We start from the raw sequence: 72089 nt of genomic DNA on the forward strand, positions 1-72089 counted from the left end.
ATATCCCCGTTAACAACTTTAATAGCGATTCCCGAGTTGTTGAAACAAGCCCGCCATCTCCAATCAATACTCTGGTTACACCCCCCATGTCAATGTGTCACAACCACCTGCAAATTTAATCTGCAGAAATCAAAACTTGCTATCACATAACGTGTATAGCAACCCTGCGTCAGTGAACAATCCGTTTAGCGGACAGTCTGCCGTTATTAGTCAGCCCAATTTGCCACTAATGTCACAGTGGACCCCCGCAGTCACCCAATGTATCACTGGTGTAACAAGTGATGGTAACACAAACCCATCAGTTGGTGTTTTTTCATCCGTAACGCCAATATCTCAGCAACAATTCCCCCACGTATCAAGTGGTGGTACCGTTTATTATGGGTTTCCCAATCACGACGCTTCGGCTGAAAACACTTACATATATCAGCAGCAACCTTTTGCAGCTGATCCTAGCAACACATTGCCGTCGTTGCAACCAGCTCCCCAATCGCAAGCCGTGACACTGAATGACTTAGTCCGAGCTCTGTCAGTCTCAAAGAAGGATCCCCTTCCAGAATGGAAGCTGGCCCAGTACGATGGCAACCCGCTCCAATGGCGCGAATGGTTTGGCCAATTTTGCAGTACTGTAGACGCAGCGTCCCTAAGCGATGATGTGAAGTTAACTTATTTAAAAACATTAGTCACGGGAAAAGCTAAGTCAGCCATAGCAGAGTTCGCATACAGTGGAAGAATGTATAGGGATGTTCTGAAAACTCTAGAAAGAAAGTTTGGCCAGCCACAAAACGTAATTACGGCCCACCTTGATAAGTTGTCCAGTTTCCCTCAGCTTCGAATGCACAACTCTGAGAACTTCGTTAGCTTCTCGATGATCATTTCAAGTCTAGTGGCTGTCTTTAGGTCTCTTGATTATGAAGAAGATTTGAAAAGCGTCTCATTGTTAAATCAAGCTCTTTCGAAAAATCCACCAAACATGAGAGAATCGTGGTCACTTTTTGTTGTGAAACGTAATTGGTCACGCCCCAACCTAATTGACATTAACAATTGGTTAAAAGAGAAAGCAGAAGCTCATGAGCCAATGAAAAATATGCCTGGAAAGCACAAAGTCGAAGAGCCATCCAAAACTAAAGCTGTACCGAGAGTTTTTGCCTCGACAAGTACAGTTGAGAAAAAGTTTGATTATCCTTGTTGTATCCTCTGCAAGGGGAAACATGCCTTGTGTTTGTGTTTAAAGAGAAAACTCCAACACAACGTGCGAAATTCTCTGCGGAAAACAAATAGTGCTTCCCCTGCTTACAAAGGAACCACGCATTCCGGCAATGTCCCAGAGCAAAGAAATGCACCAAATCAGGTTGCACTAGCACCCATAGTGTACTTCTCCATGGGGCTGAACGTGTTTTTCCTAGTCGAAATCCGGACAAAAATGATAGCCAAACAAGACCCAACGCTGGTCAACCAAGAGTCGGATAAAGCGAGCACAAACGCTGATCGGAAATCATTCAGCAAGAATATACCAAACGCAAATTCGAATCATGAAGACATTAATCCCGTTCCGTTGGATGTAAGTTGCGCAATCTCAAACGACCAATCATCAATCATAACATCGAAAGGGTTACTGCCCATAATCAAGCTCCAAGTTTCCACTGATTCCCAGAGTGCTGATTGTTTAACATTGTGTGACTCAGCATCTAGTCATTCCTGGATATCGGCTGAATTAGTCAAAAGTCTGAATCTCTCAGGAAGAGATTTGGATCTCACAGTAAATGGTATTAACACAACGACTGTTGTTAAAACGAAACAAGTTCAGATGAAGGTATCTTCTAATTTCGATGGATTCGAATACATAAGCGATTTAACCGCATTTGTCAAGGATGAACTTAAAGTCTGTACCGATACCGTCAACATCCCTGCATTACAGAGCAAGTATCCGTACCTTGCTCCAATCAAACCAATTGCGTATAGCTACGCAATGTAGACTTAATAATTGGTCAAGACTCCTTCCATGCTATTCGGCCTTAGGAGTATTTCAAGAGTGAGGCCGATCCAAACACATCGCCCTGCGCGTTTCGCCTTCCAATAGGCTGGGTCTTGAGCGGCCCAATGCCGACATCTACTGATTTCCTTTCTACTTGTTTCAAGTGCAAAACGGATGATACCGAACTAGCTTGTCAAATCAAACGCTGGTATGAAATAGAGTCATACGGAGCCTACAAACAGGTCGATTACCGTTCAGCCGAAGACAAAAGGGCGGCTAAAATACCTGATTCCTCCACCGTCCATGATGGATCATGATACGCTGTAGGTATGCTTTGGGCAGAAGAATCTATCAAGTTACCAGACAATTACTATTCCTCTTTGGTTCAGTTAAAATCGTTGGAAAAACGTTTAGCGAAACATCCTCACTTAAGGGATCAATACTCAAAAACTATCGAAGATGATTTGAGTAAAGGATACGTGATTCAAGTTTCTCCCCATAATTTTTCGAACCGCAGCTACTCGAGTGGTATCTTCCTCACCATCCCCCGGTGAACCCAAACAAACCTGGTAAAGTGAGGTGTGTCCTTAACGGAGCGTCTAAACTCCACGGTACGTCATTGGACAAATCGTTGCTAGTAGAACCCAACCTACTGCAAAATCTTGTATTCGTTCTCCTCCGTTTTCGTCAACATCATTTTGCCGTATCGGCTGACATTGAAGGGATGTTCCTACAAGTCGGCGTCCTTCCAGAGGACCAACCATCTCTTCGTTTTCTGTGGCGGGAGGACTCCACAGCCGATGTGGTTGTACACCAGTACACCAGACATATCTTTGGAGCGAGAGATTCGCCAACGTGTGCAAATTATGCATTGCAACGGACTGCAATGGATAATCAGGCAATGTTCCCTGACGCAGCGTCCGCAGTTCTAGAGAAACTTTATATGGACGACTACCTAGACTCCTTTGAGGAACCTGATGTTGCATTTAAAATGAGTCAAGAGTTGATTACTCTGTTAGCTCTAGGTGGTTTTGAATTAACTCCTTGCATTCCTCACCATCCCCCGGTGAACCCAAACAAACCTGGTAAAGTGAGGCGTGTCCTTAACGGAGCGTCTAAACTCCACGGTACGTCATTGGACAAATCGTTGCTAGTAGAACCCAACCTACTGCAAAACCTTGTGTTCGTTCTCCTCCGTTTTCGTCAACATCATTTTGCCGTAACTTGTGGGGATAATTCTTCTCATGTTCTTGGTCTGAAGTGGGACCATATCGACGACACTTTGGTCGTAAGCCGTGGTGTCAACCGTGAACTTAAGAATCCGATAACACACCGAACATTTTTGTTTCTTCCGTTTTCGACCCCATAGGTCTCGTAGCGCCCTATACCGTAAGAGCGCGATTATTGTTGAAAGAAATCTGGCGCATTCATGGCCAACAATGAGATGATGAGCTACCCGTTGATATCAAGACAAAATTTCTTGCCTGGCACTCTGGTTTGCCATCTCTAGGGAAAATGAGTATAAAGCGCAGCGACTTCTCCGCATCAGTCGATTGGGTTGAGTTACACATGTTCGGTGACAGCTCAGAAGAAGTTTTTTGTGCTGTAGCTTTTCTTCGCGCCCGTGTGAAAACTTCACTCGAAACACAAGTTGCCTTCGTCTTTGGAAAAGCAAGAGTCGCGCCCATGAAAGCGCTTTCCATCCCGAAGCTTGAACTGCATGCCGCGTTACTCGCTACCCGCTTGAAGGAAGATGTCCTCAAAGCTCTAACCATTCCTGTGTCAAACACGTTCATGTGGACTGACAGCACCACTGTGCTCCAGTGGTTAAACTCAGTTAGTAAGCAACCCACGTTCGTGGCAAACCGGATTGAAGAGACTCTGGAAAGTACGACCGTAGACCAGTGGTTTCACGTCTTAAGTGGAGACAACCCTGCTGATACGGGAACCAGAGGAATCTCAGCGGATTCCTTAAAAACAAGCAGCTGGGTGAACGGGCCAAGTCTGCTGAAAAGTGGCGAGTGGCCTTTCAAGACGAGCATAGAAATACTTAAGAAAATCCGCCAGGCTAGTCCCGCTTGTGACTTAAATGAAGGTTTACAGCAGGCCTCTTATTTTTCCAACGTTGCACAAAAACAAAAAACAACTCATTTTATTTGCATGGGAAAAGTTCAGCTCGTTTCGTAAACTCCAGCGAGTGGTTGCCTTCATGCTCAGACTTAGTCCGAAAAACCGACACTACCGCACTAAAGTCAAGGAAATAACCAATCCGGTTGAATTAGAAACCGCCAAACAACGACTTTTGTTGATTTTCCAAAAGGAATCTTTTGAAGCGGAATATTTAACCGTCCTGCAACTTTCCTGCAACAAAACCGGCAAAAAGTCTAGTCGTATTGCACAATATGCACCGTTTATGGGTCTTGCATTTCTCATTCGTTCAACTGGTTCAATTAACCGAAAAATGTTTAACCGATATTATTTATTCGTTATACTATCTGTTGAATTGCCGATAATTTACAGATACTGAAGCAGATTTTGTAAGGTCTTACAGGATACGAGAGTGCGGCACAAAACTTGTCTGAAGAAAACAAAATTCAACCCGAGCACAAATATTCCGTTACTTTTGTATCAACAGTCGGTATAACAAAAAAAATTCGTCAGAAATGGCTAGTTAAAAAGTCGAAATTTTCACTGAAAAAAAAATCCACCTCGAGCACAAATATTCCGTTACTTTTGTATCAAAAAACGGAATAACAAAAAAACTCCGTCAAAACTAGCTAGTTAAAAAGTCGAAACTTGTCTGAAGAAAACAAAACCCACCCCGAGCACAAATTTTCCGTTAGTTTTGTATCGAAAGTCGGAATAACAAAAAAAATTCCGTCAAAAATGGCTAAATCAAAAGTCGAAACTTGTCTGAAGAAGTAAAATCCACCCCGAGCACAAACATTCCGTTACTTTGTATCGAAAGTCAGAAAAACAAAAAAATTCCGTCAAAAATGTCTATTTCAAATAACGAAATTTGTCTGAAAAAAAAGGTTCTACCCCGAGCACAAATATTCCGTTACTTTGTATCGAAAGTCGGAATAACAAAAAAAATCCGTCAAGAATGACTAGTTCAAAAGTCGAAAGTTAACGGAAGAAAAAAATTCCACCCCGAGTTCAAATATTCCGTTACTTTGTAAGGAAAGTCGGAATAATATAAAAAATCCGTCAAAAATGGCTAGTTAAAAAGTTGAAGTTTGTCTGAGGAAAAAAATTCTACCGCGAGCACAAATATTCCGTTACTTTGTATCGAAAGTCGGAATAACAAAAAACATTGGTGAAAAATGGCTAGTTGAATAGTCGAAATATGTCTGAGAAAGAAAAATCCACCCCGAGCACAAATACTCCGTTACTTTGTATCGAAAGTTGGAATAACAAAAGAATTCCGTCAAAAATGGCTAGTTAAAAAGTTGAAGTTTGTCTGAGGAAAAAAACTCTACCGCGAGCACAAATATTCCGTTACTTTGTATCGAAAGTCGGAATAACAAAAAACATTGGTGAAAATTGAGTAGTTGAGTAGTCGAAATATGTCTGAAGAAAAAAAAATCCACCCCAACACAAATACTCCGTTACTTTGTATCGAAAGTCGGAATAACAAAAAAAATTCCGTCAAAAACGCTTGTTAAAAAGTCGAAATATGTCTAAAGAAATGAAAGCCAAACCGAGCACAAATATTCCGTTACTTTGTATCGAAAGTCGGAATAACAGAGAAATTCCGTCAAAAATGGCTAGTTGAATAGTCGAAATATGTTTGAAGAAAGAAAAATCCACCCCGAGCACAAACATTCCGTTACTTTGTATCGAAAGTCAGAAAAACAAAAAAATTCCGTCAAAAATGGCTATTTCAAATAACGAAATTTGTCTGAAAAAAAAAGTTCTACCCCGAGCACAAATATTCCGTTACTTTGTATCGAAAGTCGGAATAACAAAAAAAATCCGTCAAGAATGGCTAGTTCAAAAGTCGAAAGTTAACGGAAGAAAACAATTCCACCCCGAGTTCAAATATTCCGTTACTTTGTAAGGAAAGTCGGAATAATATAAAAATTCCGTCAAAAATGGCTAGTTAAAAAGTTGAAGTTTGTCTGAGGAAAAAAATTCTACCGCGAGCACAAATATTCCGTTACTTTGTATCGAAAGTCGGAATAACAAAAAATTTCTGTCAAAAATGGCTGGTTGAATAGTCGAAATACGTCTGAGAAAGAAAAATCCACCCCGAGCACAAATACTCCGTTACTTTGTATCGAAAGTTGGAATAACAAAAGAATTCCGTCAAAAATGGCTAGTTGAATAGTCGAAATATGTCTGAAGAGGAAAAAGTCCACCCCGAGCGCAAATACTGCGTTACCTTGTATCAAAAGTCGGAATAACAAAAAAAACGTCAAAATTGAATAGTTGAATAGTCGAAATATGTCTGAAGAAAGAAAAAGCCACCTCGAGCACAAGAACTCGGTTACTTTGTATCAAAAGTCGGAATAACAAAAAAATTCCGTCAAAAATGGCTAGTTAAACAGTCGAAATTTGTCTGAAGAAAAAAAATCCACCCCGAGCACAAATATTCCGTTACTTTGTATCGAAAGTCGGAATAACAAAAAAAAATCCGTCAAAAATGCTAGTTAAAAAGTCGAAATATGTCTAAAGAAAGGAAAGCCAAACCGAGCACAAATATTCCGTTACTTTGTATCGAAAGTCGGAATAACAGTAAAATTCCGTCAAAAATGGCTAGTTGATTAGTCGAAATATGTTTGAAGAAAGAAAAATCCACCCCGAGCACAAATACTCCGTTACTTTGTATCGAAAGTCGAAATAACAAAAAAAATTCCGTCAAAAATGGCTAGTTAAATAGTCGAAACTTGTCTGAAGAGGAAAAAGTCCACCCCGAGCGCAAATACTGCGTTACCTTGTATCAAAAGTCGGAATAACAAAAAAAACGTCAAAATTGAATAGTTGAATAGTCGAAATATGTCTGAAGAAAGAAAAAGCCACCTCGAGCACAAGAACTCGGTTACTTTGTATCAAAAGTCGGAATAACAAAAAAATTCCGTCAAAAATGGCTAGTTGAATAGTCGAAATATGTTTGAAGAAAGAAAATTCCACCCCGAGCACAAATACTCCGTTACTTTGTATCGAAAGTCGAAATAACAAAAAAATTTCCGTCAAAAACGGCTAGTTAAATAGTCGAAATTTGTCTGAAGAGGAAAAAGTCCACCCCGAGCGCAAATACTGCGTTACCTTGTATCAAAAGTCGGAATAACAAAAAAAAAACCGTCAAAAATGGCTAATTGTATAGTCGAAATTTGTCTGAAGAAATAAAATCCGTCCCGAGCACACATATTTCGTTACTTTGTATCGAAAGTCGGAAGAAAAAAAAATTCCGTCAAAAATGGCTAAATAAAAAGTCGAAATTTAACGGGAGAAAAAAATTCCACCCGAGCACAGTTATTCCGTTACTTTTTATCGAAAGTCGGAATAGCAAAAAAATTCCGTCAAAAATGGCTACTTGAATAGTCGAAATATGTCTGAAGAAATAAAAACCGTCCCGAGCACAAATATTTCGTTACTTTTGTACCGAAAGTCTGAATAACAAAAAAACCCCGTCAAAAATGGCTAGTTAGATAGTCGAAAATTGTCTGAAGAAAAAAACCCACCCCGAGCACAAATATTCCGTTACTTTTGTACCGAAAGTCGGAATAACAAAAAAACCCCGTCAAAAATGGCTAGTTAGATAGTCGAAAATTGTCTGAAGAAAAAAACCCACCCCGAGCACAAATATTCCGTTACTTTTGTACCGAAAGTAGGAATAACAAAAAAACTCCGTCAAAAATAGCTAGTTAAAAAGTCAGAACTTGTCTGAAGAAAACAAAATCCACCCCGAGCACAAATATTCCGTTACTTTTGAATCGAAAGTCGGAATAAACAAAAATAGTTCCGTCAAAAATGGCTAGTTAAATAGTCGAAATTTGTCTGAAGAAATAAAATCCACCCCGAGCACAAATTTTCCGTTACTCTGTATCGAAAGTCGGAATAACAAAAAAGTTCGGTCAAAAACGGCTAGTTAAAAAGTCGAAATTTGTCTGAAGAAAAAATTATACCCCGAGCACAAATATTGTGTTACTTTGTATCGAAAGTCGGAATAACAAAAAAATTCCGTCAAAAATGGCTAGTTGAATAGTCGAAATATGTCCGAAGAAAGAAAAATCCACCCCGAGCACAAAAACTCGGTTACTTTGTATCGAAAGTCGGAATAACAAAAAAAACTCCGTCAAAAATGGCTAGTTAAAAAGTCGAAGTTTGTCTGAAGAAAAAAATTCTACCCCGAGCACAAATATTCCGTTACTTTGTATCGAAAGTCGGAATAGCAAAAAAATTCCGTCAAAATTGAATAGTTGAATAGTCGAAATATGTCTGAAGAAAGAAAAAGCCACCCCGAACACAAATACTTCTTTACTTTGTATCGAAAAACAGAAAAAAAAAAATTCCGTCAAAATGGCTAGTTAAAAGGACGAAATTTGTCTGAAGAAATAAAATACACCCCGAGCAAAAATATTTCGTTACTTTGTATCGAAAGTGGGAATAACAAAAAAATTACGTCAAAATTAAATAGTTGAATAGTCGAAATATGTATGAAGAAAGAAAAAGCCACCCCGAGCACAAAAACTTGGTTACTTTGTATCAAAAGTCGGAATAACAAAAAAAATCCGTCAAAAATGGCAAGTTAAAAAATCGAAATTTGTCTGAAGAAAAAAATCCACACCGAGCACAATTATTCCGTTACTTTGTATCGAACGTCGGTATAACAAAGAAATTCTGTCAAAAATGGCTAAATAAAAGTCAAAATTGTCTGAAGAAAAAATCCACCCCGAGCAAAATTATTCAGTTACGTTGCATCAAAAGTCGGAATAAGAAAAATTCCGTCAAAAATGGTTAGTTAAAAAGTCGAAACTTGTCTGAAAAAAAACTGTACCCCGAGCACAAATATTAAGTTACGATGCATCGAAAGTCGGAATAACAAAAAAATTCCGTCAAAAATGGCTAGTTAAATAGTCGAAATTTTTCTGAAGAAATTAAATCCGTCCCGAGCACAAAAATTCCGTTACTTTGTATCGAAAGTCGGAATAACAAAAAAAATTCCGTCAAAAATGGCTAGTTGAATGGTCGAAGTTTGTCTGAAGAAAAGAAAAATTCACCCCGAGCACAAATAATCCGTTACTTTGTATCGAAAGTCGGAATAACAAAGAAATTCTGTCAAAAATGGCTAGATAAAAAGTCAAAATTGTCTGAAGAAAAATCCACCCCGAGCAAAATTATTCAGTTACGTTGCATCGAAAGTCGGAATAAGAAAAATTCCGTCAAAAATGTTTAGTTAAAAAGTCGAAACTTGTCTGAAGAAAAAACTCTACCCCGAGCACAAATATTAAGTTACGTTGCATCGAAAAACGGAATAACAAAAAAATTACGTCAAAATTGAATAGTTGAATAGTCGAAATATGTCTGAAGAAACAAAAAGCCACCCCGAGCACAAAAACTTGGTTACTTTGTATCAAAAGTCGGAATAACAAAAAAAATCCGTCAAAAATGCCTAGTTGAATAGTCGAAATTTGTCTGAAGAAAGAAAAATTCACCCCGAGCACAAATACTCCGTTACTTTGTATCGAAAAAGTCGGAATAACAAAAAAATCCGACAAAATTGAGTAGTTGAGTAGTCGAAATATATCTGAAGAAAAAAATCCACCCCGAGCAAAATTATTCAGTTACGTTGCATCGAAAGTCGGAATAAGAAAAATTCCGTCAAAAATGGTTAGTTTAAAAGTCGAAACTTGTCTGAAGAAAAAAACTCTACCCCGAGCACAAATATTAAATTACGTTGCATCGAAAGTCGGAACAACAAAAAATTCCGTCAAAAATGGCTAGTTAAATAGTCGAAATTTTTCTGAAGAAAAAAATCCGTCCCGAGCACAAAAATTCCGTTACTTTGTATCGAAAGTCGGAATAACAAAAAAAATTCCGTCAAAAATGGCTAGTTGAATGGTCGAAGTTTGTCTGAAGAAAAGAAAAATTCACCCCGAGCACAAATAATCCGTTACTTTGTATCGAAAGTCGGAATAACAAAGAAATTCTGTCAAAAATGGCTAGATAAAAAGTCAAAATTGTCTGAAGAAAAATCCACCCCGAGCAAAATTATTCAGTTACGTTGCATCGAAAGTCGGAATAAGAAAAATTCCGTCAAAAATGTTTAGTTAAAAAGTCGAAACTTGTCTGAAGAAAAAACTCTACCCCGAGCACAAATATTAAGTTACGTTGCATCGAAAAACGGAATAACAAAAAAATTACGTCAAAATTGAATAGTTGAATAGTCGAAATATGTCTGAAGAAACAAAAAGCCACCCCGAGCACAAAAACTTGGTTACTTTGTATCAAAAGTCGGAATAACAAAAAAAATCCGTCAAAAATGCCTAGTTGAATAGTCGAAATTTGTCTGAAGAAAGAAAAATTCACCCCGAGCACAAATACTCCGTTACTTTGTATCGAAAAAGTCGGAATAACAAAAAAATCCGACAAAATTGAGTAGTTGAGTAGTCGAAATATATCTGAAGAAAAAAATCCACCCCGAGCAAAATTATTCAGTTACGTTGCATCGAAAGTCGGAATAAGAAAAATTCCGTCAAAAATGGTTAGTTTAAAAGTCGAAACTTGTCTGAAGAAAAAAACTCTACCCCGAGCACAAATATTAAATTACGTTGCATCGAAAGTCGGAACAACAAAAAATTCCGTCAAAAATGGCTAGTTAAATAGTCGAAATTTTTCTGAAGAAAAAAATCCAACCGGGCACAAAAATTCCGTTACTTTGTATCGAAAGTCGGAATAACAAAAAAAATTCCGTCAAAAATGGCTAGTTGAATAGTAGAAATTTGTCTGAAGAAAGAAAAATTCACCCCGAGCACAAATAATCCGTTGCTCTGTATCGAAAGTCGGAATAACAAAGAAATTCTGTCAAAAATGGCTAGATGAAAAGTCAAAACTGTCTGAAGAAAAAATCCACCCCGAGCAAAAGTATTCAGTTACGTTGCATCGAAAGTCGGAATAAGAAAAATTCCGTCAAAAATGGTTAGTTTAAAAGTCGAAACTTGTCTGAAGAAAAAAACTCTACCCCGAGCACAAATATTAAGTTACGTTGCATCGAAGGTCGGAACAACAAAAAAATTCCGTCAAAAATGGCTAGTTAAATAGTCGAAACTTTTCTGAAGAAAAAAATCCAACCGGGCACAAAAATTCCGTTACTTTGTATCAAAAGTCGGAATAACAAAAAAAATCCGTCAAAAATGGCTAGTTGAATAGTCGAAATTTGTCTGAAGAAAGAAAAATTCACCCCGAGCACAAATACTCCGTTACTTTGTATCGAAAAAGTCGGAATAACAAAAAAAATCCGTCAAAATTGAGTAGTTGAGTAGTCGAAATATTTCTGAAGAAAAAAAATCCACCCCGAGCAAAATTATTCAGTTACGTTGCATCGAAAGTCGGAATAAGAAAAATTCCGTCAAAAATGGTTAGTTTAAAAGTCGAAACTTGTCTGAAGAAAAAAACTCTACCCCGAGCACAAATATTAAGTTACGTTGCATCGAAAGTCGGAACAACAAAAAAATTCCGTCAAAAATGGCTAGTTAAATAGTCGAAATTTTTCTGAAGAAAAAAATCCAACCGGGCACAAAAATTCCGTTACTTTGTATCGAAAGTCGGAATAACAAAAAAAATTCCGTCAAAAATGGCTAGTTGAATAGTAGAAATTTGTCTGAAGAAAGAAAAATTCACCCCGAGCACAAAGATTCCGTTGCTCTGTATCGAAAGTCGGAATAACAAAGAAATTCTGTCAAAAATGGCTAGATAAAAAGTCAAAACTGTCTGAAGAAAAAATCCACCCCGAGCAAAATTATTCAGTTACGTTGCATCGAAAGTCGGAATAAGAAAAATTCCGTCAAAAATGGTTAGTTAAAAAGTCGAAACTTGTTTGAAGAAAAAACTCTACCCCGAGCACAAATATTAAGTTACGTTGCATCGAAAGTCGGAATAACAAAAAAGTTACGTCAAAATTGAATAGTTGAATAATCGAAATATGTCTGAAGAAAGAAAAAGCCACCCCGAGCACAAAAAATTGGTTACTTTGTATCGAAAGTCGGAATAACAAAAAAATTCCGTCAAAAAGGGCTAGTTGAATAGTCGAAATATGTCTGAAGAGGAAAAAGTCCACCCCGAGCGCAAATACTGCGTTACCTTGTATCAAAAGTCGGAATAACAAAAAAAATCCGTCAAAAATGGCTAGTTGAATAGTCGAAATTTGTCTGAAGGAATGAAAACCGTCCCGAGCACAGATATTTCGTTACTTTGTATCGAAAGTCGGAATAACAAAGAAATTCTGTCAAAAATGGCTAGATAAAAAGTCGAAATTGTCTGAAGAAAAAATCCACCCAAGCAAAATTATTCAGTTACGTTGCATTGAAAGTCGGAATAAGAAAAATTCCGTCAAAAATGGTTAGTTAAAAAGTCGAAAATTGTCTGAAGAAAAAACTCTACCCCGAGCACAAATATTAAGTTACGTTGCATCGAAAGTCGGAATAACAAAAAAATTCCGTCAAAAATGGCTAGTTAAATAGTCGAAATTTGTCTGAAGAGGAAAAAATCCACCCCGAGCGCAAATACTGCGTTACCTTGTATCAAAAGTCGAAATAACAAAAAAAATTCCGTCAAAAATGGCTAGTTAAATAGTCGAATTTTGTCTGAAGAAAACAATCCACACCGAGCACAATTATTCCGTTACTTTGTATCGAAAGTCGGAATAACAAAGAAATTCTGTCAAAAATGGCTAGATAAAAAGTCGAAATTGTCTGAAGAAAAAATCCACCCAACAAAATTATTCAGTTACGTTGCATTGAAAGTCGGAATAAGAAAAATTCCGTCAAAAATGGTTAGTTAAAAAGTCGAAACTTGTCTGAAGAAAAAAATCCACACCGAGCACAATTATTCCGTTACTTTGTATCGAAAGTCGAAATAACAAAAAAAATTCCGTCAAAAATGGCTAGTTAAATAGTCGAATTTTGTCTGAAGAAAAAAAATCCACACCGAGCACAATTATTCCGTTACGTTGCATCGAAAGTCGGAATAAGAAAAATTCCGTCAAAAATGGTTAGTTACAAAGTCGAAAATTGTCTGAAGAAAAAACTCTACCCCGAGCACAAATATTAAGTTACGTTGCATCGAAAGTCGGAATAACAAAAAAATTCCGTCAAAAATGGCTAGTTAAATAGTCGAAATTTGTCTGAAGAGGAAAAAGTCCACCCCGAGCGCAAACACTGCGTTACCTTGTATCAAAAGTCGAAATAACAAAAAAAAATCCGTCAAAAATGGCTAGTTAAATAGTAGAATTTTGTCTGAAGAAAACAATCCACACCGAGCACAATTATTCCGTTGATTTGTATCGAAAGTCGGAATAACAAAGAAATTCTGTCAAAAATGGCTAGATAAAGAGTCGAAATTGTCTGAAGAAAAAATCCACCCAACAAAATTATTCAGTTACGTTGCATTGAAAGTCGGAATAAGAAAAATTCCGTCAAAAATGGTTAGTTAAAAAGTCGAAACTTGTCTGAAGAAAAAAATCCACACCGAGCACAATTATTCCGTTACTTTGTATCGAAAGTCGAAATAACAAAAAAAATTCCGTCAAAAATGGCTAGTTAAATAGTCGAATTTTGTCTGAAGAAAAAAATCCACACCGAGCACAATTATTCCGTTACGCTGCATCGAAAGTCGGAATAACAAAAAAATTCCGTCAAAAATGGCTAGTTAAAAAGTCGAAATTTGTCTGAAGAAAACAAAATCCACCCGAGCACAAATATTCCGTTACTTTTGTATCGAAAGTCTGAATAACAAAAAAACTCCGTCAAAAATAGCTAATTAAAAAGTCGAAACTTGTCTGAAGAAAACAAAATCCATCCCGAGCACAAATATTCCATTACTTTTGTATCGAAAGTCGGAATAACCAAAAATAGTTCCGTCAAAAATGGCTAGTTAAAAATTCGAAATTTGTCTGAAGAAAAAAATTCTACCCCGAGCACAAATATTCCGTTACTTTTGTATCGAAATTTGGATTAACCAAAAATAGTTCCGTCAAAAATGGCTAGTTAAATAGTCGAAATTGGTTGAAGAAAAAATCCACCCAAGCAAAATTATTCAGTTACGTTGCATTGAAAGTCGGAATAAGAAAAATTCCGTCAAAAATGGTTAGTTAAAAAGTCGAAACTTGTCTGAAGAAAAAACTTTACCCCGAGCACAAATATTAAGTTACGTTGCATCGAAAGTCGGAATAACAAAAAAATTCCGTCAAAAATGGCTAGTTAAAAAGTCGAAATTTGTCTGAAGAAAACAAAATCCACCCGAGCACAAATATTCCGTTACTTTTGTATCGAAAGTCTGAATAACAAAAAAACTCCGTCAAAAATGGCTAGTTATATAGACGAAATTTGTCTGAAGAAAAAAGTCCACCCCGAGCACAAATATTCCGTTACTTTTGTACCGAAAGTCCGAATAACAAAGAAATTTTGTCAAAAATGGCTAGATAAAAAGTCGAAATTGTCTGAAGAAAAAATCCACCCAAGCAAAATTATTCAGTTACGTTGCATTGAAAGTCGGAATAAGAAAAATTCCGTCAAAAATGGTTAGTTAAAAATTCGAAACTTGTCTGAAGAAAAAACTCTACCCCGAGCACAAATATTTAGTTACGTTGCATCGAAAGTCAGAACAACAAAAAATTCCGTCAAAAATGGCTAGTTAAAAAGTCGAAATTTGTCTGAAGAAAACAAAATCCACCCGAGCACAAATATTCCGTTACTTTTGTATCGAAAGTCTGAATAACAAAAAAACTCCGTCAAAAATAGCTAGTTAAAAAGTCGAAACTTGTCTGAAGAAAACAAAATCCATCCCGAGCACAAATATTCCGTTACTTTTGTATCGAAAGTCGGAATAACCAAAAATAGTTCCGTCAAAAATGGCTAGTTAAAAATTCGAAATTTGTCTGAAGAAAAAAATTCTACCCCGAGCACAATTATTCCGTTACTTTTGTATCGAAATTCGGATTAACCAAAAACAGTTCCGTCAAAAATGGCTAGTTAAATAGTCGAAATTTGTCTGAAGAAATAAAATCCACCCCGAGCACGAATTTTCCGTTACTCTGTATCGAAAGTCGGAATAACAAAAAAAATTTGGTCAAAAACGGCTAGTTAAAAAGTCGAAATTTGTCTGAAGAAAAAAATTATACCCCGAGCACAAATATTGCGTTACTTTGTATCGAAAGTCGGAATAACAAAAAAATTCCGTCAAAAATGGCTAGTTGAATAGTCGAAATATGTCCGAAGAAAGAAAAATCCACCCCGAGCACAAAAACTTGGTTACTTTGTATCGAAAGTCGGAATAACAAAAAAAATTCCGTCAAAAATGGCTAGTTAAAAAGTCGAAATTTGTCTGAAGAAAAAATTTCTACCCCGAGCACAAATATTCCGTTACTTTGTATCGAAAGTCGGAATAACAAAAAAATTCCGTCAAAATTGAATAGTTGAATAGTCGAAATATGTCTGAAGAAAGAAAAAGCCACCCCGAGCACAAATACTCCGTTCCTTTGTATCGAAAGTCAGAATAACAAAAAAAATTCCGTCAAAAATGGCTAGTTAAAAGGACGAAATTTTTCTGAAGAAATAAAATCCACCCCGAGCACAAATATTTCGTTACTTTGTATCGAAAGTGGGAATAACAAAAAAAATTCCGTCAAAAATCGCTAGTTAAAAAGTCGAAATATGTCCGAAGAAAGAAAAATCCACCCCGAGCACAAATACTCCGTTACTTTGTATCGAAAGTCAGAATAAGAAAAAAAATTCCGTCAAAATTGGCTAGTTAGATAGACGAAACTTGTCTGACGAAAAAACCCACCCCGAGCACAAATATTCCGTTACTTTTGTACCGAAAGTCGGAATAACAAAAAAACTCCGTCAAAATTAGCTAGTTAAAAAGTCGAAACTTGTCTGAAGAAAACAAAATCCATCCCGTGCACAAATATTCCGTTACTTTTGTATCGAAAGTCGGAATAACCAAAAATAGTTCCGTCAAAAATGGCCAGTTAAAAATTCGAAATTTGTCTGAAGAAAAAAATTCTACCCCGATCACAATTATTCCGTTACTTTTGTATCGAAATTCGGATTAACCAAAAACAGTTCCGTCAAAAATGGCTAGTTAAATAGTCGAAATTTGTCTGAAGAAATAAAATCCACCCCGAGCACGAATTTTCCGTTACTCTGTATCGAAAGTCGGAATAACAAAAAAAATTTGGTCAAAAACGGCTAGTTATATAGACGAAATTTGTCTGAAGAAAAAAGTCCACCCCGAGCACAAATATTCCGTTACTTTTGTACCGAAAGTCCGAATAACAAAGAAATTTTGTCAAAAATGGCTAGATAAAAAGTCGAAATTGTCTGAAGAAAAAATCCACCCAAGCAAAATTATTCAGTTACGTTGCATTGAAAGTCGGAATAAGAAAAATTCCGTCAAAAATGGTTAGTTAAAAATTCGAAACTTGTCTGAAGAAAAAACTCTACCCCGAGCACAAATATTTAGTTACGTTGCATCGAAAGTCGGAACAACAAAAAATTCCGTCAAAAATGGCTAGTTAAAAAGTCGAAATTTGTCTGAAGAAAACAAAATCCACCCGAGCACAAATATTCCGTTACTTTTGTATCGAAAGTCTGAATAACAAAAAAACTCCGTCAAAAATAGCTAGTTAAAAAGTCGAAACTTGTCTGAAGAAAACAAAATCCATCCCGAGCACAAATATTCCGTTACTTTTGTATCGAAAGTCGGAATAACCAAAAATAGTTCCGTCAAAAATGGCTAGTTAAATAGTCGAAATTTGTCTGAAGAAATAAAATCCACCCCGAGCACGAATTTTTCGTTACTCTGTATCGAAAGTCGGAATAACAAAAAAAATTTGGTCAAAAACGGCTAGTTAAAAAGTCGAAATTTGTCTGAAGAAAAAAATTATACCCCGAGCACAAATATTGCGTTACTTTGTATCGAAAGTCGCAATAACAAAAAAATTCCGTCAAAAATGGCTAGTTGAATAGTCGAAATATGTCCGAAGAAAGAAAAATCCACCCCGAGCACAAAAACTTGGTTACTTTGTATCGAAAGTCGGAATAACAAAAAAAATTCCGTCAAAAATGGCTAGTTAAAAAGTCGAAATTTGTCTGAAGAAAAAATTTCTACCCCGAGCACAAATATTCCGTTACTTTGTATCAAAAGTCGGAATAACAAAAAAATTCCGTCAAAATTGAATAGTTGAATAGTCGCAATATGTCTGAAGAAAGAAAAAGCCACCCCGAGCACAAATACTCCGTTCCTTTGTATCGAAAGTCAGAATAACAAAAAAAATTCCGTCAAAAATGGCTAGTTAAAAGGACGAAATTTTTCTGAAGAAATAAAATCCACCCCGAGCACAAATATTTCGTTACTTTGTATCGAAAGTGGGAATAACAAAAAAAATTCCGTCAAAAATCGCTAGTTAAAAAGTCGAAATATGTCCGAAGAAAGAAAAATCCACCCCGAGCACAAATACTCCGTTACTTTGTATCGAAAGTCAGAATAAGAAAAAAAATTCCGTCAAAATTGGCTAGTTAGATAGACGAAACTTGTCTGACGAAAAAACCCACCCCGAGCACAAATATTCCGTTACTTTTGTACCGAAAGTCTGAATAACAAAAAAACTCCGTCAAAAATAGCTAGTTAAAAAGTCGAAACTTGTCTGAAGAAAACAAAATCCATCCCGAGCACAAATATTCCGTTACTTTTGTATCGAAAGTCGGAATAAACAAAAATAGTTCCGTCAAAAATGGCTAGTTAAAAATTCGAAATTTGTCTGAAGAAAAAAATTCTACCCCGAGCACAATTATTCCGTTACTTTTGTATCGAAATTCGGATTAACCAAAAACAGTTCCGTCAAAAATGGCTAGTTAAATAGTCGAAATTTGTCTGAAGAAATAAAATCCACCCCGAGCACGAATTTTCCGTTACTCTGTATCGAAAGTCGGAATAACAAAAAAAAATTCGGTCAAAAACGGCTAATTAAAAAGTCGAAATTTGTCTGAAGAAAAAAATTATACCCCGAGCACAAATATTGCGTTACTTTGTATCGAAAGTCGGAATAACAAAAAAATTCCGTCAAAAATGGCTAGTTGAATAGTCGAAATATGTCCGAAGAAAGAAAAATCCACCCCGAGCACAAAAACTTGGTTACTTTGTATCGAAAGTCGGAATAACAAAAAAAATTCCGTCAAAAATGGCTAGTTAAAAAGTCGAAACTTGTCTGAAGAAAAAATTTCTACCCCGAGCACAAATATTCCGTTACTTTGTATCGAAAGTCGGAATAACAAAAAAATTCCGTCAAAATTGAATAGTTGAATAGTCGAAATATGTCTGAAGAAAGAAAAAGCCACCCCGAGCACAAATACTCCGTTCCTTTGTATCGAAAGTCAGAATAACAAAAAAAATTCCGTCAAAAATGGCTAGTTAAAAGGACGAAATTTTTCTGAAGAAATAAAATCCACCCCGAGCACAAATATTTCGTTACTTTGTATCGAAAGTGTGAATAACAAAAAAATTCCGTCAAAAATCGCTAGTTAAAAAGTCGAAATATGTCCGAAGAAAGAAAAATCCACCCCGAGCACAAATACTCCGTTACTTTGTATCGAAAGTCAGAATAAGAAAAAAAATTCCGTCAAAATTGGCTAGTTAGATAGACGAAACTTGTCTGACGAAAAAACCCACCCCGAGCACAAATATTCCGTTACTTTTGTACCGAAAGTCGGAATAACAAAAAAACTCCGTCAAAATTAGCTAGTTAAAAAGTCGAAACTTGTCTGAAGAAAACAAAATCCATCCCGTGCACAAATATTCCGTTACTTTTGTATCGAAAGTCGGAATAACCAAAAATAGTTCCGTCAAAAATGGCCAGTTAAAAATTCGAAATTTGTCTGAAGAAAAAAATTCTACCCGAGCACAATTATTCCGTTACTTTTGTATCGAAATTCGGATTAACCAAAAATAGTTCCGTCAAAAATGGCTAGTTAAATAGTCGAAATTTGTCTGAAGAAATAAAATCCACCCCGAGCACGAATTTTCCGTTACTCTGTATCGAAAGTCGGAATAACAAAAAAATTCGGTCAAAAACGGCTAGTTAAAAAGTCGAAATTTGTCTGAAGAAAAAAATTATACCCCGAGCACAAATATTGCGTTACTTTGTATCGAAAGTCGGAATAACAAAAAAATTCCGTCAAAAATGGCTAGTTGAATAGTCGAAATATGTCCGAAGAAAGAAAAATCCACCCCGAGCACAAAAATTTGGTTACTTTGTATCGAAAGTCGGAATGGCAAAAAAAAATCCGTCAAAAATGGCTAGTTAAAAAGTCGAAATTTGTCTGAAGAAAAAAATTCTACCCCGAGCACAAATATTCCGTTACTTTGTATCGAAAGTCGGAATAACAAAAAAATTCCGTCAAAATTGAATAGTTGAATAGTCGAAATATGTCTGAAGGAAGAAAAAGCCACCCCGAGCACAAATACTCCGTTCCTTTTTATCGAAAGTCAGAATAACAAAAAAAATTCCGTCAAAAATGGCTAGTTAAAAGGACGAAATTTTTCTGAAGAAATAAAATCCACCCCGAGCACAAATTTTTTGTTACTTTGTATCGAAAGTGGGAATAACAAAAAAAATTCCGTCAAAAATCGCTAGTTAAAAAGTCGAAATATGACCGAAGAAAGAAAAATCCACCCCGAGCACAAATACTCCGTTACTTTGTATCGAAAGTCAGAATAACAAAAAAAATTCCGTCAAAAATGGCTAGTTAGATAGACGAAACTTGTCTGAAGAAAAAACCCACCCCGAGCACAAATATTCCGTTACTTTTGTACCGAAAGTCGGAATAACAAAAAAACTCCGTCAAAATTAGCTAGTTAATAAGTCGAAACTTGTCTGAAGAAAACAAAATCCATCCCGAGCACAAATATTCCGTTACTTTTGTATCGAAAGTCGGAATAACCAAAAATAGTTCCGTCAAAAATGGCTAGTTGAAAATTCGAAATTTGTCTGAAGAAAAAAATTCTACCCCGAGCACAAATATTCCGTTACTTTTGTATCGAAATTCGGAATAATCAAAAATAGTTCCGTCAAAAACGGCTAGTTAAATAGTCGAAGTTTGTCTGAAGAAATAAAATCCACCCCGAGCACAAATTTTCCCTTACTCTGTATCGAAAGTCGGAATAACAAAAAAATTCGGTCAAAAACGGCTAGTTAAAAAGTCGAAATTTGTCTGAAGAAAAAAATTATACCCCGAGCACAAATATTGCGTTACTTTGTATCGAAAGTCGGAATATCAAAGAAATTCCGTCAAAAATGGTGGCTAGTTGAATAGTCGAAATATGTCCGAAGAAAGAAAAATCCACCCCGAGCACAAAAACTTGGTTACTTTGTATCGAAAGTCGGAATAACAAAAAAAATTCCGTCAAAAATGGCTAGTTAAAAAGTCGAAATTTGTCTGAAGAAAAAATTGTACCCCGAGCACAAATATTCCGTTTCTTTGTATCAAAGTCGGAATAACAAAAAAAATCCGTCAAAATTGAATAGTTGAATAGTCGAAATATGTCTGAAGAAAGAAAAAGCCACCCCGAGGACAAATACTCCCTTACCTTGTATCGAAAGTCAGAATAACAAAAAAAATTCCGTCAAAAATGGCTAGTTAAAAGGACGAAATTTGTCTGAAGAAATAAAATCCACCCCGAGCACAAATATTTTGTTACTTTGTATCGAAAGTGGGAATAACAAAAAAAAATCCGTCAAAAATCGCTAGTTAAAAAGTCGAAATGTGTCCGAAGAAAGAAAAATCCACCCCGAGCACAAAAACTCGGTTACTTTGTATCGAAAGTCGGAATAACAAAAAAAATTCCGTCAAAAATGGCTAGTTAAAAAGTCGAAATTTGTCTGAAGAAAAAAATTCTACTCCGAGCACAAATATTCCGTTACTTTGAATCGAAAGTCGGAATAACAAAAAAATTCCGTCAAAATTGAATAGTTGAATAGTCGAAATATGTCTGAAGAAAGAAAAAGCCACCCCGAGCACAAATACTCCGTTACTTTGTATCGAAAGTCAGGATAACAAAAAAAATTCCGTCAAAAATGGCTAGTTAAAATGACGAAATTTGTCTGAAGAAATAAAATCCACCCCGAGCACAAATATTTCGTTACTTTGTATCGAAAGTGGGAATAACAAAAAAAATTCCGTCAAAAATAGCTAGTTAAAAAGTCGAAATTTGTCTGAAGAAATAAAATCCACCCCGAGCACAAATTTTCCGTTACTCTGTATCGAAAGTCGGAATAACAAAAAAGTTCGGTCAAAAACGGCTAGTTAAAAAGTCGAAATTTGTCTGAAGAAAAAAATTATACCCCGAGCACAAATATTGCGTTATTTTGTATCGAAAGTCGGAATAACAAAAAAATTCCGTCAAAAATGGCTAGTTGAATAGTCGAAATATGTCCGAAGAAAGAAAAATCCACCCCGAGCACAAAAACTCGGTTACTTTGTATCGAAAGTGGGAATAACAAAAAAAAATCCGTCAAAAATGGCTAGTTAAAAAGTCGAAATTTGTCTGAAGAAAAAAATTCTACTCCGAGCACAAATATTCCGTTACTTTGAATCGAAAGTCGGAATAACAAAAAAATTCCGTCAAAATTGAATAGTTGAATAGTCGAAATATGTCTGAAGAAAGAAAAAGCCACCCCGAGCACAAATATTTCGTTACTTTGTATCGAAAGTCAGGATAACAAAAAAAATTCCGTCAAAAATGGCTAGTTAAAATGACGAAATTTGTCTGAAGAAATAAAATCCACCCCGAGCACAAATATTTCGTTACTTTGTATCGAAAGTGGGAATAACAAAAAAAATTCCGTCAAAAATAGCTAGTTAAAAAGTCGAAATTTGTCTGAAGAAATAAAATCCACCCCGAGCACAAATTTTCCGTTACTCTGTATCGAAAGTCGGAATAACAAAAAAGTTCGGTCAAAAACGGCTAGTTAAAAAGTCGAAATTTGTCTGAAGAAAAAAATTATACCCCGAGCACAAATATTGCGTTATTTTGTATCGAAAGTCGGAATAACAAAAAAATTCCGTCAAAAATGGCTAGTGAATAGTCGAAATATGTCCGAAGAAAGAAAAATCCACCCCGAGCACAAAAACTTGGTTACTTTGTATCGAAAGTCGGAATAGCAAAAAAAATTCCGTCAAAAATGGCTAGTTAAAAAGTCGAATATTGTCTGAAGAAAAAAATTCTACCCCGAGCACAAATATTACGTTACTTTGTATCGAAAGTCTGAATAACAAAAAAATTCCGTCAAAATTGAATAGTTGAATAGTCGAAATATGTCTGAAGAAAAAAAAAGCCACCCCGAGCACAAAAACTCCGTTACTTTGTATCGAAAGTCGGAATAACAAAAAAAATTCCGTCAAAAATGGCCAGTTAAAAAGTCGAATATTGTCTGAAGAAAAAAATTCTACCCCGAGCACAAATATTACGTTACTTTGTATCGAAAGTCTGAATAACAAAAAAATTCCGTCAAAATTGAATAGTTGAATAGTCGAAATATGTCTGAAGAAAAAAAAAGCCACCCCGAGCACAAATACTCCGTTACTTTGTATCGAAAGTCAGAATAACAAAAAAAATTTCCGTCAAAAATGGCTAGTTAAAAGGACGAAATTTGTCTGAAGAAATAAAATCCACCCCGAGCACAAATATTTCGTTACTTTGTATCGAAAGTCGGAAAAACAAAAAAAATTCCGTCAAAAATGGCTAGTTAAAAAGTCGAAATATGTCCGAAGAAAGAAAAATTCACCCCGAGCACAAAAACTTGGTTACTTTGTATCCAAAGTCGGAATAACAAAAAAAAATTCCGTCAAAAATGGCTAGTTAAAAAGTCGAAATTTGTCTGAAGAAAAAAATTCTACCCCGAGCACAAATATTCCGTTACTTTGTATCGAAAGTAGGAATAACAAAAAACTTCCGTCAAAATTGAATAGTTGAATAGTCGAAATATGTCTGAAGAAAGAAAAAGCCACCCCGAGCACAAATACTCCGTTACTTTGTATCGAAAGTCAGAATAACAAAAAAAATTCCGTCAAAAATGGCTAGTTAAAAGGACGAAATTTGTCTGAAGAAATAAAATCCACCCCGAGCACAAATATTTCGTTACTTTGTATCGAAAGTGGGAATAACAAAAAAAATTCCGTCAAAAATAGCTAGTTAAAAAGTCGAAATATGTCTGAAGAAAGAAAAATCCACCCCGAGCACAAAAACTCGGTTACTTTGTATCGAAAGTCGGAATAACAAAAAAAATTCCGTCAAAAATGGCTAGTTAAAAAGTCGAAATTTGTCTGAAGAAAAAAATTCTACCCCGAGCACAAATATTCCGTTACTTTGTATCGAAAGTCGGAATAACAAAAAAATTCCGTCAAAAATGGCTAGTTAAAAAGTCGAAATTTGTCTGAAGAAAGAAAAATCCACCCCGAGCACAAAAACTCGGTTACTTTGTATCGAAAGTCGGAATAACAAAAAAAATTCCGTCAAAAATGGCTAGTTAAAAAGTCGAAATTTGTCTGAAGAAAAAAATTCTACCCCGAGCACAAATATTCCGTTACTTTGTATCGAAAGTCGGAATAACAAAAAAATTCCGTCAAAATTGAATAGTTGAATAGTCGAAATATGTCTGAAGAAAGAAAAAGCCACCCCGAGAACAAATACTCCGTTACTTTGTATCGAAAGTCAGAATAACAAAAAAAATTCCGTCAAAAATGGCTAGTTAAAAAGACGAAATTTGTCTGAAGAAATAAAATCCACCCCGAGCACAAATATTTCGTTACTTTGTATCGAAAGTGGGAATAACAAAAAAAATTCCGTCAAAAATAGCTAGTTAAAAAGTCGAATTATGTCCGAAGAAAGAAAAAGCCACCCCGAGCACAAATACTCCGTTACTTTGTATCGAATGTCGGAATAACAAAAAAAATCCGTCAAAATTGAATAGTTGAATAGTCGAAATATGTCTGAAGAAAGAAAAAGCCACCCCGAGGACAAATACTCCGTTACTTTGTATCGAAAGTCAGAATAACAAAAAAAATTCCGTCAAAAATGGCTAGTTAAAAGGACGAAATTTGTCTGAAGAAATAAAATCCACCCCGAGCACAAATATTTTGTTACTTTGTATCGAAAGTGGGAATAACAAAAAAAAATCCGTCAAAAATCGCTAGTTAAAAAGTCGAAATGTGTCCGAAGAAAGAAAAATCCACCCCGAGCACAAAAACTCGGTTACTTTGTATCGAAAGTCGGAATAACAAAAAAAATTCCGTCAAAAATGGCTAGTTAAAAAGTCGAAATTTGTCTGAAGAAAAAAATTCTACTCCGAGCACAAATATTCCGTTACTTTGAATCGAGAGTCAGAATAACAAAAAAATTCCGTCAAAATTGAATAGTTGAATAGTCGAAATATGTCTGAAGAAAGAAAAAGCCACCCCGAGCACAAAAACTCCGTTACTTTGTATCGAAAGTCAGGATAACAAAAAAAATTCCGTCAAAAATGGCTAGTTGAATAGTCGAAATATGTCCGAAGAAAGAAAAATCCACCCCGAGCACAAAAACTTGGTTACTTTGTATCGAAAGTCGGAATAACAAAAAAAATTCTGTCAAAAATGGCTAGTTAAAAAGTCGAATATTGTCTGAAGAAAAAATTGTACCCCGAGCACAAATATTCCGTTACTTTGTATCGAAAGTCGGAATAATAAAAAAAATCCGTCAAAATTGAATAGTTGAATAGTCGAAATATGTCTGAAGAAAGAAAAAGCCACCCCGAGGACAAATACTCCGTTACTTTGTATCGAAAGTCAGAATAACAAAAAAAAAATCCGTCAAAAATGGCTAGTTAAAAGGACGAAATTTGTCTGAAGAAATAAAATCCACCCCGAGCACAAATATTTTGTTACTTTGTATCGAAAGTGGGAATAACAAAAAAAAATCCGTCAAAACTCGCTAGTTAAAAAGTCGAAATGTGTCCGAAGAAAGAAAAATCCACCCCGAGCACAAAAACTCGGTTACTTTGTATCGAAAGTCGGAATAACAAAAAAAATTCCTTCAAAAATTTCTAGTTAAAAAGTCGAAATTTGTCTGAAGAAAAAAATTCTACTCCGAGCACAAATATTCCGTTACTTTGAATCGAAAGTCGGAATAACAAAAAAATTCCGTCAAAATTGAATAGTTGAATAGTCGAAATATGTCTGAAGAAAGAAAAAGCCACCCGAGCACAAATACTCCGTTACTTTGTATCGAAAGTCAGGATAACAAAAAAAATTCCGTCAAAAATGGCTAGTTAAAATGACGAAATTTGTCTGAAGAAATAAAATCCACCCCGAGCACAAATATTTCGTTACTTTGTATCGAAAGTGGGAATAACAAAAAAAATTCCGTCAAAAACAGCTAGTTAAAAAGTCGAAATTTGTCTGAAGAAATAAAATCCACCCCGAGCACAAATTTTCCGTTACTCTGTATCGAAAGTCGGAATAACAAAAAAATTCGGTCAAAAACGGCTAGTTAAAAAGTCGAAATTTGTCTGAAGAAAAAAATTATACCCCGAGCACAAATATTGCGTTACTTTGTATCGAAAGTCGGAATAACAAAAAAATTCCGTCAAAAATGGCTAGTTGAATAGTCGAAATATGTCCGAAGAAAGAAAAATCCACCCCGAGCACAAAAACTTGGTTACTTTGTATCGAAAGTCGGAATAACAAAAAAAATTCCGTCAAAAATGGCTAGTTAAAAAGTCGAATATTGTCTGAAAAAAAAAATTCTACCCCGAGCACAAATATTACGTTACTTTGTATCGAAAGTCTGAATAACAAAAAAATTCCGTCAAAATTGAATAGTTGAATAGTCGAAATATGTCTGAAGAAAAAAAAAGCCACCCCGAGCACAAATACTCCGTTACTTTGTATCGAAAGTCGGAATAACAGAAAATTCCGTCAAAAATGGCTAGTTAAAAAGTCGAATATTGTCTGAAGAAAAAAATTCTACCCCGAGCACAAATATTACGTTACTTTGTATCGAAAATCTGAATAACAAAAAAGTTCCGTCAAAATTGAATAGTTGAATAGTCGAAATATGTCTGAAGAAAAAAAAAGCCACCCCGAGCACAAATACTCCGTTACTTTGTATCGAAAGTCAGAATAACAAAAAAATTTCCGTCAAAAATGGCTAGTTAAAAAGACGAAATTTGTCTGAAGAAATAAAATCCACCCCGAGCACAAATATTTCGTTACTTTGTATCGAAAGTCGGAAAAACAAAAAAAATTCCGTCAAAAATGGCTAGTTAAAAAGTCGAAATATGTCCGAAGAAAGAAAAATTCACCCAAAGCACAAAAACTTGGTTACTTTGTATCCAAATTCGGAATAACAAAACAAAATTCCGTCAAAAATGGCTAGTTAAAAAGTCGAAATTTGTCTGAAGAAAAAAATTCTACCCCGAGCACAAATATTCCGTTACTTTGTATCGAAAGTAGGAATAACAAAAAACTTCCGTCAAAATTGAATAGTTGAATAGTCGAAATATGTCTGAAGAAAGAAAAAGCCACCCCGAGCACAAATACTCCGTTACTTTGTATCGAAAGTCAGAATAACAAAAAAAATTTTGTCAAAAATGGCTAGTTAAAAGGACGAAATTTGTCTGAAGAAATAAAATCCACCCCGAGCACAAATATTTCGTTACTTTGTATCGAAAGTGGGAATAACAAAAAAAATTCCGTCAAAAATAGCTAGTTAAAAAGTCGAAATATGTCTGAAGAAAAAAATTTTACCCCGAGCACAAATATTCCGTTACTTTGTATCGAAAGTCGGAATAACAAAAAAATTCCGTCAAAAATGGCTAGTTAAAAAGTCGAAATTTGTCTGAAGAAAGAAAAATCCACCCCGAGCACAAAAACTCGGTTACTTTGTATCGAAAGTCGGAATAACAAAAAAAATTCCGTCAAAAATGGCTAGTTAAAAAGTCGAAATTTGTCTGAAGAAAAAAATTCTACCCCGAGCACAAATATTCCGTTACTTTGTATCGAAAGTCGGAATAACAAAAAAATTCCGTCAAAATTGAATAGTTGAATAGTCGAAATATGTCTGAAGAAAGAAAAAGCCACCCCGAGCACAAATACTCCGTTACTTTGTATCGAAAGTCAGAATAACAAAAAAAATTCCGTCAAAAATGGCTAGTTAAAAGGACGAAATTTGTCTGAAGAAATAAAATCCACCCGAGCACAAATATTTCGTTACTTTGTATCGAAAGTGGGAATAACAAAAAAAATTCCGTCAAAAATAGCTAGTTAAAAAGTCGAATTATGTCCGAAGAAAGAAAAAGCCACCCCGAGCACAAATACTCCGTTACTTTGTATCGAAAGTCAGAATAACAAAAAAAATTCCGTCAAAAATGGCTAGTTAAAAGGACGAAATTGTCTGAAGAAATAAAATCCACCCCGAGCACAAATTTTTCGTTACTTTGTATCGAAAGTCTGAATAACAAAAAAATTCCGTCAAAATTGAATAGTTGAATAGTCGAAATATGTCTGAAGAAAAAAAAAGCCGCCCCGAGCACAAATACTCCGTTACTTTGTATCGAAAGTCGGAATAACAAAAAATTCCGTCAAAAATGGCTAGTTAAAAAGTCGAATATTGTCTGAAGAAAAAAATTCTACCCCGAGCACAAATATTACGTTACTTTGTATCGAAAGTCTGAATAACAAAAAAATTCCGTCAAAATTGAATAGTTGAATAGTCGAAATATGTCTGAAGAAAAAAAAAGCCACCCCGAGCACAAATATTCCGTTACTTTGTATCGAAAGTCAGAATAACAAAAAAATTTCCGTCAAAAATGGCTAGTTAAAAGGACGAAATTTGTCTGAAGAAATAAAATCCACCCCGAGCACAAATATTTCGTTACTTTGTATCGAAAGTCGGAAAAACAAAAAAAAATCCGTCAAAAATGGCTAGTTAAAAAGTCGAAATATGTCCGAAGAAAGAAAAATTCACCCAAAGCACAAAAACTTGGTTACTTTGTATCCAAAGTCGGAATAACAAAACAAAATTCCGTCAAAAATGGCTAGTTAAAAAGTCGAAATTTGTCTGAAGAAAAAAATTCTACCCCGAGCACAAATATTCCGTTACTTTGTATCGAAAGTAGGAATAACAAAAAACTTCCGTCAAAATTGAATAGTTGAATAGTCGAAATATGTCTGAAGAAAGAAAAAGCCACCCCGAGCACAAATACTCCGTTACTTTGTATCGAAAGTCAGAATAACAAAAAAAATTTCGTCAAAAATGGCTAGTTAAAAGGACGAAATTTGTCTGAAGAAATAAAATCCACCCCGAGCACAAATATTTCGTTACTTTGTATCGAAAGTGGGAATAACAAAAAAAATTCCGTCAAAAATAGCTAGTTAAAAAGTCGAAATATGTCTGAAGAAAAAAATTCTACCCCGAGCACAAATATTCCGTTACTTTGTATCGAAAGTCGGAATAACAAAAAAATTCCGTCAAAAATGGCTAGTTAAAAAGTCGAAATTTGTCTGAAGAAAGAAAAATCCACCCCGAGCACAAAAACTCGGTTACTTTGTATCGAAAGTCGGAATAACAAAAAAAATTCCGTCAAAAATGGCTAGTTAAAAAGTCGAAATTTGTCTGAAGAAAAAAATTCTACCCCGAGCACAAATATTCCGTTACTTTGTATCGAAAGTCGGAATAACAAAAAAATTCCGTCAAAATTGAATAGTTGAATAGTCGAAATATGTCTGAAGAAAGAAAAAGCCACCCCGAGCACAAATATTTCGTTACTTTGTATCGAAAGTGGGAATAACAAAAAAAATTCCGTCAAAAATAGCTAGTTAAAAAGTCGAATTATGTCCGAAGAAAGAAAAAGCCACCCCGAGCACAAATACTCCGTTACTTTGTATCGAAAGTCAGAATAACAAAAAAAATTCCGTCAAAAATGGCTAGTTAAAAGGACGAAATTGTCTGAAGAAAAAAAATCCACCCCGAGCACAAATTTTTCGTTACTTTGTATCGAAAGTGGGAATAACAAAAAAAATTCCGTCAAAAATAGCTAGTTAAAAAGTCGAAATATGTCCGAAGAAAGTAAAATCCACTCCGAGCACAAAAACTCGGTTACTTTGTATGGAAAGTCGGAATAACAAAAAAAATTCCGTCAAAAATGGCTAGTTAAAAAGTCGAAATATGTCTGAAGAAAGAAAAAGCCACCCCGAGCACAAATACTCCGTTACTTTGTATCGAAAGTCAGAATAAAAAAAAAATTCCGTCAAAAATGGCTAGTTAAAAGGACGAAATTTGTCTGAAGAAATAAAATCCACCCCGAGCACAAATATTTTGTTACTTTGTATCGAAATTGGGAATAACAAAAAAAATTCCGTCAAAAATAGCTAGTTAAAAAGTCGAAATATGTCCGAAGAAAGAAAAATCCACCCCGAGCACAAAAACTCGGTTACTTTGTATCGAAAGTCAGAATAACAAAAAAAAATTCCGTCAAAAATGGCTAGTTAAAAGGACGAAATTGTCTGAAGAAATAAAATCCACCCCGAGCACAAATTTTTCGTTACTTTGTATCGAAAGTGGGAATAACAAAAAAAATTCCGTCAAAAATAGCTAGTTAAAAAGTCGAAATATGTCCGAAGAAAGTAAAATCCACTCCGAGCACAAAAACTCGGTTACTTTGTATGGAAAGTCGGAATAACAAAAAAAATTCCGTCAAAAATGGCTAGTTAAAAAGTCGAAATTTGTCTGAAGAAAAAAATTCTACCCCGAGTACAAATATTCCGTTACTTTGTATCGAAAGTCGTATAACAAAACAATTCCGTCAAAATTGAATAGTTGAATAGTCGAAATATGTCTGAAGAAAGAAAAAGCCACCCCGAGCACAAATACTCCGTTACTTTGTATCGAAAGTCAAAATAACAAAAAAAATTCCGTCAAAACTGGCTAGTTAAAAAGTCGAAATTTGTCTGAAGAAAAAAATTCTACCCCGAGCACAAATATTCTGTTACTTTGTATCGAAAGTCGGAATAACAAAAAAATTCCGTCAAAATTGAATAGTTGAATAGTCGAAATACGTCTGAAGAAAGAAAAAGCCACCCCGAGCACAAAAACTCGGTTACTTTGTATGAAAAGTCGGAATAACAAAAAAAAATCCGTCGAAAATGTCTAGTTAAAAAGTCGAAGTTTGTCTGAAGAAAAAAATTCTACCCCGAGCACAAATATTCCGTTACTTTGTATCGAAAGTCGGAATAACAGAAAAATTTCGTCAAAATTGAATAGTTGAATAGTCGAAATATGTCTGAAGAAAGAAAAAGCCAGCCCGAGCACAAATACTCCGTTACTTTGTATCGAAAGTCAGAATAACAAAAAAAATTCCGTCAAAAATGGCTAGTTAAAAAGACGAAATTTGTCTGAAGAAATAAAATCCACCCCGAGCACAAATATTCCGTTACTTTGTATCGAAAGTGGGAATAACAAAAAAATTCTGTCAAAAATAGCTAGTTAAAAAGTCGAAACTCGTCTGAAGAAAACAAAATCCAACCCGAGCACAAATACTCCGTTACCTTGTATCGAAAGTCAGAATAACAAAAAAAATTCCGTCAAAAATGGCTAGTTAAAAAGACGAAATTTGTCTGAAGGAATAAAATTCACCTCGAGCACAAATATTTCGTTACTTTGTATCGAAAGTGGGAATAACAAAAAAAATCCGTCAAAAATGGCTAGTTGAATAGTCGAAATATTTCCGAAGAAAGAAAAATCCACCCTGAGCACAAAAACTTGGTTACTTTGTATCGAAAGTGGGAATAATAAAAAAATTCCGTCAAAAATAGCTAGTTAAAACGTCGAAACTCGTCTGAAGAAAACAAAATCCAACCCGAGCACAAATACTCCGTTACTTTGTATCGAAAGTCAGAATAACAACAGAAATTCCGTCAAAAATGGCTAGTTAAAAAGACGAAATTTGTCTGAAGAAATAAAATCCACCCCGAGCACAAATATTCCGTTACTTTGTATCGAAAGTGGGAATAACAAAAAAAATCCGTCAAAAATGGCTAGTTGAATAGTCGAAATATTTCCGAAGAAAGAAAAATCAACCCTGAGCACAAAAACTTGTATACTTTGTATCGAAAGTGGGAATAATAAAAAAATTCCGTCAAAAATAGCTAGTTAAAAAGTCGAAACTCGTCTGAAGAAAACAAAATCCAACCCGAGCACAAATACTCCGTTACTTTGTATTGAAAGTCAGAGTAACAAAAAAAATTCCGTCAAAAATGGCTAGTTAAAAAGACGAAATTTGTCTGAAGAAATAAAATCCTCCCCGAGCACAAATATTCCGTTGCTTTGTATCGAAAGTGGGAATGACAAAAAAATCCGTCAAAAATAGCTAGTTAAAAAGTCGAAACTCGTCTGAAGAAAACAAAATCCAACCCGAGCACAAATACTCCGTTACCTTGTATCGAAAGTCAGAATAACAAAAAAAATTCCGTCAAAAATGGCTAGTTAAAAAGACGAAATTTGTCTGAAGAAATAAAATCCACCCCGAGCACAAATATTCCGTTACATTGTATCGAAAGTGGGAATAACAAAAAAATCCGTCAAAAATGGCTAGTTGAATAGTCGAAATATTTCCGAAGAAAGAAAAATCAACCCTGAGCACAAAAACTTGTATACTTTGTATCGAAAGTGGGAATAATTAAAAAATTCCGTCAAAAATAGCTAGTTAAAAAGTCGAAACTCGTCTGAAGAAAACAAAATCCAACCCGAGCACAAATACTCCGTTACTTTGTATCGAAAGTCAGAGTAACAAAAAAAATTCCGTCAAAAATGGCTAGTTAAAAAGACGAAATTTGTCTGAAGAAATAAAATCCTCCCCGAGCACAAATATTCCGTTACTTTGTATCGAAAGTGGGAATAACAAAAAAATTCCGTCAAAAATAGCTAGTTAAAAAGTCGAAACTCGTCTGAATAAAACAAAATCCAACCCGAGCACAAATTCTCCGTTACCTAGTATCGAAAGTCAAAATAACAAAAAAAATTCCGTCAAAAATGGCTAGTTAAAAAGACGAAATTTGTCTGAAGAAATAAAATCCTCCCCGAGCACAAATATTCCGTTGCTTTGTATCGAAAGTGGGAATGACAAAAAAATCCGTCAAAAATAGCTAGTTAAAAAGTCGAAACTCGTCTGAAGAAAACAAAATCCAACCCGAGCACAAATACTCCGTTACCTTGTATCGAAAGTCAGAATAACAAAAAAAAATTCCGTCAAAAATGGCTAGTTAAAAAGACGAAATTTGTCTGAAGAAATAAAATCCACCCCGAGCACAAATATTCCGTTACTTTGTATCGAAAGTGGGAATAACAAAAAAATCCGTCAAAAATGGCTAGTTGAATAGTCGAAATATTTCCGAAGAAAGAAAAATCAACCCTGAGCACAAAAACTTGTATACTTTATATCGAAAGTGGGAATAATTAAAAAATTCCGTCAAAAATAGCTAGTTAAAAAGTCGAAACTCGTCTGAAGAAAACAAAATCCAACCCGAGCACAAATACTCCGATACTTTGTATCGAAAGTCAGAATAACAAAAAAAAATCCATCAAAAAGGGCTAGTTAAAAAGACGAAATTTGTCTGAAGAAGTAAAATCCTCCCCGAGCACAAATATTCCGTTACTTTGTATCGAAAGTGGGAATAACAAAAAAATTCCGTCAAAAATAGCTAGTTAAAAAGTCGAAACTCGTCTGAAGAAAACAAAATCCAACCCGAGCACAAATACTCCGTTACCTTGTATCGAAAGTCAGAATAACAAAAAAAATTCCGTCAAAAATGGCTAGTTAAAAAGACGAAATTTGTCTGAAGAAATAAAATCCTCCCCGAGCACAAATATTCCGTTGCTTTGTATCGAAAGTGGGAATGACAAAAAAATCCGTCAAAAATAGCTAAATAAAAAGTCGAAACTCGTCTGAAGAAAACAAAATCCAACCCGAGCACAAATACTCCGTTACCTTGTATCGAAAGTCAGAATAACAAAAAAATCCGTCAAAAATGGCTAGTTGAATAGTCGAAATATTTCCGAAGAAATAAAAATCAACCCTGAGCACAAAAACTTGTATACTTTGTATCGAAAGTGGGAATAATTAAAAAATTTCGTCAAAAATAGCTAGTTAAAAAGTCGAAACTCGTCTGAAGAAAACAAAATCCAACCCGAGCACAAATACTCCGTTACTTTGTATCGAAAGTCAGAATAACATAAAAAAATTCCATCAAAAATGGCTAGTTAAAAAGACGAAATTTGTCTGAAGAAATAAAATCCACCCCGAGCACAAATATTCCGTTACTTTGTATCGAAAGTGGGAATAACAAAAAAATCCGTCAAAAATGGCTAGTTGAATAGTCGAAATATTTCCGAAGAAAGAAAAATCAACCCTGAGCACAAAAACTTGTATACTTTGTATCGAAAGTGGGAATAATTAAAAAATTTCGTCAAAAATAGCAAGTTAAAAAGTCGAAACTCGTCTGAAGAAAACAAAATCCAACCCGAGCACAAATACTCCGTTACTTTGTATCGAAAGTCAGAATAACATAAAAAAATTCCATCAAAAATGGCTAGTTAAAAAGACGAAATTTGTCTGAAGAAATAAAATCCACCCCGAGCACAAATATTCCGTTACTTTGTATCGAAAGTGGGAATAACAAAAAAATCCGTCAAAAATGGCTAGTTGAATAGTCGAAATATTTCCGAAGAAAGAAAAATCAACCCTGAGCACAAAAACTTGTATACTTTGTATCGAAAATGGGAATAATTAAAAAATTTCGTCAAAAATAGCTAGTTAAAAAGTCGAAACTCGTCTGAAGAAAACAAAATCCAACCCGAGCACAATTACTCCGTTACTTTGTATCGAAAGTCAGAATAACAAAAAAAATTCCATCAAAAATGGGTAGTTAAAAAGACGAAATTTGTCTGAAGAAATAAATTCCTCCCCGAGCACAAATATTCCGTTACTTTGTATCGAAAGTGGGAATAACAAAAAAATTCCGTTAAAAATAGCTAGTTAAAAAGTCGAAACTCGTCTGAAGAAAACAAAATCCAACCCGAGCACAAATACTCCGTTACCTTGTATCGAAAGTCAGAATAGCAAAAAAAAATTCCGTCAAAAATGGCAAGTTAAAAAGACGAAATTTGTCTGAAGAAATAAAATCCTCCCCGAGCACAAATATTCCGTTACTTTGTATCGAAAGTGGGAATAATCAAAAAATTCCGTCAAAAATAGCTAGTTAAAAAGTCGAAACTCGTCTGAAGAAAACAAAATCCAACCCGAGCACAAATACTCCGTTACCTTGTATCGAAAGTCAGAATAACAAAAAAAATTCCGTCAAAAATGGCTAGTTAAAAAGACGAAATTTGTCTGAAGAAATAAAATCCACCCCGAGCACAAATATTCCGTTACTTTGTATCGAAAGTGGGAATAACAAAAAAATCCGTCAAAAATGGCTAGTTGAATGGTCGAAATGTTTCCGAAGAAAGAAAAATCCACCCTGAGCACAAAAACTTGGTTACTTTGTATCGAAAGTCGGAATAACAAAAAAAATTCCGTCAAAAATGGCTAGTTAAAAAGTCGAAATTTGTCTGAAGAAAAAAATTCCACCCCCAGCACAAATATTCCGTTACTTTGTATTGAAAGTGGGAATAACAAAAAAAATACGTCAAAATTGAATAGTTGAATAGTCGAAATATGTCTGAAGAAAGAAAAAGCCACCCCAAGCACAAATACACCGTTACTTTGTATGGAAAATCAGAATAACAAAAAAAATTCGGTCAAAAATGGCTAGTTAAAAAGACGAAATTTGTCTGAAGAAATAAAATCCACCCCGATCACAAATTTTCCGTTACTCTGTATCGAATGTCGGAATAACAAAAAAAAATCCGTCAAAAACGGCTAGTTAAAAAGTCGAAATTTGTTTGAAGAAAAAAATTCTACCCCGAGCACAAATATTTCGTTACTTTGTATCGAAAGTCGGAATAACAAAAAAATTCCATCAAAAATGGCTAGTTGAATAGTCGAAATATGTCCGAAGAAAGAAAAATCCACCCCGAGCACAAAAACTCGGTTACTTTGTATCGAAAGTCGGAATAACAAAAAAAATTCCGTCAAAAATGGCCAGTTAAAAAGTCGAAATTTGTCTGAAGAAAAAAATTCTACACCGAGCACAAATATTCCGTTACTTTTGTATCGAAAGTCGGAATAACAAAAAAAATCCGTCAAAAATGGCTAGTTAAAAAGTCGAATTTTGTCTGAAGAAAAAAAATTCTACCCCCAGCACAAATATTCCGTTACTTTGTTTCGAAAGTGGGAATAACAAAAAAAAATCCGTCAAAATTGAATAGTTGAATAGTCGAAATATGTTTGAAGAAAGAAAAAGCCACCCCAAGCACAAATACTCCGTTACTTTGTATCGAAAGTCAGAATAACAAAAAAACTTCCTTCAAAAATGGCTAGTTAAAAAGACGAAATTTGTGTGAAGAATCGAAAGTCGGAATAACAAAAAAACTCCGTCAAAAATGGCCAGTTAAAAAGTCGAAATTTGTCTGAAGAAAAAAATCTACACCGAGCACAATTATTCCGTTACTTTGTATCGAAAGTCGGAATAACAAAAATATTCTGTCAAAAAAGGCTAGATAAAAAGTCGAAATTGTCTGAAGAAAAAATCCACCCCGAGCACAAATATTCCGTTACTTTGTATCGAAAGTCGGAATAACAAAAAAAATCCGTCAAAAATGGCTAGTTGAATAGTCGAAATATGTCCAAAGAAAGAAAAATCCACCCCGAGCACAAAAACTCGGTTACTTTGTATCGAAAGTCGGAATAACAAAAAAATTCCGTCAAAAATGGCCAGTTAAAAAGTCGAAATTTGTCTGAAGAAAAAAATTCTACCCAGAGCACAAATATTACGTTACTTTTGTATCGAAAGTCGGAATAACAAAAAAAGTCCGTCAAAAATGGCTAGTTGAAAAGTCGAAATTTGTCTGAAGAAAAAAAATTCTACCCCCAGCACAAATATTCCGTTACTTTGTATCGAAAGTGGGAATAACAAAAAAAATCCGTCAAAATTGAATAGTTGAATAGTCGAAATATGTCTGAAGAAAGAAAAAGCCACCCCAAGCACAAATACTCCGTTACTTTGTATGGAAAGTCAGAATAACAAAAAAACTTCCGTCAAAAATGGCTAGTTAAAAAGACGAAATTTGTCTGAAGAAATAAAATTCTACCCCGAGCAGAAATATTCCGTTACTTTGTATCGAAAATCGGAATAACAAAAAAAACTCCGTCAAAATTGAATAGTTGAATAGTCGAAGTATGTCTGAAGAAAGAAAAAGCCACCCCGAGCACAAATTCTCCGTTACTTTGTATCGAAAGTCAGAATAACCAAAAAAAATCCGTCAAAAATGGCTAGTTAAAAAGAAGAAATTTGTCTGAAGAAATAAAATCCACCCCGAGCACAAATATTCCGTTACTTTGTATCGAAAGTCGGAATAACAAAAAAATTCCGTCAAAAATGGCTAGTTGAATAGTCGAAATATGTCCGAAGAAAGAAAAATCCACCCCGAGCACAAAAACTTGGTTACTTTGTATCGAAAGTCGGAATAACCAAAAAAATTCCGTTAAAAATGGCCAGTTAAAAAGTCGAAATTTGTCTGAAGAAAAAAATTCTACCCCGAGCACAAATATTCCGTTACTTTTGTATCGAAAGTCGGAATAACAAAAAAAATCCGTCAAAAATGGCTAGTTAAAAAGTCGAAGTTTGTCTGAAGAAAAAAACTCTACCCCGAGCACAAATATTCCGGGACTTTGTATCGAAAGTCGGAATAACAAAAAAATTCCGTCAAAAATGGCTAGTTGAATAGTCGAAATATGTCCGAAGAAAGAAAAATCCACCCCGAGCACAAAAACTTGGTTACTTTGTATCGAAAGTCGGAATACCAAAAAAGTTCTGTCAAAAAGGGCTAGTTAAAAAGTCGAAATTTGTCTGAAGAAAAAAATTCTACCCCGAGCACAAATATTCCGTTACTTTGTATCGAAAGTCGGAATAACAAAAAAATTCCGTCAAAAATGGCTAGTTGAATAGTCGAAATATGTCCGAAGAAAGAAAAATCCACCCCGAGCACAAAAACTTGGTTACTTTGTATCGAAAGTCGGAATAACCAAAAAAATTCCGTTAAAAATGGCCAGTTAAAAAGTCGAAATTTGTCTGAAGAAAAAAATTCTACCCCGAGCACAAATATTCCGTTACTTTTGTATCGAAAGTCGGAATAACAAAAAAAATCCGTCAAAAATGGCTAGTTAAAAAGTCGAAGTTTGTCTGAAGAAAAAAACTCTACCCCGAGCACAAATATTCCGGGACTTTGTATCGAAAGTCGGAATAACAAAAAAATTCCGTCAAAAATGGCTAGTTGAATAGTCGAAATATGTCCGAAGAAAGAAAAATCCACCCCGAGCACAAAAACTCGGTTACTTTGTATCGAAAATCGGAATAACAAAAAAAATTCCGTCAAAAATGGCTAGTTAAAAAGTCGAAATTTGTCTGAAGAAAAAAATTCTACCCCGAGCACAAATATTCCGTTACTTTTGTATCGAAAGTCGGAATAACAAAAAAAATCCGTCAAAAATGGCTAGTTAAAAAGTCGAAGTTTGTCTGAAGAAAAAAACTCTACCCCGAGCACAAATATTCCGGGACTTTGTATCGAAAGTCGGAATAACAAAAAAATTCCGTCAAAAATGGCTAGTTGAATAGTCGAAATATGTCCGAAGAAAGAAAAATCCACCCCGAGCACAAAAACTCGGTTACTTTGTATCGAAAATCGGAATAACAAAAAAAATTCCGTCAAAAATGGCTAGTTAAAAAGTCGAAATTTGTCTGAAGAAAAAAATTATACCCCCAGCACAAATAATCCGTTACTTTGTATCGAAAGTCGCAATAACAAAAAAATTCCGTCAAAAATGGCTAGTTAAAAAGACGAAATTTGTCTGAAGAAATAAAATCCACCCCGAGTACAAATATTCCGTTACTTTGTATCGAAAGTGGGAATAACAAAAAAATTCCGTCAAAAATAGCTAGTTAAAAAGTTGAAACTTGTCTGAAGAAAACAAAATCCACCCCGAGCACAAATATTCCGTTACTTTTGTATCGAAAGTCGGAATAACCAAAAAAAAAATCCGTCAAAAATGGCAGTTAAATAGTCGAAATTTGTCTGAAGAAAAAAAAATCCACCCCGAGCACAAATATTCCGTTACTTTGTAAGGAAAGTCGGAATAATAACAAATTCCGTCAAAAATGCTAGCTAAAAAGTCGAAATTTGTCTGAAGAAATAAAATCCACCCCGTGCACAAATACTCCGTTACTTTGTATCGGAAGTGGGAATAACAAAAAAATTCCGTCAAAAATACATAGTTAAAAAGTCGAATTGTGTCTGAAGAAAAAAATTCCACCCGAGCACAAATATTCCATTTCTTTGTATCGAAAGTCGGAATAACCAAAAAAAAAATCCGTCAAAAATGGCAGTTAAAAAGTCGAAATTTGTCTGAAGAAAAAAAAATCCACCCCGAGCACAAATATTCCGTTACTTTGTAAGGAAAGTCGGAATAATAACAAATTCGGTCAAAAATGGCTAGTTAAAAAGTCGAAATTTGTCTGAAGAAATAAAATCCACCCCGTGCACAAATACTCCGTTACTTTGTATCGAAAGTCGGAATAACAAAAAAAATTCCGTCAAAAACGGCTAGTTAAAAAGTCGAAATTTGTCTGAAGAAAAAAATTCTACCCCGAGCACAATCATTCCGTTACTTTGAATCGAAAGTCGGAATAACAAAAAAATTCCGTCAAAACTGAATAGTTGAATAGTCGAAATATGTCTGAAGAAAGAAAAATCCACCCCGAGCACAAAAATTCCGTTACTTTGTAAGGAAAGTCGGAATAATAAAAAAAATTTCGTCAAAAATGGCTAGTTAAAAAGTCGAAATTTGTCTGAAGAAATAAACTCCACCCCGAGCACAAATATTCCGTTACTTTGTATCGAAAGTGGGAATAACAAAAAAATTCGGTCAAAAATAGCTAGTTAAAAAGTTGAAACTCGTCTGAAGAGAACAAAATCCAACCCGAGAACAAATACTCCGTTACTTTTGTATCGTCAGTCGGAATAACAAAAAAAAATCCGTCAAAAATGGCTAGTTAAAAATTAGAATTTGTCTGAAGAAAATAATTCCACCCGAGCACAAATATTCCGCTACTTTTGTATCGAAAAACGGAAAAACAAAAAAACTCCGTCAAAAATAGCTAGTTAAAAAGTCGAAACTTGTCTGAAGAAAACAAAATCAACCCCGAGCACAAATATTCCGTTACTTTTGTATCGAAAGTCGGAATAACAGACACAAATCCGTCAAAAATGGCTATTTAAAAAGTCGAATTTTGTCTGAAGAAAAAAATTTAACCCCGAGCACAAATATTCCATTACTTTGTATCGAAAGTCGGAATAACCAAAAAAAATCCGTCAAAAATGGCAGTTAAATAGTCGAAATTTGTCTGAAGAAAAAAAATCCACCCCGAGCACAAATATTCCGTTATTTTGTAAGGAAAGTCGGAATAATAAAAAAATTCCGTCAAAAATGGCTAGTTAAAAAGTCGAAAATTGTCTGAAGAAATAAAATCAACCCCGAGCACAAATATTCCGTTACTTTTGTATCGAAAGTCGGAATAACAAACACAAATCCGTCAAAAATGGCTATTTAAAAAGTCGAATTTTGTCTGAAGAAAAAAATTTAACCCCGAGCACAAATATTCCATTACTTTGTAAGGAAAGTCGGAATAATAAAAAAATTTCGTCAAAAATGGCTAGTTAAAAAGTCAAAATTTGTCTGAAGAAATAAAATCCACCCCGAGCACAAATATTCCGTTACTTTTTATCGAAAAACGGAATAACAAAAAAACTCCGTCAAAAATAGCTAGTTAAAAAGTCGAAACTTGTCTGAAGAAAACAAAATCAACCCCGAGCACAAATATTCCGTTACTTTGTATCGAAAGTGGGAATAACAAAAAAATTCCGTCAAAAATAGCTAGTTAAAAAGTCGAAACTCGTCTGAAGAGAACAAAATCCAACCCGAGCACAAATAATCCGTTACTTTTGTATCGTCAGTCGGAATAACAAAAAAAAATCCGTCAAAAATGGCTAGTTAAAAAGTAGAATTTGTCTGAAGAAAATAATTCCACCCGAGCACAAATATTCCGCTACTTTTGTATCGAAAAACGGAATAACAAAAAAACTCCGTCAAAAATAGCTAGTTAAAAAGTCGAAACTTGTCTGAAGAAAACAAAATCAACCCCGAGCACAAATATTCCGTTATTTTGTAAGGAAAGTCGGAATAATAAAAAATTTCCGTCAAAAATGGCTAGTTAAAAAGTCGAAATTTGTCGGAAGAAATAAAATCAACCCCGAGCACAATTATTCCGTTACTTTTGTATCGAAAGTCGGAATAACAAAAAACTCCGTCAAAATAGCTAGTTAAAAAGTCGAAACTCGTCTGAAGAAAACAAAATTCAACCCGAGCACAAATACTCGGTTATTTTGTATCGAAAGTCGGAATAACAAAAACAAATTCCGTCAAAAATGGCTAGTTAAAAAGTCGAAATTTGTCTGAAGAAAAAATTCTACCCCGAGCACAAATATTCCGTTATTTTGAAAGGAAAGTCGGAATAATAAAAAATTTCCGTCAAAAATGGCTAGTTAAAAAGTCGAAATTTGTCTGAAGAAATAAAATCAACCCCGAGCACAAATATTCCGTTACTTTTGCATCGAAAGTCGGAATAACAAACACAAATCCGTCAAAAATGGCTATTTAAAAAGTCGAATTTTGTCTGAAGAAAAAAATTTAACCCCGAGCACAAATATTCCATTACTTTGTATCGAAAGTCGGAATAACAAAAAAACTCCGTCAAAAATAGCTAGTTAAAAAGTCGAAACTTGTCTGAAGAAAACAAAATCAACCCCGAGCACAAATATTCCGTTACTTTTGTATCGAAAGTCGGAATAACAGACACAAATCCGTCAAAAATGGCTATTTAAAAAGTCGAATTTTGTCTGAAGAAAAAAATTTAACCCCGAGCACAAATATTCCATTACTTTGTATCGAAAGTCGGAATAACCAAAAAAAATCCGTCAAAAATGGCAGTTAAATAGTCGAAATTTGTCTGAAGAAAAAAAAATCCACCCCGAGCACAAATATTCCGTTATTTTGTAAGGAAAGTCGGAATAATAAAAAAATTCCGTCAAAAATGGCTAGTTAAAAAGTCGAAAATTGTCTGAAGAAATAAAATCAACCCCGAGCACAAATATTCCGTTACTTTTGTATCGAAAGTCGGAATAACAAACACAAATCCGTCAAAAATGGCTATTTAAAAAGTCGAATTTTGTCTGAAGAAAAAAATTTAACCCCGAGCACAAATATTCCATAACTTTGAAAGGAAAGTCGGAATAATAAAAAATTTCCGTCAAAAATGGCTAGTTAAAAAGTCGAAATTTGTCTGAAGAAATAAAATCAACCCCGAGCACAAATATTCCGTTACTTTTGCATCGAAAGTCGGAATAACAAACACAAATCCGTCAAAAATGGCTATTTAAAAAGTCGAATTTTGTCTGAAGAAAAAAATTTAACCCCGAGCACAAATATTCCATTACTTTGTATCGAAAGTCGGAATAACAAAAAAACTCCGTCAAAAATAGCTAGTTAAAAAGTCGAAACTTGTCTGAAGAAAACAAAATCAACCCCGAGCACAAATATTCCGTTACTTTTGTATCGAAAGTCGGAATAACAGACACAAATCCGTCAAAAATGGCTATTTAAAAAGTCGAATTTTGTCTGAAGAAAAAAATTTAACCCCGAGCACAAATATTCCATTACTTTGTATCGAAAGTCGGAATAACCAAAAAAAATCCGTCAAAAATGGCAGTTAAATAGTCGAAATTTGTCTGAAGAAAAAAAAATCCACCCCGAGCACAAATATTCCGTTATTTTGTAAGGAAAGTCGGAATAATAAAAAAATTCCGTCAAAAATGGCTAGTTAAAAAGTCGAAAATTGTCTGAAGAAATAAAATCAACCCCGAGCACAAATATTCCGTTACTTTTGTATCGAAAGTCGGAATAACAAACACAAATCCGTCAAAAATGGCTATTTAAAAAGTCGAATTTTGTCTGAAGAAAAAAATTTAACCCCGAGCACAAATATTCCATAACTTTGTAAGGAAAGTCGGAATAATAAAAAAATTTCGTCAAAAATGGCTAGTTAAAAAGTCAAAATTTGTCTGAAGAAATAAAATCCACCCCGAGCACAAATATTCCGTTACTTTTTATCGAAAAACGGAATAACAAAAAAACTCCGTAAAAAATAGCTAGTTAAAAAGTCGAAACTTGTCTGAAGAAAACAAAATCAACCCCGAGCACAAATATTCCGTTACTTTGTATCGAAAGTGGGAATAACAAAAAAATTCCGTCAAAAATAGCTAGTTAAAAAGTCGAAACTCGTCTGAAGAGAACAAAATCCAACCCGAGCACAAATAATCCGTTACTTTTGTATCGTCAGTCGGAATAACAAAAAAAAATCCGTCAAAAATGGCTAGTTAAAAAGTAGAATTTGTCTGAAGAAAATAATTCCACCTGAGCACAAATATTCCGCTACTTTTGTATCGAAAAACGGAATAACAAAAAAACTCCGTCAAAAATAGCTAGTTAAAAAGTCGAAACTTGTCTGAAGAAAACAAAATCAACCCCGAGCACAAATATTCCGTTATTTTGTAAGGAAAGTCGGAATAATAAAAAATTTCCGTCAAAAATGGCTAGTTAAAAAGTCGAAATTTATCGGAAGAAATGAAATCAACCCCGAGCACAAATATTCCGTTACTTTTGTATCGAAAGTCGGAATAACAAAAAACTCCGTCAAAATAGCTAGTTAAAAAGTCGAAACTCGTCTGAAGAAAACAAAATCCAACCCGAGCACAAATACTCGGTTATTTTGTATCGAAAGTCGGAATAACAAAAACAAATTCCGTCAAAAATGGCTAGTTAAAAAGTCGAAATTTGTCTGAAGAAAAAATTCTACCCCGAGCACAAATATTCCGTTATTTTGAAAGGAAAGTCGGAATAATAAAAAATTTCCGTCAAAAATGGCTAGTTAAAAAGTCGAAATTTGTCTGAAGAAATAAAATCAACCCCGAGCACAAATATTCCGTTACTTTTGCATCGAAAGTCGGAATAACAAACACAAATCCGTCAAAAATGGCTATTTAAAAAGTCGAATTTTGTCTGAAGAAAAAAATTTAACCCCGAGCACAAATATTCCATTACTTTGTATCGAAAGTCGGAATAACCAAAAAAAATCCGTCAAAAATGGCAGCTAAATAGTCGAAATTTGTCTGAAGAAAAAAAATCCACCCCGAGCACAAATATTCCGTTATTTTGTAAGGAAAGTCGGAATAACAAACACAAATCCGTCAAAAATGGCTATTTAAAAAGTCGAATTTTGTCTGAAGAAAAAAATTTAACCCCGAGCACAAATATTCCATTACTTTGTATCGAAAGTCGGAATAACCAAAAAAAATCCGTCAAAAATGGCAGCTAAATAGTCGAAATTTGTCTGAAGAAAAAAAATCCACCCCGAGCACAAATATTCCGCTACTTTTGTATCGAAAAACGGAATAACAAAAAAACTCCGTCAAAAATAGCTAGTTAAAAAGTCGAAACTTGTCTGAAGAAAACAAAATCAACCCCGAGCACAAATGTTCCGTTACTTTTGTATCGAAAGTCGGAATAACAAACACAAATCCGTCAAAAATGGCTATTTAAAAAGTCGAATTTTGTCTGAAGAAAGAAATTTAACCCCGAGCACAAATATTCCATTACTTTGTATCGAAAGTCGGAATAACCAAAAAAAATCCGTCAAAAATGGCAGCTAAATAGTCGAAATTTGTCTGAAGAAAAAAAATCCACCCCGAGCACAAATATTCCGTTATTTTGTAAGGAAAGTCGGAATAATAAAAAATTTCCGTCAAAAATGGCTAGTTAAAAAGTCGAAATTTGTCTGAAGAAATAAAATCAACCCCGAGCACAAATATTCCGTTACTTTTGTATCGAAAGTCGGAATAACAAACACAAATCCGTCAAAAATGGCTATTTAAAAAGTCGAATTTTGTCTGAAGAAAAAAATTTAACCCCGAGCACAAATATTCCATTACTTTGTAAGGAAAGTCGGAATAATAAAAAAATTTCGTCAAAAATGGCTAGTTAAAAAGTCGAAATTTGTCTGAAGAAAAAAAAATCCACCCCGGGCACAAATATTCCGTTATTTTGTAAGGAAAGTCAGAATAACAAACACAAATCCGTCAAAAATGGCTATTTAAAAAGTCGAATTTTGTCTGAAGAAAAAAATTTAACCCCGAGCACAAATATTCCATTACTTTGAATCGAAAGTCGGAATAACAAAAAAAAATCCGTCAAAAATGGCAGTTAAATAGTCGAAATTTGTCTGAAGAAAACAAAATCCACCCCGAGCACAAATATTCCGTTATTTTGTAAGGAAAGTCGGAATAATAAAAAAATTCCGTCAAAAATGGCTAGTTAAAAAGTCGAAATTTGTCTGAAGAAATAAAATCAACCCCGAGCACAAATATTCCGTTACTTTTGTATCGAAAGTCGGAATAACAAACACAAATCCGTCAAAAATGGCTATTTAAAAAGTCGAATTTTGTCTGAAGAAAAAAACTTAACCCCGAGCACAAATATTCCATTACTTTGTAAGGAAAGTCGGAATAATAAAAAAATTTCGTCAAAAATGGCTAGTTAAAAAGTCGAAATTTGTCTGAAGAAATAAAATCCACCCCGAGCACAAATATTCCGTTACTTTGTATCGAAAGTGGGAATAACAAAAAAATTCGGTCAAAAATAGCTAGTTAAAAAGTCGAAACTTGTCTGAAGAAAACAAAATCAACCCCGAGCACAAATGTTCCGTTACTTTTGTATCGAAAGTCGGAATAACAAACACAAATCCGTCAAAAATGGCTATTTAAAAAGTCGAATTTTGTCTGAAGAAAAAAATTTAACCCCGAGCACAAATATTCCATTACTTTGTATCGAAAGTCGGAATAACCAAAAAAAATCCGTCAAAAATGGCAGTTAAATAGTCGAAATTTTTCTGAACAAAAAAAAAATCCACCCCGAGCACAAATATTCCGTTATTTTGTAAGGAAAGTCGGAATAATAAAAAAATTTCGTCAAAAATGGCTAGTTAAGAAGTCGAAATTTGTCTGAAGAAATAAAATCCACCCCGAGCACAAATATTCCGTTACTTTGTATCGAAAGTGGGAATAACAAAAAAATTCGGTCAAAAATAGCTAGTTAAAAAGTCGAAACTTGTCTGAAGAAAACAAAATCAACCCCGAGCACAAATATTCCGTTACTTTTGTATCGAAAGTCGGAATAACAAACACAAATCCGTCAAAAATAGCTATTTAAAAAGTCGAATTTTGTCTGAAGAAAAAAATTTAACCCCGAGCACAAATATTCCATTACTTTGTATCGAAAGTCGGAATAACCAAAAAAAATCCGTCAAAAATGGCAGTTAAATAGTCGAAATTTGTCTGAAGAAAAAAAAATCCACCCCGAGCACAAATATTCCGTTATTTTGTAAGGAAAGTTGGAATAACAAACATAAATCCGTCAAAAATAGCAATTTAAAAAGTCGAAATTTGTCTGAAGAAAAAAATTTAACCCCGAGCACAAATATTCCATTACTTTGTATCGAAAGTGGGAATAACAAAAAAATTCGGTCAAAAATAGCTAGTTAAAAAGTCGAAACTCGTCTGAAGAGAACAAAATCCAACCCGAGCACAAATACTCCGTTACTTTTGTATCGTCAGTCGGAATAACAAAAAAAAAATCCGTCAAAAATAGCTAGTTAAAAAGTCGAAACTTGTCTGAAGAAATAAAATCCACTCCGAGCACAAATAATCCGTTACTTTGTATCGAAAGTGGGAATAACAAAAAAATTCCGTCAAAAATAGCTAGTTAAAAAGTCGAAACTCGTCTGAAGAGAACAAAATCCAACCCGAGCACAAATACTCCGTTACTTTTGTATCGTCAGTCGGAATAACAAAAAAAAATCCGTCAAAAATGGCTAGTTAAAAAGTAGAATTTGTCTGAAGAAAATAATTCCACCCGAGCACAAATATTCCGCTACTTTTGTATCGAAAAACGGAATAACAAAAAAACTCCGTCAAAAATAGCTAGTTAAAAAGTCGAAACTTGTCTGAAGAAAACAAAATCAACCCCGAGCACAAATATTCCGTTACTTTTGTATCGAAAGTCGGAATAACAAACAAAAATCCGTCAAAAATGGCTATTTAAAAAGTCGAATTTTGTCTGAAGAAAAAAATTTAACCCCGAGCACAAATATTCCATTATTTTGTATCGAAAGTCGGAATAACCAAAAAAAATCCGTCAAAAATGGCAGTTAAATAGTCAAAATTTGTCTGAAGAAAAAAAAATCCACCCGAGCACAAATATTCCGTTATTTTGTAAGGAAAGTCGGAATAATAAAAAAATTCCGTCAAAAATGGCTAGTTAAAAAGTCGAAATTTGTCTGAAGAAATAAAATCCACCCCGAGCACAAATATTCCGTTACTTTGTATCGAAAGTGGGAATAACAAAAAAATTCGGTCAAAAATAGCTAGTTAAAAAGTCGAAACTTGTCTGAAGAAAACAAAATCAACCCCGAGCACAAATATTCCGTTACTTTTGTATCGAAAGTCGGAATAACAAACACAAATCCGTCAAAAATGGCTATTTAAAAAGTCGAATTTTGTCTGAAGAAAAAAATTTAACCCCGAGCACAAATATTCCATTACTTTGTATCGAAAGTCGGAATAACCAAAAAAATCCGTCAAAAATGGCAGTTAAATAGTCGAAATTTGTCTGAAGAAAAAAAAATCCACCCCGAGCACAAATATTCCGTTATTTTGTAAGGAAAGTCGGAATAACAAACACAAATCCGTCAAAAATAGCAATTTAAAAAGTCGAATTTTGTCTGAAGAAAAAAATTTAACCCCGAGCACAAATATTCCATTACTTTGTATCGAAAGTGGGAATAACAAAAAAATTCGGTCAAAAATAGCTAGTTAAAAAGTCGAAACTCGTCTGAAGAGAACAAAATCCAACCCGAGCACAAATACTCCGTTACTTTTGTATCGTCAGTCGGAATAACAAAAAAAAATCCGTCAAAAATGGCTAGCTAAAAAGGCAAAATTTGTCTGAAGAAAAATAATTCCACCCGAGCACAAATATTCCGCTACTTTTGTATCAAAAAACGGAATAACAAAAAAACTCCGTCAAAAATAGCTAGTTAAAAAGTCGAAACTTGTCTGAAGAAAACAAAATCAACCCCGAGCACAAATATTCCGTTACTTTTGTATCGAAAGTCGGAATAACAAACACAAATCCGTCAAAAATGGCTATTTAAAAAGTCGAATTTTGTCTGAAGAAAAAAATTTAACCCCGAGCACAAATATTCCATTATTTTGTATCGAAAGTCGGAATAACCAAAAAAAATCCGTCAAAAATGGCAGTTAAATAGTCGAAATTTGTCTGAAGAAAAAAAAATCTACCGTTATTTTGTAAGGAAAGTCGGAATAATAAAAAAATTCCGTCAAAAATGGCTAGTTAAAAAGTCGAAACTTGTCTGAAGAAATAAAATTCACCCCGAGCACAAACACTCCGTTACTTTGTATCGAAAGTCGGAATAACAAAAAAAATTCCGTCAAAATTGAATAGTTGAATAGTCGAATTATGTCTGAAGAAAGAAAAATCCAGCCCGAGCACAAATACTCGGTTACTTTGTATCGAAAATCGGAATAACAAAAAAAATTCCGTCAAAAATGGCTAGTTAAAAAGTCGAAATTTGTCTGAAGAAAAAAATCTACCCCGAGCACAATTATTCCGTTACTTTGAATCGAAAGTCGGAATAACAAAAAAATTCCGTCAAAACTGAACAGTTGAATAGTCGAAATATGTCTGAAGAAAGAAAAATCCACCCCGAGCACAAATATTCCGTTACTTTGTAAGGAAAGTCGGAATAATAAAAAAATTCCGTCAAAAATGGCTAGTTAAAAAGTCGAAATTTGTCTGAAGAAATAAAATCCACCCCGAGCACAACTATTCCGTTACTTTGCATCGAAAGTGGGAATAACAAAAAATTTCCGTCAAAAATAGCAGTTTAAAAAGTCTAAACTCGTCTGAAGAAAACAAAATCCAACCCGAGCACAAAAACTCCGTTACTTTTGTATCGAAAGTCGGAATAACAAAAAAAAATCCGTCAAAACTGGCTAGTTAGAAATTTTGTCTGAAGAAAAAAATTTAACCCCGAGCACAAATATTCCATTACTTTGTATCGAAAGTGGGAATAACGAAAAAATTCGGTCAAAAATAGCTAGTTAAAAAGTCGAAACTCGTCTGAAGAGAACAAAATCCAACCCGAGCACAAATACTCCGTTACTTTTGTATCGTCAGTCGGAATAACAAAAAAAATCCGTCAAAAATAGCTAGTTAAAAAGTCGAAACTTGTCTGAAGAAATAAAATCCACCCCGAGCACAAATAATCCGTTACTTTGTATCGAAAGTGGGAATAACAAAAAAAATTCCGTCAAAAATAGCTAGTTAAAAAGTCGAAACTCGTCTGAAGAGAACAAAATCCAACCCGAGCACAAATACTCCGTTACTTTTGTATCGTCAGTCGGAATAACAAAAAAAATCCGTCAAAAATGGCTAGTTAAAAAGTAGAATTTTTCTGAAGAAAATAATTCCACCCGAGCACAAATATTCCGCTACTTTTGTATCGAAAATCGGAATAACAAAAAAACTCCGTCAAAAATAGCTAGTTTAAAAGTCGAAACTTGTCTGAAGAAAACAAAATCAACCCCGAGCACAAATATTCCGTTACTTTTGTATCGAAAGTCGGAATAACAAACACAAATCCGTCAAAAATGGCTATTTAAAAAGTCGAATTTTGTCTGAAGAAAAAAATCTACCCCGAGCACAATTATTCCGTTACTTTGAATCGAAAGTCGGAATAACAAAAAAATTCCGTCAAAACTGAACAGTTGAATAGTCGAAATATGTCTGAAGAAAGAAAAATCCACCCCGAGCACAAATATTCCGTTACTTTTGTATCGTCAGTCGGAATAACAAAAAAAAATCCGTCAAAAATAGCTAGTTAAAAAGTCGAAACTTGTCTGAAGAAATAAAATCCACCCCGAGCACAAATAATCCGTTACTTTGTATCGAAAGTGGGAATAACAAAAAAAATTCCGTCAAAAATAGCTAGTTAAAAAGTCGAAACTCGTCTGAAGAGAACAAAATCCAACCCGAGCACAAATACTCCGTTACTTTTGTATCGTCAGTCGGAATAACAAAAAAAAATCCGTCAAAAATGGCTAGTTAAAAAGTAGAATTTTTCTGAAGAAAATAATTCCACCCGAGCACAAATATTCCGCTACTTTTGTATCGAAAATCGGAATAACAAAAAAACTCCGTCAAAAATAGCTAGTTTAAAAGTCGAAACTTGTCTGAAGAAAACAAAATCAACCCCGAGCACAAATATTCCGTTACTTTTGTATCGAAAGTCGGAATAACAAACACAAATCCGTCAAAAATGGCTATTTAAAAAGTCGAATTTTGTCTGAAGAAAAAAATTTAACCCCGAGCACAAATATTCCATTATTTTGTATCGAAAGTCGGAATAACCAAAAAAAATCCGTCAAAAATGGCAGTTAAATAGTCGAAATTTGTCTGAAGAAAAAAAAATCCACCCGAGCACAAATATTCCGTTATTTTGTAAGGAAAGTCGGAATAATAAAAAAAACTCCGTCAAAAATGGCTAGTTAAAAAGTCGAAATTTGTCTGAAGAAATAAAATTCACCCCGAGCACAAATACTCCGTTACTTTGTATCGAAAGTCGGAATAACAAAAAAAATTCCGTCAAAATTGAATAGTTGAATAGTCGAATTATGTCTGAAGAAAGAAAAATCCACCCTGAGCACAAATACTCGGTTACTTTGTATCGAAAGTCGGAATAACAAAAAAAATTCCGTCAAAAATGGCTAGTTAAAAAGTCGAAATTTGTCTGAAGAAAAGATTCTACCCCGAGCACAATTATTCCGTTACTTTGAATCGAAAGTCGGAATAACAAAAAAATTCCGTCAAAACTGAATAGTTGAATAGTCGAAATATGTCTGAAGAAAGAAAAATCCACCCCGAGCACAAATATTCCGTTACTTTGTAAGGAAAGTCGGAATAATAAAAAAATTCCGTCAAAAATGGCTAGTTAAAAAGTCGAAATTTGTCTGAAGAAATAAAATCCACCCCGAGCACAACTATTCCGTTACTTTGCATCGAAAGTGGGAATAACAAAAAAATTCCGTCAAAAATAGCAGTTTAAAAAGTCTAAACTCGTCTGAAGAAAACAAAATCCAAGCCGAGCACAAAAACTCCGTTACTTTTGTATCGAAAGTCGGAATAACAAAAAAAAATCCGTCAAAACTGGCTAGTTAGAAAGTCGAAATTTGTCTGAAGGAAATAATTCCACCCCGAGCACAAATATTCCGCTACTTTTGTATCGAACAACGGAATAACAAAAAACTCCGTCAAAATAGCTAGTTAAAAAGTCGAAACTCGTCTGAAGAAAACAAAATCCAACCCGAGCACAAATACTCGGTTACTTTGTATCGAAAGTCGGAATAACAAAAACAAATTCCGTCAAAAATGGCTAGTTAAAAAGTCGAAATTTGTCTGAAGAAAAAATTCTACCCCAGGCACAATTATTCCGTTACTTTGAATCGAAAGTCGGAATAACAAAAAAATTCCGTCAAAACTGAACAGTTGAATAGTCGAAATATGTCTGAAGAAAGAAAAATCCACCCCGAGCACAAATATTCCGTTACTTTGTAAGGAAAGTCGGAATAATAAAAAAATTCCGTCAAAAATGGCAAGTTAAAAAGTCGAAATTTGTCTGAAGAAATAAAATCCACCCCGAGCACAACTATTCCGTTACTTTGCATCGAAAGTGGGAATAACAAAAAAATTCCGTCAAAAATAGCAGTTTAAAAAGTCTAAACTCGTCTGAAGAAAACAAAATCCAACCCGAGCACAAAAACTCCGTTACTTTTGTATCGAAAGTCGGAATAACAAAAAAAAAATCCGTCAAAACTGGCTAGTTAGAAATTTTGTCTGAAGAAAAAAATTTAACCCCGAGCACAAATATTCCATTACTTTGTATCGAAAGTGGGAATAACAAAAAAATTCGGTCAAAAATAGCTAGTTAAAAAGTCGAAACTCGTCTGAAGAGAACAAAATCCAACCCGAGCACAAATACTCCGTTACTTTTGTATCGTCAGTCGGAATAACAAAAAAAAAAATCCGTCAAAAATAGCTAGTTAAAAAGTCGAAACTTGTCTGAAGAAATAAAATCCACCCCGAGCACAAATAATCCGTTACTTTGTATCGAAAGTGGGAATAACAAAAAAAATTCCGTCAAAAATAGCTAGTTAAAAAGTAGAATTTGTCTGAAGAAAATAATTCCACCCGAGCACAACTATTCCGCTACTTTTGTATCGAAAAACGGAATAACAAAAAAACTCCGTCAAAAATAGCTAGTTAAAAAGTCGAAACTTGTCTGAAGAAAACAAAATCAACCCCGAGCACAAATATTCCGTTACTTTTGTATCGAAAGTCGGAATAACAAACGCAAATCCGTCAAAAATGGCTATTTAAAAAGTCGAATTTTGTCTGAAGAAAAAAATTTAACCCCGAGCACAAATATTCCATTATTTTGTATCGAAAGTCGGAATAACCAAAAAAAATCCGTCAAAAATGGCAGTTAAATAGTCGAAATTTGTCTGAAGAAAAAAAAATCCACCCGAGCACAAATATTCCGTTATTTTGTAAGGAAAGTCGGAATAATAAAAAAATTCCGTCAAAAATGGCTAGTTAAAAAGTCGAAATTTGTCTGAAGAAATAAAATTCACCCCGAGCACAAATACTCCGTTACTTTGTATCGAAAGTCGGAATAACAAAAAAAATTCCGTCAAAATTGAATAGTTGAATAGTCGAATTATGTCTGAAGAAAGAAAAATCCACCCTGAGCACAATTACTCGGTTACTTTGTATCGAAAGTCGGAATAACAAAAAAAATTCCGTCAAAAATGGCTAGTTAAAAAGTCGAAATTTGTCTGAAGAAAAAATTCTACCCCGAGCACAATTATTCCGTTACTTTGAATCGAAAGTCGGAATAACAAAAAAATTCCGTCAAAACTGAATAGTTGAATAGTCGAAATATATCTGAAGAAAGAAAAATCCACCCCGAGCACAAATATTCCGTTACTTTGTAAGGAAAGTCGGAATAATAAAAAAATTCCGTCAAAAATGGCTAGTTAAAAAGTCGAAATTAGTCTGAAGAAATAAAATCCACCCCGAGCACAACTATTCCGTTACTTTGCATCGAAAGTGGGAATAACAGAAAAATTCCGTCAAAAATAGCAGTTTAAAAAGTCTAAACTCGTCTGAAGAAAACAAAATCCAACCCGAGCACAAAAACTCCGTTATTTTTGTATCGAAAGTCGGAATAACAAAAAAAAAAATCCGTCAAAACTGGCTAGTTAGAAAGTCGAAATTTGTCTGAAGAAATTAATTCCACCCCGAGCACAAATATTCCGCTACTTTTGTATCGAAAAACGGAATAACAAAAAACTCCGTCAAAAATAGCTAGTTAAAAAGACGAAACTCGTCTGAAGAAAACAAAATCCAACCCGAGCACAAATATTCCGTTACTTTTGTATCGAAAGTCGGAATAACAAAAACAAATCCGTCAAAAATGTCTAGTTAAGAAGTCGAAATTTGTCTGAAAAAAATGATTCCACCCCGAGCACAAATATTCCGCTACTTTTGTATCGAAAAACGGAATAAAAAAAAATCCGTCAAAAATAGCTATTTAAAAAGTCGAAACTTTTCTGAAGAAAACAAAATCCACCCCGAGCACAAATATTCCTTTACTTTTGTATCGAAAGTCGGAATAACAAAAAAAAATCCGTCAAAAATGGCTAGTTAAAAAGTAGAATTTGTCTGAAGAAAATAATTCCACCCGAGCACAAATATTCCGCTACTTTTGTATCGAAAAACGGAATAACAGAAAAACTCCGTCAAAAATAGCTAGTTAAAAAGTCGAAACTTGTCTGAAGAAAACAAAATCAACCCCGAGCACAAATATTCCGTTACTTTTGTATCGAAAGTCGGAATAACAAACACAAATCCGTCAAAAATGGCTATTTAAAAAGTCGAATTTTGTCTGAAGAAAAAAATTTAACACCGAGCACAAATATTCCATTATTTTGTATCGAAAGTCGAAATAACCAAAAAAAATCCGTCAAAAATGGCAGTTAAATAGTCGAAATTTGTCTGAAGAAAAAAAAATCCACCCGAGCACAAATATTCCGTTATTTTGTAAGGAAAGTCGGAATAATAAAAAAATTCCGTCAAAAATGGCTAGTTAAAAAGTCGAAATTTGTCTGAAGAAATAAAATTCACCCCGAGCACAAATACTCCGTTACTTTGTATCGAAAGTCGGAATAACAAAAAAAATTCTGTCAAAAATGGCTAGTTAAAAAGTCGAAATTTGTCTGAAGAAATAAAATCCACCCCGAGCACAACTATTCCGTTACTTTGCATCGAAAGTGGGAATAACAAAAAAATTCCGTCAAAAATAGCAGTTAAAAAAGTCTAAACTCGTCTGAAGAAAACAAAATCCAACCCGAGCACAAAAACTCCGTTACTTTTGTATCGAAAGTCGGAATAACAAAAAAAAAATCCGTCAAAACTGGCTAGTTAGAAAGTCGAAATTTGTCTGAAAAAAATAATTCCACCCCGAGCACAAATATTCCGCTACTTTTGTATCGAAAAACGGAATAACAAAAAACTCCGTCAAAAATAGCTAGTTAAAAAGTCGAAACTCGTCTGAAGAAAACAAAATCCAACCCGAGCACAAATACTCCGTTACTTTTGTATCGAAAGTCGGAATAACAAAACAAAATCCGTCAAAAATGGCTAGTTAAAAAGTCGAAATTTGTCTGAAGAAAATAATTCCACCCGAGCACAAATTTTCTGCTACTTTTGTATCGAAAAACCGAATAACAAACAACTCCGTCAAAAATAGCTAGTTAAAAAGTCGAATTTTTTCTGAAGAAAAAAATTCCAACCCGAGCACAAATATTCCGTTACTTTGTATCGAAAGTCGGAACGACCAAACAAAATCCGTCAAAAATGGCAGTTAAATAGTCGAAATTTGTCTGAAGAAAACAAAATTCACCCCGAGCACAAATATTCCGTTACTTTTGTATCGAAAGTCGGAATAACAAAAACAAATCCGTCAAAAATGGCTAGTTAAAAAGTCGAATTTTGTCTGAAGAAAAAAATTCCACCCCGAGCACAATTATTCCGTTACTTTGTATCAAAACTCGGAATAACCAAAACAAAATCCGTCAAAAATGGCAGTTAAATAGTCGAAATGTGTATCGAAAGTCGGAATAACAAAAACAAATCCGTCAAAAATGGCTAGTTAAAAAGTCGAAATTTGTCTGAAAAAATAAAATCCACCCCGAGCACAAATATTCCGTTACTTTGTATCGAAAGTGGGAATAACAAAAAAAAATTCGTCAAAAATAGCTAGTTAAAAAGTCGAAACTCGTCTGAAGAAAACAAAATCCAACCCGAGCACAAATACTTCGTTACTTTTTGAATCGAAAGTCGGAATAACAAAAAAAAATCCGTCAAAAATAGCTATTTAAAAAGTCGAAACTTTTCTGAAGAAAACAAATTCCACCCCGAGCACAAATATTCCGTTACTTTTTTATCAAATGTCGGAATAAAAAAAACAAATCCGTCAAAAATGGCTAATTAAAAAGTCGAAATTTGTCTGAAAAAAATGATTCCACCCCGAGCACAAATATTCCGCTACTTTTCTATCGAAAAACGGAATAACAAAAAAAATCCGTCAAAAATAGCTATTTAAAAAGTCGAAACTTTTCTGAAGAAAACAAAATCCACCCCGAGCACAAATATTCCGTTACTTTTGTATCGAAAGTCGGAATAACAAAAACAAATACGTCAAAAATGGCTAGTTAAAAAGTCGAATTTTGTCTGAAGAAAAAAATTCCACCCCGAGCACAATTTTTCCGTTACTTTGTATCGAAAGTCGGAATAACCAAAAAAAATCCGTCAAAAATGGCAGTTAAATAGTCGAAATTTGTATCGAAAGTCGGAATAACAAAAACAAATCCGTCAAAAATGGCTAGTTAAAAAGTCGAATTTTGTTTGAAGAAAAAAAAATCCACCCCGACCACAAATATTCCGTTACTATGTATCGAAAGTGGGAATAACAAAAAAAACTCGTCAAAAATAGCTAGTTAAAAAGTCGAAACTCGTCTGAAGAAAACAAAATCCAACCCGAGCACAAAGACTTCGTTACTTTTGTATCGAAAGTCGGAATAACAAAAAAAAATCCGTCAAAAATAGCTATTTAAAAAGTCGAAACTTTTCTGAAGAAAACAAAATCCACCCCGAGCACAAATATTCCGTTACTTTTGTATCGAAAGTCGGAATAACAAAAACAAATCCGTCAAAAATGTCTAGTTAAAAAGTCGAAATTTGTCTGAAAAAAATGATTCCACCCCGAGCACAAATATTTCGCTACTTTTGTATCGAAAAACGGAATAACAAAAAAAATCCGTCAAAAATAGCTATTCAAAAAGTCGAAACTTTTCTGAAGAAAACAAAATCCACCCCGAGCACAAATATTCCGTTACTTTTGTATCAAAAGTCGGAATAACAAAAACAAATCCGTCAAAAATGGCTAGTTAAAAAGTCGAATTTTGTCTGAAGAAAAAAATTCCACCCCGAGCACAATTTTTCCGTTACTTTGTATCGAAAGTCGGAATAACCAAAAAAAAATCCGTCAAAAATGGCAGTTAAATAGTCGAAATTTGTATCGAAAGTCGGAATAACAAAAACAAATCCGTCAAAAATGTCTAGTTAAGAAGTCGAAATTTGTCTGAAAAAAATGATTCCACCCCGAGCACAAATATTCCGCTACTTTTGTATCGAAAAACGGAATAAAAAAAAATCCGTCAAAAATAGCTATTTAAAAAGTCGAAACTTTTCTGAAGAAAACAAAATCCACCCCGAGCACAAATATTCCTTTACTTTTGTATCAAAGGTCGGAATAACAAAAACAAATTCGTCAAAAATCGCTAGTTAAAAAGTCGAATTTTGTCTGAAGAATAAAATTCCACCCCGAGCACAATTTTTCCGTTACTTTTGTATCGAAAGTCGGAATAACAAAAACAAATCCGTCAAAAATGGCTAGTTAAAAAGTCGAATTTTGTCTGAAGAAAAAAATTCCACCCCGAGCACAATTTTTCCGTTACTTTGTATCGAAAGTCGGAATAACCAAAAAAAAATCCGTCAAAAATGGCAGTTAAATAGTCGAAATTTGTATCGAAAGTCGGAATAACAAAAACAAATCCGTCAAAAATGTCTAGTTAAAAAGTCGAAATTTGTCTGAAAAAAATGATTCCACCCCGAGCACAAATATTCCGCTACTTTTGTATCGAAAAACGGAATAACAAAAAAAAAATCCGTCAAAAATAGCTATTTAAAAAGTCGAAACTTTTCTGAAGGAAACAAAATCCACCCCGAGCACAAATATTCCGTTACTTTTGTATCAAAAGTCGGAATAACAAAAACAAATCCGTCAAAAATGGCTAGTTAAAAAGTCGAATTTTGTCTGAAGAAAAAAATTCCACCCCGAGAACAATTTTTCCGTTACTTTTGTATCGAAAGTCGGAATAACAAAAACAAATCCGTCAAAAATGGCTAGTTAAAAAGTCGAATTTTGTCTGAAGAAAAAAATTCCACCCCGAGCACAATTTTTCCGTTACTTTCTATCGAAAGTCGGAATCACCAAAAAAAATCCGTCAAAAATGGCAGTTAAATAGTCGAAATTTGTATCGAAAGTCGGAATAACAAAAACAAATCCGTCAAAAATGGCTAGTTAAAAAGTCGAATTTTGTCTGAAGAAAAAAAAATCCACCCCGAGCACAAATATTCCGTTACTATGTATCGAAAGTGGGAATAACAAAAAAAATTCGTCAAAAATAGCTAGTTAAAAAGTCGAAACTCGTCTGAAGAAAACAAAATCCAACCCGAGCACAAAGACCTCGTTACTTTTGTATCGAAAGTCGGAATAACAAAAAAAAATCCGTCAAAAATAGCTATTTAAAAAGTCGAAACTTTTCTGAAGAAAACAAAATCCACCCCGAGCACAAATATTCCGTTACTTTTGTATCGAAAGTCGGAATAACAAAAACAAATCCGTCAAAAATGTCTAGTTAAAAAGTCGAAATTTGTCTGAAAAAAATGATTCCACCCCGAGCACAAATATTCCGTTACTTTTGTATCGAAAGTCGGAATAACAAAAACAAATCCGTCAAAAATGGCTAGTTAAAAAGTCGAATTTTGTCTGAAGAAAAAAATTCCACCCCGAGCACAATTTTTCCGTTACTTTGTATCGAAAGTCGGAATAACCAAAAAAAATCCGTCAAAAATGGCAGTTAAATAGTCGAAATTTGTATCGAAAGTCGGAATAACAAAAACAAATCCGTCAAAAATGGCTAGTTAAAAAGTCGAATTTTGTCTGAAGAAAAAAAAATCCACCCCGAGCACAAATATTCCGTTACTATGTATCGAAAGTGGGAATAACAAAAAAAATTCGTCAAAAATAGCTAGTTAAAAAGTCGAAACTCGTCTGAAGAAAACAAAATCCAACCCGAGCACAAAGACTTCGTTACTTTTGTATCGAAAGTCGGAATAACAAAAAAAAATCCGTCAAAAATAGCTATTTAAAAAGTCGAAACTTTTCTGAAGAAAACAAAATCCACCCCGAGCACAAATATTCCGTTACTTTTGTATCGAAAGTCGGAATAACAAAAACAAATCCGTCAAAAATGTCTAGTTAAAAAGTCGAAATTTGTCTGAAAAAAATGATTCCACCCCGAGCACAAATATTCCGCTGTTTTTGTATCGAAAAACGGAATAACAAAAAAAATCCGTCAAAAATAGCTATTCAAAAAGTCGAAACTTTTCTGAAGAAAACAAAATCCACCCCGAGCACAAATATTCCGTTACTTTTGTATCAAAAGTCGGAATAACAAAAACAAATCCGTCAAAAATGGCTAGTTAAAAAGTCGAAACTCGTCTGAAGAAAACAAATTCCACCCCGAGCACAAATATTCCGTTACTTTTTTTATCGAATGTCGGAATAAAAAAAACAAATCCGTCAAAAATGGCTAGTTAAAAAGTCGAATTTTGTCTGAAGAAAAAAATTCCACCCCGAGCACAATTTTTCCGTTACTTTGTATCGAAAGTCGGAATAACCAAAAAAAAATCCTTCAAAAATGGCAGTTAAATAGTCGAAATTCGTATCGAAAGTCGGAATAACAAAAACAAATCCGTCAAAAATGGCTAGTTAAAAAGTCGAATTTTGTCTGAAGAAAAAAATTCCACCCCAAGCACAATTTTTCCGTTACTCTGTATCGAAAGTGGGAATAACAAAAAAATTCCGTCAAAAATAGCAAGTTAAAAAAGTCGAAACTCGTCTGAAGAAAACATAATCCAACCCGAGCACAAATACTTCGTTACTTTTGTATCGAAAGTCGGAATAACAAAAAAAAATCCGTCAAAAATAGCTATTTAAAAAGTCGAAACTTTTCTGAAGAAAACAAATTCCACCCCGAGCACAAATATTCCGTTACTTTTTTATCGAATGTCGGAATAAAAAAAACAAATCCGTCAAAAATGGCTAGTTAAAAAGTCGAAATTTGTCTGAAAAAAATGATTCCACCCCGAGCACAAATATTCCGCTACTTTTCTATCGAAAAACGGAATAACAAAAAAAATCCGTCAAAAATAGCTATTTAAAAAGTCGAAACTTTTCTGAAGAAAACAAAATCCACCCCGAGCACAAATTTTCCGTTACTTTTGTATCGAAAGTCGGAATAACAAAAACAAATCCGTCAAAAATGGCTAGTTAAAAAGTCGAATTTTGTCTGAAGAAAAAAATTCCACCCCGAGCACAATTTTTCCGTTACTTTGTATCGAAAGTCGGAATAACCAAAAAAAAATCCGTCAAAAATGGCAGTTAAATAGTCGAAATTTGTATCGAAAGTCGGAATAACAAAAACAAATCCGTCAAAAATGGCTAGTTAAAAAGTCGAATTTTGTCTGAAGAAAAAAAAATCCACCCCGAGCACAAATATTCCGTTACTATGTATCGAAAGTGGGAATAACAAAAAAAATTCGTCAAAAATAGCTAGTTAAAAAGTCGAAACTCGTCTGAAGAAAACAAAATTCAACCCGAGCACAAAGACTTCGTTACTTTTGTATCGAAAGTCGGAATAACAAAAAAAAATCCGTCAAAAATAGCTATTTAAAAAGTCGAAACTTTTCTGAAGAAAACAAAATCCACCCCGAGCACAAATATTCCGTTACTTTTGTATCGAAAGTCGGAATAACAAAAACAAATCCGTCAAAAATGTCTAGTTAAAAAGTCGAAATTTGTCTGAAAAAAATGATTCCACCCCGAGCACAAATATTCCGCTACTTTTGTATCGAAAAACGGAATAACAAAAAAAATCCGTCAAAAATAGCTATTCAAAAAGTCGAAACTTTTCTGAAGAAAACAAAATCCACCCCGAGCACAAATATTCAGTTACTTTTGTATCAAAAGTCGGAATAACAAAAACAAATCCGTCAAAAATGGCTAGTTAAAAAGTCGAAACTCGTCTGAAGAAAACAAATTCCACCCCGAGCACAAATATTCCGTTACTTTTTTATCGAATGTCGGAATAAAAAAAACAAATCCGTCAAAAATGGCTAGTTAAAAAGTCGAAATTTGTCTGAAAAAAATGATTCCACCCCGAGCACAAATATTCCGCTACTTTTCTATCGAAAAACGGAATAACAAAAAAAATCCGTCAAAAATAGCTATTTAAAAAGTCGAAACTTTTCTGAAGAAAACAAAATCCACCCCGAGCACAAATATTCCGTTACTTTTGTATCGAAAGTCGGAATAACAAAAACAAATCCGTCAAAAATGGCTAGTTAAAAAGTCGAATTTTGTCTGAAGAAAAAAATTCCACCCCGAGCACAATTTTTCCGTTACTTTGTATCGAAAGTCGGAATAACCAAAAAAAATCCGTCAAAAATGGCAGTTAAATAGTCGAAATTTGTATCGAAAGTCGGAATAACAAAAACAAATCCGTCAAAAATGGCTAGTTAAAAAGTCGAATTTTGTCTGAAGAAAAAAAAATCCACCCCGAGCACAAATATTCCGTTACTATGTATCGAAAGTGGGAATAACAAAAACAATTCGTCAAAAATAGCTAGTTAAAAAGTCGAAACTCGTCTGAAGAAAACAAAATCTAACCCGAGCACAAAGACTTCGTTACTTTTGTATCGAAAGTCGGAATAACAAAAAAAAATCCGTCAAAAATAGCTATTTAAAAAGTCGAAACTTTTCTGAAGAAAACAAAATCCACCCCGAGCACAAATATTCCGTTACTTTTGTATCGAAAGTCGGAATAACAAAAACAAATCCGTCAAAAATGTCTAGTTAAAAAGTCGAAATTTGTCTGAAAAAAATGATTCCACCCCGAGCACAAATATTCCGCTACTTTTGTATCGAAAAACGGAATAACAAAAAAAATCCGTCAAAAATAGCTATTCAAAAAGTCGAAACTTTTCTGAAGAAAACAAAATCCACCCCGAGCACAAATATTCCGTTACTTTTGTATCAAAAGTCGGAATAACAAAAACAAATCCGTCAAAAATGGCTAGTTAAAAAGTCGAATTTTGTCTGAAGAAAAAAATTCCACCCCTAGCACAATTTTTCCGTTACTTTGTTTCGAAAGTCGGAATAACCAAAAAAAAATCCGTCAAAAATGGCAGTTAAATAGTCGAAATTTGTATCGAAAGTCGGAATAACAAAAACAAATCCGTCAAAAATGTCTAGTTAAAAAGTCGAAATTTGTCTGAAAAAAATGATTCCACCCCGAGCACAAATATTCCGCTACTTTTGTATCGAAAAACGGAATAAAAAAAAATCCGTCAAAAATAGCTATTTAAAAAGTCGAAACTTTTCTGAAGAAAACAAAATCCACCCCGAGCACAAATATTCCGTTACTTTTGTATCAAAAGTCGGAATAACAAAAACAAATCCGTCAAAATCGCTAGTTTAAAAGTCGAATTTTGTCTGAAGAATAAAATTCCACCCCGAGCACAATTTTTCCGTTACTTTTGTATCGAAAGTCGGAATAACAAAAACAAATCCGTCAAAAATGGCTAGTTAAAAAGTCGAATTTTGTCTGAAGAAGAAAATTCCACCCCGAGCACAATTTTTCCGTTACTTTGTATCGAAAGTCGGAATAACCAAAAAAATTCCGTCAAAAATGGCAGTTAAATAGTCGAAATTTGTATCGAAAGTCGGAATAACAAAAACAAATCCGTCAAAAATGTCTAGTTAAAAAGTCGAAATTTGTCTGAAAAAAATGATTCCACCCCGAGCACAAATATTCCGCTACTTTTGTATCGAAAAACGGAATAACAAAAAAAACCCGTCAAAAATAGCTATTCAAAAAGTCGAAACTTTTCTGAAGAAAACAAAATCCACCCCGAGCACAAATATTCCGTTACTTTTGTATCAAAAGTCGGAATAACAAAAACAAATCCGTCAAAAATGGCTAGTTAAAAAGTCGAATTTTGTCTGAAGAAAAAAATTCCACCCCGAGCACAATTTTTCCGTTACTTTGTATCGAAAGTCGGAATAACCAAAAAAAAATCCGTCAAAAATGGCAGTTAAATAGTCGAAATTTGTATCGAAAGTCGGAATAACAAAAACAAATCCGTCAAAAATGTCTAGTTAAAAAGTCAAAATTTGTCTGAAAAAAATGATTCCACCCCGAGCACAAATATTCCGCTACTTTTGTATCGAAAAACGGAATAAAAAAAAATCCGTCAAAAATAGCTATTTAAAAAGTCGAAACTTTTCTGAAGAAAACAAAATCCACCCCGAGCACAAATATTCCGTTACTTTTGTATCAAAAGTCGGAATAACAAAACCAAATCCGTCAAAAATCGCTAGTTTAAAAGTCGAATTTTGTCTGAAGAATAAAATTCCACCCCGAGCACAATTTTTCCGTTACTTTTGTATCGAAAGTCGGAATAACAAAAACAAATCCGTCAAAAATGGCTAGTTAAAAAGTCGAATTTTGTCTGAAGAAAAAAATTCCACCCCGAGCACAATTTTTCCGTTACTTTGTATCGAAAGTCGGAATAACCAAAAAAAATCCGTCAAAAATGGCAGTTAAATAGTCGAAATTTGTATCGAAAGTCGGAATAACAAAAACAAATCCGTCAAAAATGTCTAGTTAAAAAGTCGAAATTTGTCTGAAAAAAATGATTCCACCCCGAGCACAAATATTCCGCTACTTTTGTATCGAAAAACGGAATAACAAAAAAAAATCCGTCAAAAATAGCTATTTAAAAAGTCGAAACTTTTCTGAAGGAAACAAAATCCACCCCGAGCACAAATATTCCGTTACTTTTGTATCAAAAGTCGGAATAACAAAAACAAATCCGTCAAAAATGGCTAGTTAAAAAGTCGAATTTTGTCTGAAGAAAAAAATTCCACACCGAGCACAATTTTTCCGTTACTTTTGTATCGGAAGTCGGAATAACAAAAACAAATCCGTCAAAAATGGCTAGTTAAAAAGTCGAATTTTGTCTGAAGAAAAAAATTCCACCCCGAGCACAATTTTTCCGTTACTTTGTATCGAAAGTCGGAATAACCAAAAAAAAATCCGTCAAAAATGGCAGTTAAATAGTCGAAATTTGTATCGAAAGTCGGAATAACAAAAACAAATCCGTCAAAAATGGCTAGTTAAAAAGTCGAATTTTGTCTGAAGAAAAAAAAATCCACCCCGAGCACAAATATTCCGTTACTATGTATCGAAAGTGGGAATAACAAAAAAAATTCGTCAAAAATAGCTAGTTAAAAAGTCGAAACTCGTCTGAAGAAAACAAAATCCAACCCGAGCACAAAGACTTCGTTACTTTTGTATCGAAAGTCGGAATAACAAAACAAAATCCGTCAAAAATAGCTATTTAAAAAGTCGAAACTTTTCTGAAGAAAACAAAATCCACCCCGAGCACAAATATTCCGTTACTTTTGTATCGAAAGTCGGAATAACAAAAACAAATCCGTCAAAAATGTCTAGTTAAAAAGTCGAAATTTGTCTGAAAAAAATGATTCCACCCCGAGCACAAATATTCCGCTACTTTTGTATCGAAAAACGTAATAACAAAAAAAATCCGTCAAAAATAGCTATTTAAAAAGTCGAATTTTGTCTGAAGAAAAAAATTCCACCCCGAGCACAATTTTTCCGTTACTTTGTATCGAAAGTCGGAATAACCAAAAAAAAAATCCTTCAAAAATGGCATTTAAATAGTCGAAATTTGTATCGAAAGTCGGAATAACAAAAACAAATCCGTCAAAAATGGCTAGTTAAAAAGTCGAATTTTGTCTGAAGAAAAAAATTCCACCCCAAGCACAATTTTTCCGTTACTTGGTATCGAAAGTGGGAATAACAAAAAAATTCCGTCAAAAATAGCAAGTTAAAAAAGTCGAAACTCGTCTGAAGAAAACAAAATCCAACCCGAGCACAAATACTTCGTTACTTTTGTATCGAAAGTCGGAATAACCAAAAAAAAAATCCGTCAAAAATGGCTAGTTAAAAAGTCGAAATTTGTCTGAAGAAAATAATTCCACCCCGAGCACAAATCTTCCGCTACCTTTGTATCGAAAAACGGAATAACAAAAAAAATCCGTCAAAAATAGCTAGTCAAAAAGTCGAACCTTGTCTGAAGAAAACAAAATCCACCCCGAGCACAAATATTCCGTATTTTTTGTATCGAAATTCGGTCGGAATAACAAAAACAAATCCGTCAAAAATGGCTGGTTAAAAAGTCGAAATTTGTCTGAAGAAAAAAATTCCTCCCCGAGCACAAATATTCCGTTACTTTGTATCGAAAGCGGGAATAACAAAAAAAACCCGTCAAAAATAGCTAGTTAAAAAGTCGAAACTCGTCTGAAGAAAACAAAATCCAACCCGAGCACAAATACTTCGTTACTTTTGTATCGAAATTCGGAATAACCAAAAAAAAAATCCGTCAAAAATGGCTAGTTAAAAAGTCGAAATTTGTCTGAAGAAAATAATTCCACCCCGAGCACATATATTCCGCTACCTTTGTATCGAAAAACGGAATAACAAAAAAAATCCGTCAAAAATAGCTAGTTAAAAAGTCGAACCTTGTCTGAAGAAAACAAAATCCACCCCGAGCACAAATATTCCGTATTTTTTGTATCGAAATTCGGTCGGAATAACAAAAACAAATCCGTCAAAAATGGCTAGTTAAAAAGTCGAAATTTGTCTGAAGAAAAAAATTCCTCCCCGAGCACAAATACTCCGTTACTTTGTATCGAAAGCGGGAATAACAAAAAAAATCCGTCAAAAATAGCTAGTTAAAAAGTCGAAACTCGTCTGAAGAAAACAAAATCCAACCCGAGCAGAAATACTTCGTTACTTTTGTATCGAAATTCGGAATAACAAAAAAAAATCCGTCAAAAATGGCTAGTTAAAAAGTCGAAATTTGTCTGAAGAAAATAATTCCAACCCGAGCACAAATTTTCCGCTACTTTTGTTTCGAAAAACGGAATAACAAAAAAAATCCGTCAAAAATAGCTAGTTAAAAAGTGGAAACTTGTCTGAAGAAAACAAAATCCATCCCGAGCACAAATATTCCGTAACTTTTGTATCGAAATTCGGTCGGAATAACAAAAACAAATCCGTCAAAAATGGCAGTTAAATAGTCGAAATTTGTCTGAAGAAAAAAAAAATCCACCCCGAGCACAAATATTCCGTTACTTTGTAAGGAAAGTCGGAATAAGAAAAAAATTTCGTCAAAAATGTCTAGTTAAAAAGTCGAATTTTGTCTGACGAAACAAAATCCACCCCGAGCACAAATATTCCGTTACTTTGTATCGAAAGTCGGAATAACAAAAAATTTCCGTCAAAATTGAATAGTTGAATAGTCGAATTATGTCTGAAAAAAGAAAAATCCACCCCGAGCACAAATACTCCGTTACTTTGTATCGAAAGTCGGAATAACAAAAAAAGTCCGTCAAAAATGGCTTGTTCGAAAGTCGAAATTTGTCTGAAGAGAAAAGTCCACCCCGAGCACAAGTATTCGGTTACGTTGCATCGAAAGTCGGAATAACAAAAAAAATCCGTCAAAAGTTCACCCCGAGCACAATTATTCAGTTACGTTGCATCGAAAGTCGGAAAACAAAAAAATTTCGTCAAAAAATTCAAGTTTCCACCGATTTCCAGAGTGCTGATTGTTTTACCGTTCAGCCGAAAACAAAAGGGCGGCTAAAATACTTGATTCCTCCACCGTCCATGATGGATCATGATACGTTGTAGGTATGCTTTGGGCTGAAGAATCTATCATGTTACCAGACAATTACTATTCCTCTTTGTTTCAGTTAAAATCGTTGGAAAAACGTTTCGCGAAAGATCCTCACTTAAGGGATCAATACTCAAAAACTATCATTGATAATTTGAGTAAAGGATACGTGATTCAAGTTCCTCCCCATAATTTTTCGAACCGCAGCATACGCGAGTGGTATATTCCTCACCATCCCGTGGTGAAACCAATCAAACCTGGTAAAGTGAGGCGTGTCCTTAACGGTGCGTCTAAATTCCACGGTACGTCATTGAACAAATCGTTGCTAGTAGGACCCGACCAACTGCAAAACCTTGTGTTTGTTCTCTTCCGTTTTCGTCAACATCATTTTGCCGTATCGGCTGACATTGAAGAATGTTCCTACAAGTCGGCGTTCTTCCAGAGGACCAACCATCTCTTCGTTTTCTGTAGCGGGAGGACCCCACAGCCGATGTGGTTGTACACCAGTACACCAGAGATATCCTTGGAGCGAGAGATTCGCCAGCGTGTGCAAATTATGCCTTGCAACGGACTGCAATGGATAATCAGGCGATGTTCCCTGACGCAGCGTCCGCAGTTCTAGGGAAATTTTATATGGACGACTACCTAGACTCCTTTGAGGACCCTGATGTTGCATTTAAAATGAGTCATAAGTTGATTACTCTGTTAGCTCTAGGTGGTTATAAATTAACTAAGTTCATAAGTAACGTAACTAAAATTAATAAGGAGTTAAACCCGCCCCAAAGCGCGCCGCAACAGGAAAGTAAAAATATTTTAACTTGTGGGGATAATTCTTCTCATGTTCTTGGTCTGAAGTGGGACCATATCGACGAAAATTTGGTCGTAAGCCGTGGTGTCAACCGTGAACTTAAGAATCCGATAACACAGCGAACAGTGTTAAGTTTTGTTTCTTCCGTTTTCAACCCCATAGGTCTCGTAGCGCCCAATACCGTAAGAGCGCGATTATTGTTGAAAGAAATCTGGCGCATTCATGGCCATCAATGGGATGATGAGCTACCCGTTGATATCAAGAAAAATTTCTTGCCTGGCACTCTGGTTTGCCATCTCTAGGGAAAATGAGTATAAAGCGCAGCTACTTCTCCGCACCAGTCGATTGGATTGAGTTACACATGTTCGGTGACAGCTCAGAAGAAGTTTTTTTTGTGCTGTAGCTTTTCTTCGCGCCCGTGTGAAAACTTCACTCGAAACACAAGTTGCCTTCGTCTTTGGAAAAGCAAGAGTTGCGCCCATGAAAGCGCTTTCCATCCCGAAGCTTGAACTGCAGGCCGCGTTACTCGCTACCCGCTTGAAGGAAGATGTCCTCAAAGCTCTAACCATTCCTGTGTCAAACACGTTCATGTGGACTGACAGAACCACTGTGCTCCAGTGGTTAAACTCAGATAGTAAGCAACCCACGTTCGTGGCAAATAGGATTGGAGAGATTCTGGAAAGTACGACCGTAGACCAATGGTTTCACGTCTTAAGTGGAGACAACCCTGCTGATACGGGAACCAGAAATCTCAGCGGGTTCCTTAAAAACAAGCAGCTGGGTGAACGGGCCAAGTCTGCTGAAAAGTGGCGAGTGGCCTTTCAAGCCGAGCATAGAAATACTTAAGAAAAACCGCCTGGCTGGTCCCGCTTGTGACCTTAATGAACAAAAACAAAAACAACCCATTTTATTTGCATGGAGAGAATTCAGCTCGTTTCGTGAACTCCAGCGAGTGGTTGCCTTCATGCTCAGACTTAGTCCGAAACACCGGCACTACCGCACTAAAGTCAAGGAAATAACCAATCCGGTTGAATTAGAAACCGCCAAACAACGACTTTTGTTGATTTCCCAAAAGGAATCTTTTGAAGCGGAATATTTATTCGTCCTGCAACTGTCCTGCAACAAAACCGTCAAAAAATCTAGTCGTATTGCACAATATGCACCGTTTATGGGTGGGTCCTGCTTTTCTCATTCGTTCAACTGGGCGAATTCGCCGCCTAGTTGAAACTGAATATGACACAAAACACCCCATAATCCTTGATGGAAGGCATTCTCTGGTGAAATTGTTCGTAAGTGATTTTCATTATCGCTATCAGCGCCAGTTCTTAGACTACCTGCGAGCTGTAATTCTTTTAGAGTTCGCAATCTTGAACCTTCGCTCTTTATTAAAGTCCACTGAACTCCACTGCCTTATATGTAGGAAGCGCAAAGCCAAAACTGTCACATCTATGATGGCAGAGCTTCCAGTTGACAGGCTTGGTTACCACCAGCCTCCCTTCACAAACTGTGGTGTTGATTACTTTGGACCCTTTTACGTCTCAGTCAGGAGGAGTTCTGAAAAACGATGGTGCTTCTTTTTTACCTGTATGACCACCATCTGTACATATTGAGATTGTCTCATCCATGAACACGAGTTCGTGTGTAATGGGAATTGAAAGATTCATTGCCCGTCGCGGCACTCCATCAGTCATTTGGTCTGATTACGGCACCAATTTTGTGGGAGCCGAGAAAGAACTCTTGAGTTGTATTTAGTCGTGGAACGATCAAGCACCCCCAGAGCTGGCGAAAAAGGGTATTAAGTGGAAATTTAACCCCCCGGCAGCCCCGCATCACGGTGATTCTTGGAAACGTCTCGTTCGGTGTTCTAAAAGGGTATTCTACGCAATAATAGGAAGTAGAAAGCTCACTCCCGAAGTCCTTGAAACAACTTTCTGTCTTGTAGAACAATCACTGAACGCTCGACCTATAAAATCAGTAAGTGCAAGTCCGGATGGTTTCGAGGTGTTAACTCCTAATCATTTTTTGTTAGGCCGAAATGGTACTAGCTTTCCTTCTCTATCTCTCCAGGAGCACTTCGACCATCGAAAGCAATATATCCGAGCACAGTTCTACGCCAACGCAATTTGGAGTCGTCGGCTGCGAGATTATGTGCCAGCGCTGAATAAACGCAGTAAGTGGCACTCCGATATTGACGTTAGTATAAAAACAGGGGATTTAGTGTGGATTGTTGACGAACGCAGCCCAAGGGGACACTACCCTCTGGCTCGTATAAAAACCCTTAATTACGGAAAAGACAACATAGCCCGATCCGCCGTAGTTAGCACCCGCTCCGGGGAGCTAACTCCACCAGCCGTAAAACTCGCACCCGTTTGCGCTCCTTTGGGCGCGGAAGATGTTCGCGCTTAAATTAATCTTAAACTAATGACGTCATTATAGCGGAAGATGTTCGCGCTTAAATTAATCTTAAACTAATGACGTCATTATATCGGTTAAAATGTTTAACCGATATTACTTATTCGTTATACTATCTGTTGAATTGCCGATAATTTACAGATACTGAAGCAGGTTTTGTAAGGTCTTACAGGATACGAGAGTGCGGCACAAAACTTGTCCGAAGAAAACAAAATTCACCCCGAGCACAAATATTCCGTTACTTTTGTATCAAAAGTCGGAATAACAAAAAAAAATTTGTCAGAAATGGCTAGTTAAAAAGTCGAAATTTGTCTGAAGAAAAAAAATCCACCTCGAGCACAAATATTCCGTTACTTTTGTATCGAAAAAGGGAATAACAAAAAAACTCCGTCAAAACTAGCTAGTTAAAAAGTCGAAACTTGTCTGAAGAAAAAAAATTCTACCCCGAGCACAAATATTCTGTTAATTTTGTATCGAAAGTCGGAATAACAAAAAAACACCGTCAAAAATGGCTAGTTAAAAAGTCGAAGTTTGTCTGAAGAATTAAAATCCACCCCGAGCACAAACATTCCGCTACTTTGTATCGAAAGTCGGAAAAACAAAAAAATTTCCGTCAAAAATGGCTAGTTGAATAGTCGAAATATGTCTGAATAAAGAAAAATCCACCCCGAGCACAAATACTCTGTTACTTTGTATCGAAAGTCGGAATAACAAAAAAATTCCGTCAAAAATGGCTAGTTAAAAAGTTGAGTTTGTCTGAGGAAAAAAGTTCTACCCCGAGCACAAATAATCCGTTATTTTGTATCGAAAGTCGGAATAACAAAAAAAATCCGTCAAAAATGGCTAGTTAAAAAGTTGAAGTTTGTCTGAGGAAAAAAGTTCTACCTCGAGCACAAATAATCCGTTACTTTGTATCGAAAGTCGGAATAACAAAAAAAATCCGTCAAAATTGAGTAGTTGAGTAGTCGAAATTTGTCTGAAGAAATAAAAACCACCCCGAGCACAAATATTCCGTTACTTTGTATCGAAATTCGGAATAACAAAAAAAATTCCGTCAAAAATGGCTAGTTGAATAGTTGAAATATGTTTGAAGAAAAAAAAATCCACCCCGAGCACAAATACTCCGTTACTTTGTATCGAAAGTCGGAATAACAAAAAAAATTCCGTCAAAAAAGGCTAGTTAGATAGTCGAAATTTGTCTAAAGAGGCAAAAGTCCACCCCGAGCGCAAATACTCAGTTACCTTGTATCAAAAGTCGGAATAACAAAAAAAAATCCGTCAAAAATGGCTAGTTGAATAGTCGAAATTTGTCTGAAGAAAGAAAAATCCACCCGAGCACAAATACTCCGTTACTTTGTATCGAAAGTCGGAATAACAAAAAAATTCCGTCAAAAATGGCTAGTTAAAAAGTTGAAGTTTGTCTGAGGAAAAAAATTCTACCCGAGCACAAATATTCTGTTACTTTGTATCGAAAGTCGGAATAACAAAAAAAAATTCGTCAAAATTGAGTAGTTGAGTAGTCGAAGTTTGTCTGAAGAATTAAAAACCAACCCGAGCACAAATATTCCGTTATTTTGTATCGAAATTCGGAATAACACAAAAAATTCGTCAAAAATAGCTAGTTGAATAGTCGAAATATGTTTGAAGAAAGAAAAATCCACCCCGAGCACAAATACTCCGGTACTTTGTATCGAAAGTCGGAATAACAAAAAAAAATTCCATCAAAAAAGGCTAGTTAAATAGTCGAAATTTGTCTGAAGAAAGAAAAATCCACCCGAGCACAAATACTCCGTTACTTTGTATCGAAAGTCGGAATAACAAAAAAATTCCGTCAAAAATGGCTAGTTAAAAAGTTGAAGTTTGTCTGAGGAAAAAAATTCTACCCGAGCACAAATATTCCGTTACTTTGTATCGAAAGTCGGAATAACAAAAAAAAATCCGTCAAAATTGAGTAGTTGAGTAGTCGAAGTTTGTCTGAAGAATTAAAAATCAACCCGAGCACAAATATTCCGTTATTTTGTATCGAAATTCGGAATAACAAAAAAAATCCGTCAAAAATAGCTAGTTGAATAGTCGAAATATGTTTGAAGAAAGAAAAATCCACCCCGAGCACAAATACTCCGGTACTTTGTATCGAAAGTCGGAATAACAAAAAAAAATTCCGTCAAAAAAGGCTAGTTAAATAGTCGAAATTTGTCTGAAGAGGAAAAAGTCCACCCCGAGCGCAAATACTCCGTTACCTTGTATCAAAAGTCGGAATAACAAAAAAAAATCCGTCAAAAATGGCTAGTTGAATAGTCGAAATTTGTCTGAAGAAAGAAAAATCCATCCCGAGCACAAATACTCCTTTACTTTGTATCGAAAGTCGGAATAACAAACAAATTCCGTCAAAAATGGCTATTTAAAAAGTTGAAGTTTACCTGAGGAAAAAAATTCTACCCAGAGCACGAATATTCCGTTACTTTGTATCGAAAGTCGGAATAACAAAAAAAAATCCGTCAAAATTGAGTAGTTGAGAAGTCGAAATTTGTCTGAAGAAACAAAAACCACCCCGAGCACAAATGCTCCGTTACTTTGTATCGAAAGTCGGAATAACAAAAAAAATTCCGTCAAAAAAGGCTAGTTAAATAGTCGAAATTTGTCTGAAGAGGAAAAAGTCCACCCCGAGCGCAAATACTCCGTTACCTTGTATCAAAATTCGGAATAACAAAAAAATTCCGTCAAAAATGGCTAGTTCAATAGTCGAAATATGTTTGAAGAAAGAAAAAACCACCCCGAGCACAAATACTCCGTTACTTTGTATCGAAAGTCGGAATAACAAAAAAAATTCCGTCAAAAAAGGCTAGTTAAATAGTCGAAATTTGTCTGAAGAGGAAAAAGTCCACCCCGAGCGCAAATACTCCGTTACCTTGTACCAAAAGTTGGAATAACAAAAAAAAATCCGT

The sequence above is a fragment of the Symsagittifera roscoffensis genome, chromosome 6, assembly GCF_963678635.1.
Source record: "Symsagittifera roscoffensis chromosome 6, txSymRosc1.1, whole genome shotgun sequence".
NCBI lineage: Eukaryota > Metazoa > Xenacoelomorpha > Acoela > Convolutidae > Symsagittifera > Symsagittifera roscoffensis.